This window comes from Molothrus aeneus, chromosome 5 (genome assembly GCF_037042795.1).
Source record: "Molothrus aeneus isolate 106 chromosome 5, BPBGC_Maene_1.0, whole genome shotgun sequence".
Lineage (NCBI taxonomy): Eukaryota > Metazoa > Chordata > Aves > Passeriformes > Icteridae > Molothrus > Molothrus aeneus.
In genome coordinates this window covers 30,031,400-30,103,488 of record NC_089650.1, presented here as the reverse complement: position 1 = coordinate 30,103,488, position 72,089 = coordinate 30,031,400, and the positions used below count along the sequence as shown (strand labels likewise).

Below are 72,089 nucleotides of genomic sequence, written 5' to 3'. Positions count from 1 at the left end.
ATCCAGAAGTTTTAACTAGACAACAGAAAAAAAAAAAAATCAAGAGCTTTACCACAGAGAAAATATCTCAAATATCTTAGAGTGGCACAGCAAAGTCTTTCAACAACAACCAAACTACCAGAACCAAACCAAACCAACAAAACGAACAAAAAAACTCCAAAAATTTAGTAAAGTGAAATGGTGCATGCAAATGGCAGAAGGGTCATAAGTAAAGCAGCAGCAAAGGAATGCATGAGGGAACTGACTCTTACCCTTCACCAAGAAAAAGTCCCAAAACGATAATGCTTATCTGCAAGCAATCCCTAACTTCCCAGCTGATTTTGTAATGTGGCAAAGGACTCCAGTTCTGCTTCTATGGAATCACTACATTAAGAAAATAAATTAATCTTAAGAAAAGATTAATTTAAATGGGATCCATCAGGAAGAAAGACTTCTGTTCAAAAGATGCAACTAAAGATTTGCTATACTGCTGTAACTTTATTTTCCCTTGTTTCTGAATGTGATCTGTAGGTGCTCTTTTCAATGCTCCACTGTTTCTGGTTTGACTTCAGCATCCAGACCTCAGTCATAAATAGGATTTTCCAACAGTTAGGAAAGCTTGTGATCCACACGGTCATAATGTTCCATGAACTACATGTAGCGAGCTAACAAAATATTTCTCAAGAAACCCAAAGGCCATATATTGTCCTGCAGCAATCTGTTTGCCTGTTTTGGGTTTGTTTTTTTTTTCCAAACCGTTCAATGCCATCATTGGAAAATTTCTTGCGGTCCACAACTGGACACAGTGACACACACCTCACACTCCAGCATAATGAAACTGCAGGCTGTAGCAGGATTGTGGGCAGTAAAAATGGATTACATTACAGTGTATAAATAACCTAGGCATATCATTATTTTTCACTGAACTTACACTTCATTTTACACTAGCATGAAATCCACTGATGAATTTAAATCCATGAAGTAAAATTGGTAAGTACAGAAGGACTGAGCTTCCTTTGTAGAAGTGTGCAACGTGTTTTTAGAACTGAGTTTTGTAAATGTTTTATTGACCTAGTGGTTGAATGGAGAAACACATGTTTATTCAGACTACACATTTGTTAACACTGCTTTGAAATGACAGTTTGGCTTTCTCTCAAGAAAATGTTGTTTGGGATACGCAAAAGAAATCTTGAATGATACGATTTCTGTTAAGATTGTTCCTTTTCTTTTGTAAAGGATACAGAAAGTTTCATTCATCTCCCTTTAAAGTGAACTGAGGGCATCAAAACTAGGAGTTTGTGAAATGCCCTGAAATGCCCTCTCTGTGCTTCATGAAAGCTGCAGGTTCTATAGAATGTTTTCCTGAGCCATTGTCAACTCACCAAACAGTTTTGCCTTTCAAAGACATGACCCTGGGTGCACATCTGAGGTGATGCATTTGTTTCTCGACACCATAGGGAAGGTGACTTATGCTTGTTACAGGATGAAATAATCACTGTGCATTGTTACATGGTGTTTTCAAGCAGAAGTCTCTAGCTGTAGCTATTTTAAAAGCAGGGGTGTAATGAGAAATCAGCAGTTCACCATTAATTAACTGCATTTTTCTTTGAGTTCATAAAAATCTGTGCGTTCCCTATTACAGAGACAGCCAGGTCTTGAGGCACTGTGTTTGTGTTACCATCTTCATATGCTAGCAAAAAGAAATAAAACATGTTCATCTGAAGGTCTAGCGAGCTTGCTTTTACAGCTTAAAAATTACTGACACAGCAAATAAAGGGCTGTGGTCCACAAGATCTATCAAGTGTTGCAATCAGATCTTTGAACTCCATCATTTCAAGAAATGAAAGACTAGAATGGGAACAAGAAAGGTTAGCAAAAGAAACAGAGGTTGAAAACACAAGGTGAAAATCTGATTGCCTTCAAAAGATCAAAATTTTATTTCAAGAAGCAATTAAATAAAATGAAGTTAATACAAGCTGCTTCACTTATGACTAATCATCATACTTAAATACATGCCTCCTTTTTAAATATTAAAGTATCTGGATAATTTTACTAGCACTGTTACAGCTATTACTTCTATGATTTTATGACAGAAATTTGATTCTCTTTCAATGAAACAAATTTTTTAAATATCTGATGTTTTCTTATTAGAATAGCTCTAGTGAGTTTAAAAACACTTGAATTATTTGTTGCTACTTTATTTTCATATAGTTGCTATGTTATGTTAAGATACAATGTGTCAGCATCTTGATATGTAAACATATGTTAAGATACAATGTTAACATATGTTAACATATCGAGATGCTGAGTCCACAGGGCATTGCTACCCAGTATGGCTTTTATTTTGAGATCTACCCCTTATGAGTCATGGCCTCATCCTACACTGAGATTTGCCTTACAAACTCTTCTTTTGATTCATGTAATTGCAAGGGAGAACTCTGGTAGAAGATCCAACAGTGGAGATTGGATCCAGAGAGTTGAGGGTTTTATGTGTTCTTTTTTTGTTGTTTGTTTGGTTTTGGTTTTGGTTTTTTGTTTGGTTTGGGGGTTTTTTTATTTGTTTTTGGTTGGTTTGCTGGTTTTGAGTTTTTTTAGAGCTCAGGCTGCACACCAGTAAATTGCAAAGCAAAAATTGTAATTGAGATCAGTTTCAAATGCGTCTGTTTCATTCATTTTTTCCACATTGAAAAAAGACAGAGGCTAAGAAAGCAAGATTTGCTGACTTGAAGAGGAACATAAAAGAAAGCTGTCCAATTCAGAAGAGATGCTTTGTTTTAAGGCTCTCTGGAGAAAATACTGCTGTGAAGCTCTATGGCAAAGGGCTATTAACAAGAAAAGTGGTGGAAAAAAATGTTCATGTTCATTCTTTTTTACTTTGGAAGACAGTGAAACCCCAAAACAAGAAGCATAATCAAGGTAGTGGCTTGGAATGCATACTCCATTCACTCCAGAGAGCTACCAGAAACGTCCCACAAAATTATTCATTTTCTGTTCCCCAGGGGCTGGACTTCATTTGACAGTTACTTTTGCTCTGAGACAGGCTAAGAAAAGCTCCTCATGTGATGGTGAGTGTAAAAAAGTAGCATCTTCAGACTTGAACATCAGTTTTCCTGACTTCCAGTAGAACAGTTGCAGGCTCTGACAAATCCAAATGAAGAAATCTTACTCCAATTTTCAGATACTGAAATAATATAACCAGTGTAGAGGAAAAGTACCTAGATATTACTAGCATCAAGTACTGCAAGAAAAATAACAACAGCCTTCAAAATAGATGGGCAAAGAAGGATCATGTGCTTCTGAAGTATGGCTCCAACTGTATCATGGCTTTCTTAGTATCTGTTTTAAAACTGTATTTTATGCCTTTGTGTAAAGAATGTGATTACTTCCCTGGAACTGATCATTCTTAAAACAAACTGGTTTATGGATCCAGGGTAAAAACCAGATAGTGGAAAGTATGCAGCAATGCTGAGTATGTAAAATCTTGACATTTTAAGCATGTACATGCATGTGTATATACGTACACACATATGAGTGTGCGCATGAGCACAGAAAACTAGTGTTTTTATTAGTCTCACACTGCAGGTCAAAACTGCAGAGATGTTGAAGACTGTGGAAGAGATAACGTTACAGATAATACTAAAATATTCATATTCTTTTTATGAAGGTACAGAATGAAGAATAAAAAAATCATTACTACCTACTACTTCTCAATCATCCTCCAATTTAAAAGGTTTTGATAGAAGAATCAGAATGTAAATACGTTGTATCTGATCTTATTGCACCATAAGTGGAAGTAAATGCGCATAATGTGCAGGCTGAATTGTGCTTCCATAAAGCACTGGATAAACAGTGATGAATAAATTATATAAAAGAGCAGAGTTGCTTTTGTGCCCCACTCGCTCCTGATGCCCACTCGTGCATTGGTTCTGCTGGACACTGCTCAAAGAGAAAAGGATTCTCTGCACCACACAGGAGAGAGCGGTGCCAAGCCAGCATCATTCCTGTTAGATTCACACCTTAATATTAGCAGATGTTTAGCAGGGAGTGATTTACAGAAAGGAGCTGAGATGTCAGCTACCTGTCCCTGTTCTGACTGACATGCCCCTTGAAGCTTCACGTGACAGACCACACTGGCTGGCTGGGTGTGCCCTTCTCACCCTGCCTCGCTCCAGCTCTGCATGAATTGCTGCTTTACTACCTCAGGTATGACTCTAGCCTACAGATTCCAACCACAATTATTACCCAGCACAATTCTCCTGAGAAGGCATCAAAGAAATCTCAATCTGTAGAATTCAAATTCAATGGTCTGTCAGGACTGTGTTTCCAAAAGCCATCTGGAACAAAACCTAACATTTAACAAGCACTTATCGTTACACAAAACATTCCCTGTTGTACATACACTGTTGTTGTTAGAATACTGCTAGAGCTCCAGCAAACAAAGTAATCCCTTCAGTTATGCTTTTCCTCAGGAATTTTTTCACAGCATGTGAGTAATTGTACTGAGGTGTTTGTCAATCATATTATGTAAACAAGCTCTTGGTGATTATTTCACTTGGAAAACATCCATTTACCCATAAAACTCACAAGAAAAATCAAATTTGTAAGTTGCCACAACTTGTATATATTGCACATTTAGTCTCAGGAGAATAACAGTCAAGATAAAATCTGCATAAATGCACAAGGGTATTTTCTCTTGTAAATTTTTGGATTGGCTTAGTTCCTCATAAATCTACAAGACAAAAGTATCCAAAGTCATAAAGAAGCTGTCTAGCTATTTTACAACCTTATATTGTAATAACATTGTATTATTTGCTGGAATAAAGAGATGCCTGAATTGAAGTGCACGCCAGGGTCAGTAGTTTTTTCAAGTATTATTCCCCAGTATGTAATTTGTAAATAACAACTATAATTGAAATATAATTGAGACATGGTCACTGGAACTGAGCTACAAAAATTTATAATTCTGTGAGATAACTCATCATCTGTCAGAGTGAAGGATAAGACCAAATATTCCTGATCTGAATGAAGTTATTTTGAAAATAATTATATAAGATTTTTAGAATAATCTTGGTACAGCTGATACCATTGAGTATAAAATCTTCAGTGAAAGGCTTCTTTTTTTCCCCTTAAAATCTATGCATACAAGATGATATAGATTATTTTAGAAAACAGGATAAAATACTTGTGAAAATATTCTTGTACTTCAGGACTGTTAGGCATTACAAATATAACAGCTATTGCTATTTTTATATGGAGTATCTCTGCCTCTTTATGATGCTCATTTTTTGAATAATACTAAATGAACTGAATTTATGCACATAAATTAGTACTTCTACATTTTCATTTTTATTACATATATACATCACAGGGTTGCACAGATTAATAAAAAAGTCCTTTTTATGTTCAACAGAGCAGAAACAAAGAAGGATAGCGAAATGAATATCAATAAAAATTGCAGAAAATCAATAGAGGAAATTAAAGGATAGCAAGGGAACTCTATAGCTGACAGTAAGGAAAATAAAACTAATTTAAGCTCTATTTAGGACAGACGGAATCCTAACAATTCTATTACAGCAAAAACTGGTTAAAAATCATAAATGGCCTAAATTTTCAATAAATATTTCTACTTGCTACTTGGGGAAAAAGGAAAGTTGGATACAAATTGTGTATTAACCATTTAAAAATATTATTTAACAGGTTACAAGATGGCTAAGAACTTACTGGATGACTGCACTCAGAGGGTCATGGGTTGCTGGTTGGAGATAGTGAAAAGTGGAATAACAGAAGGGTCTGTCCTGTCTTGTCTGACCTATTTATTAGCAACCTGGGCACAAAAGCGGGGCTACCAATTGCCATGCTCAAAGGCAAAGGCAGGACTTGGATTCAGACCTAGGCAGGCCAGAGGAACAGGCAAATAGGGGCAAGGACAAATGGGAGTCCTGGACTTGTGTTAGAAGGACCTGGCACCACGTCACATGATGCACTCCTGAACTTTAGGGCATCCTGGCCTGGATGTAAACACTGCTTCCATGACCAAGTGCTTTTGTACTTTACACTGTATTGTGAAAAGCAACAGAGCCAGTAATGCTGGAATCCAACTCTGCAGAGGATGGAACTCCTACCCATCTTTCCTTGGGTCAGTGCATAGGCTGAAACCTTCATTCTGAAACCCCACCTGAAGGCTGCCCTCATTCTCCCCAGTGGACTGGTCATCCAAGACTCAGGTCTCATGTGACACAGTAGAGTAACCTGGGCTCAGACTGCCACTAAAGTGCTGTGAGAAGGTCTGTAAAGTGACAAAAGAGACAAAAGTCTCATCGAGGGGTAGTAATATTGATACAGTATCAATAGTAACTCAAAGATACAAGAGAGAAAATACCAGGATGCAAATATGAAAAGGCCCAATGGGAAAACAGGGAGGTTAGTTGGGATGGTCTCTTTAGTTTGGAATGAGTTGTGAAGCATTGGGTCAAACTGGCAGTGTTGTCAGTGTTGATGCTGCTGGTGGCAGACAGCATACTGAAGGGGTGAGGATATATGGTGGTGTCCAACCCTTCCTCCTTCTGAATGATTCCAGACTGTCTGCCAAGGTTTTTCTCATCAGAGGTGGTGGGCACACTGTTGTTTAGGCTAACAGCTCATTCCTAGCTTCTCTTTTATGTTAAATAATAAATTTTTGCTGTTTTACTTTACAGGTGCATTTATCCTGACTTCAGGCTGTCTTCATGCCTGGCTGAAGATGCCCAAGTGAACCAGCCCAAAAGGGAGTATAACAGCATTGCAGCAGCACAGCATCACATGGGTTGACCTTGGGGCACTGACTTGTCTCACAGATGGGTCAGTATTTGCCAAGACTCCACTTAGTAATGGCAATTCCTCTGGAGACTCTCCGCAAGCATTTCCCAGGAACAAGGAGCACAGAATAGGCATGTATAGACAAAATTACAAAGCCTGACCTTCTGGTACTTGTGCCTCCCCTACCTAGAACTGACTATGTGGAGATTAGTCAAAACTCTAGCTAGATCTCATTTCACTTTGTTTTTCCTTCCCACACAGTTCTGCCGAAAAGACTTGATATAAAGTTGCTTTGAGAGACATCAACAGAGGAACAGTCAATGACAGATGTCATCACCATTACAGCTGACAGATAGAGGTCCTGGGCTGAAACTGTGTCCAAGACCCAGAAAAGCAGATTAGGCAGAGATTATCAAATCCCAGAACCTCGCAGTGCTCCATTAACAATCCATGTATGTACATGTAATGGATGTCAATAACCAGCTTTTGGCCCTTTGTGGCATTCACATTCTCTGAACATGAGTCCTTTGCCCGGGATTTTTTCTCCTGGAAAGCTGAAAGGCAGAGAGAGGCCACAGAAAAAAAGAAAAACAATTCTTATTGCATTTGCTTCTCCTGTGTTGTGCTCATGTGGAATGTGTTTAGAGATTGCTTACCCAAGGTGATTGCTTGATTGGACTCAGGTGTGAGTTGTTTTCACTCATTGGCCAATTAGGGCCAAGCTGTGTCAGGACTCTGGAAAGAGTCATGAGTTTTCATTATTATCTTTTTAGCATTCAGTAAGTATCTTTTCTATATTCTTTAGTATAGTATAGTATAGTATTCTTTAAGATAATATAGTATAATAAAGTAATAAATTAGCCTTCTGATAAGATGGAGTCCTCCTCATCATTCTCTCCCCTTGCCAGGGTTGCCTGAATTTACAATAGCCCTTTATTCCCAGTTCTGTCTACAAGGTCACAGACTCCCCTGAAGAAACTCCTCCAGCAGAATCACTGCAGGGGGATGCAGGCACATCCCCTGTGGCATTTTGGATTGGCCTCCTAAAGCAGGGGCTCACGTGGCTAAAAGTATTTGAGCTGCCTGTGACACTGCGGCCACCACAATGCTCAGCCACAGCTGTCAGCACCTGCAGGAGAAAGTTGAGCCCAGGGAAGCTGTGGAATTGTGATTAGTTTCTGCTGTAAGAAGGGTTTTTTGCTGATACTACTGCCAGGGCAGCAAGTGGGAAATGAGGGATTGTGGCAAAGACTCTTAGCTTTGGATAAGAGTATAATGTAGTAGAAAACAAGGTGCTGTGCAACGCACAATGGCTTGTAGAACAGTTAGCCTTGCTCAGCTTTCGTGCCCCTATCAAGAGAAAAATATTGATAAACTGGCAATTCGCTCTGAGAAGAGTCCAAAAATTACTGAAGCAGATTCTATATTGCAAGACTTCAGGGTTCCATCTAAGTATTTCAGGAAGGATAAATACATAATACATATGCAACTATTGCAATATCGTTTGTGTAACTGGCAGGATATGGCCAAAATTTTAGGAAACATCATAAAATTAAAACTAAGGGATACATCTGAGCAATTCAAGAAAGTTTGCCATTGATTCTGTAATGCAGACACAATTCTAAATTATAATCACAAAATTTTAAGGAAGATGCGCACAATTTCAAATAGCGAGCAAGTTTTAGAGACTTCTTTAAGCAGAGCTGCTGGGTTTTGTTCTTATGTCCCTTCCTTTTTTTACATTTTTTAATCTACAAATTCCTGTCTCCTGATGAAATTTAGCTCCATGCCTCCACCCAGTGGGCTTTTCTTAACCAAGAACAAAAAGAGACCCTAAAAAGTGCATGCACACACTGTACAGCACCAGCAGCAACATTGGTGGTGTGAATTATTTCTTTCCATCTTTTCTGTAGAGTGGATCAGCTGAAATGTAGACAGGTATTTGATATTACCTTCTGCAGCTAGATAACCACAATTTGTGAGATCTTTAAAAACATTTTAATATTGCTTCCATCATATGTTTGCCATTGCATAGAAACAGTAATTGGGAAGCATCCAAATCCAGTTGTCACCAGACAAGAACTTAAATTTCAGAGTGGGGTTTTTTAAATCTAAAGATCTGAAATTAGTTTTAATTTTTAAAATAAATGAGAAGCAGATTACAACACTGGCCTGTGATTATAAATAACCCTTTACTTTGCAGTATCTCTTTTCCATACGTAAACTAAGGAAAAGTATTTTCTATATTTTTTTCTTTCCAAATGAGATCATTTATTGACTTGCAATGGCACCTCTGCTTTAAACTGGAAGAACTATCCTGGATATATATCCTAAAGAGCTTATAACAAAATTAGTTCTGTAGATGTCAACTTCTTGGTTAAATTACATATGTTATTTCAGATATATGCACTGGTTTTGTAAAACTGTGGTTCATATAAACTGAATAGTGTTTACACTAAGAAACACATGGTTGTTACCAGTTCTCCAATTGTCTTTTCTTTCCATTCCTTTCTTTTCTGTCAGGCCTCCTACTAAACTATGGTGTGTTACTATACATTAACAAATATAAACTTAAGAGGAAGTGCACATTTAATATATCCAAGAAGAAAACACGGTTTAGGGAAATGCCTTTATGCCAAGCCATGAAGAAGAACAAGATCCCTTCCTTCATTCCAGACTGAGAAATAAAAAATACACTTTTATGATCCCCCACCACTTTAATGACAACATCTTCCTTACTTCTAATACCAAATCCACTCCAGAATAAACCTCTTTCCCATACAACAGCTCTACTACTCTCTGCAAAGATCTGTTTACAATTTACTAATACTACCATAGAACTGAAACTAAAAGACAATGAAATCAAAAGATAATGAAAAGCTTTTCAGCCTGCAGCTGTTAACAGATAAGAAAATCTGAAATCTACAGTACAAATTAGATTTTGGTGGAGTAGGAATAATAGCCCAAATATATTAGATAATGATTCAAACTGCAAAGAAGTCATACACTAATCTTCTGTTCTTACATTTCTTATACCATAGGTCAAAGAATCATTTCTATATCAAGTGCATAATTTTCTAGGAGACTGCACTGTTTTGAGAGATACCTAATACAAACTGACAGACAAAGATGCTTTGAGCTAGTCCTGCTTTTTGGAGAGAGGAGTGTATTGGTTTTTTGGTGCATAATGTTGTGGATTTTTTACAGCTGCTAAAGGTCTGAGATAGCTTAATTTCACATTTGCCAAATGACATTCTAGGGAAATGGAAAGAGTCTTACCTACACATTACAGTTTCAGGTAAAGTTCACTTCTGATCTGTTTTCTCCCCTTTCCTTGGTTTTCAGTTACAAGCTTTTCCTTCAATAGTCAATATCCAAACTTCACCATAACAATGTTTTTGGTGTGTGAATCCAAATCCAAGGAAGATAACTATCTTTTTTAAAAGACTTTACAATACAACCCAAGAATCTTCAGAAAGTTAAAAATATTTTAAAATTGTCCTTGTGTCAAAATTATGACTATATTTTACTTTTGTAGAATACCTGTACCTTTCCGAATCAAGGAATTTGGAAAACACTATTCATTTGGATTTTATACAGAGAATGAAATGCACGCCCATCTTCTAATCAAAATCCTTAGGCTTTCTTCAGTTGTGAGTGCTGAAGGTATAAACAATATTCAGAATTTACTTGTGTCGTGGTTTGAAAGGAAGTAAGTTTTCTGGGATATGCTGTGGTCACACCAATGTGTGCTCAGATTTGAATATTGGCACCTGGTGTGGCCACTGGGCACATGGGTCTGCCTCTGAGAACACAGGGGTTAAAAGCAGAGCACTCCCGGGGGAAGCTCTCTTGGGTTCCGGTGAGGAAAGAGTTCGGGTCTCTCCCCCGTCCAGCTGTGGGCTGGGGGGAGCCATGAGGCTGGGTGAGGTAGGCCGGGGCTTGGACAGAGATGGGAGGTGAAGAGGCCCCCGAGGATGGAAGGGTGGGAGAAGCACCAGAAGGCATCGGGCTGCCCCCCAGGAGAGAGAGAGAGAGAGATAGAGAGAGCACAGCCTGTGCTTGGGACTGTGCTACCTTGAAACTTGATAACACGGGCCGGCAGCACAGCCGAGAAGGACAAGGGGGGGGGGGGGGGGGGGCAGCGAGAAGGTGTCCGGCCGCTGTGGGAGTTCCTGAGAAGGCAGAGCCCGAGTTTTTAACCCTTTTTTGGACAATGAAAACTTTGGCAGAACATTAACCTTTCCTAGAAGAGAGATAGAGATGAAATGGAAGAAGGAAATGTGCAAGTGTGAAGCTCTGGGCAAGAGAAAGATTTCGGGAGAGTAGAGAAGAATCTTAGGTGGGAAGAGATGATGGAGTGGCCTTAGCTGGACTCTTCTTGTTATAGCCATGGACAGAACCATGTTCCTTGTGACACAGAGACTGCATCCAGGGGGAGGCAATGGCTCAGAGCCAAGAGAGTTCAGTGCTGAGACCCCTCGGCCCCAGGGGGTGAAATTTGGGGGGAACAGGTGTCCCAAAAGTGAGACTGTGCTCTTTTTGGAACGGGACAAAGCATCCTTAAAAGGAAGACCCTAGAAGCAGCTCTGGTCCATGTGCAGTGGTGAGAGCACTGGACATGGAAGCAAGAGGTCATGACGGCAGATGTACTCCGGGCGGTGCCATGAGTGACATGGAAACACAGGAGGCTTCAGCTGTGTTTCCAGGGGAAGCCTATGGCACAAGAAGGACTCCTCTCCTCTTGATGAACTGAGAATTGATTGTCTGAAGGGTGGTGATGGACCGAGAGGTGGTGATTTTGGGGATAGATGTATTGGAAATTTGGTGGGGGGAGGAGGAAATGTTTTTGGAAAGTTTTCATTTTCCCTGTGTGTTCCTTGTTAATTAAGAGTTGTAGTTTAGTTAATAAAGTTTTCTTTATTTCTAAGTGGGGGCCTGCTTTGCTTATTCCTGGTCACATCTCACAGCAGACACCAGGGAGCATATATTTTCATGGGGGCACTGGCATTGTGCCAGTGTCAAACCATGACAACTTGGAATTTAAAACTTGGGTGAAAAATTTCTTTCGGTGTAGAAATATTTCCTAATATTCAGTCTAAACCTGGTGCAACTTGAGACACGATTTCCTCTTGTCCTGTCACTTGGTACCTGGGAGAAGAGGCTGACCTCCCTCTGGCTACAGTCTCCTTTCAGGCAGTTTTAGAGAGGGATAAGGTCTCTCCTGAGTGTCAAAGGTCTTGCTAAAGTTCAAGTAGTTAACATCCACACTTTCCCTTATCCACTAAGCACATCACCTTAACACAGAGATGAGGCTGGTCAAGGAGCACCTGCTTCTCATACTCCCGTGCTGGCTGTGCCTTATCTCCTGGTTGTCCTGCACCTGATGTGTGATGGCAGTCAGGGTGATCTGCTCCATGACCTTCCCTGGCATTGAGGTCAAACTGTGAGACCTGTAGTTCCTCAGATCCTCTTCTGGTTCTTCTTGTAAAAAAAAAAAAAAGAAAAGGAAAAAAGAAAACTACTCTGCCAGAAATTAATAAGGCTTAGGTTGCAACTTCAAGGAAAAAACTAACAAGCTGTCAGAGAAACAATGAGGTAGCTTTTTATTTTTCATTTTTGTTTCTCTTTAGGTGATTAACATCAAGAATGTGCTTAAGCCCCACTGATTGACAGTGCAGCCCATTCCTAGGTGTGTTTCTTCTGAACAGATACAGCAAGTGAGGGTGGGGGCTGGAAGAGCTGCCCTGCCCCCACTCATGCAGTGAAAATTGGATAACTTGCTCTAATCCAAAGTATGATGCAGAAGTGGAAGGTGTCCCTGTGTATGTTGTTAACTGTGTTTAGTACTCTTTCTGCATTCCCAAAGAAAATATTTGTTAAACACAAAACATTTCTAAGTTTTGGCATGATTTATTGCTCCTAGTACAAAGGCAATTTATGAGCGTACCTCCACTGCCTTCGGAGCAGATTACTGTATGGATCAAGGAACAGCAGCTCATACACTTGAACATTCAGCAACTGAAATTACCACAAAATGATATCTATATATAGAAGATTGGTTTTAAAATAACATTGACAACAGTAATCACTACCACCTGGACAACAAGGCACCGTTTTAAAATAAGAAGTGATCATAACATACTGCCTGAAAATCAGACCAGTGTTTACAGGTACGTATGTGAAGATATGGGTGTGTAAATTATATCCACAAAGTGGGATCCTCAACTACAGTTTCTCAACTGACAAATGTTGTGTTTTCTCAACTGGGTGATGGCAAGATATTAAAAAAAGACACAAATTTAGAGATAACCTCTCTTTTCAGGAAAATACATAAATCCAGTCTTGATAATATTGATCCAAATTGCTATTAATTAAAAGCTACATAGAAGAAAACAAATTTCATGACAAAGCTGTACACAAAAGGTAGAACAATTCACATGTTACAAGTTACAAAGCAGCTTTACGAATGGGACAAAATTATTTTACCAAGATTTTTATATCCAAACCACTTCTGAACCTTTGGCAAGTTTTATTCTTTGTGGAGAATGAGAAATAAAATTTGCCATCCAAGTATAGTATATGTACTTTGTTTTCATATGCCCAACCTACCGAAGAGCACACAAAACATGCTCCTAAATCTGGCCGTTCTTGAGATATCAAACACGTCACATACATCATTTTAATCCTCCCAAGTGAGTGCAATTTTAGTAGTCACAATTGCAGGAAGTACTAGATTCATGGTCAGATGGTGCTACAGCCTATCATTTTGAATTCAAGATGTCACACAGCTAACAGAATTTAAGTTTAGAAATACAGACCATTTATTTCAAGGTACCAAATCCCTTTCACTCTCAGCATAGAATACATATTTTCAGGATGAATATGTCATTACTGGACTGATGAGATAAATAAAGGCAATAACAAAAGTAATATGGAAAGAAAAAGACATTATTTATTAAATGTAATATAATAAAATGTCCACAGCTAACTTAAATATATGCAGGGGTTATGTATTTTGCTGTATTTTCTGAAGAAGAAATTCTACTTGTAAATTTAGATTTGGCTGTCCTTTTTTTGTCTTCTTACTCAGTATTTTAAAAGCTTCCATTTTCTTTTTCTTGTACAAACGTTGCGCTTCTTCTCTTTGTTGTTTTCTTTTTTCTGCTTCCTGAAATTAAATAAATATGTAATATTATGAAACAATTACAAACCCTCTGGACTGTGAAGCTATTTATAAGCAATAAAGTTCATTTTTGTATAGGTACTGGCAATTAGGTATTGTACTGCCAATAGAAACGCCATTTCTCTAAAGCTGAATCAGGATGTTCTTGCAGCACATACTGCAATCAGAACAAATTATACAGCCTCAAGCTTCAAGAGAAGAACCAAGCTTTCTTTAGCAGAACATCCTACAATAAGGCTTGCTGCTGCAATGTATACTACTTCCTTTCTGTGAAATGTGCTCCTTGAATATTCTCTTTAAATGACAAACTGGCAAAAAATTGCCCACTTTCTCCTCTTGAGTGCAAGAAAGAAAAAAGTGATGCAGCAGCTGCCATGTGAATATCTTGCCAAACCAGACGTGCTAGGATACAGGACACCTCTGCACGGGACAGGCTGATAGGATATGGGACCTATCTGGACCATGTGTTGGGCAGGTTTGTGATACTAGGACAGCTTTATCTAGGGGAAATTAATCCAGACCAACTACTAGTGACCTGCTCTCTTTAAAGCAACACAGACTCTGTCTTTACTTTTCAAAGAGATGGAATGAAAACACAAACCTTAATCAAATTTTTACCTGTAAAACCTTTCACAAAGCACACATGCAACCAAACTACTAATGGAGCATTAAGTATATATGGGTGGACTATTAACACTATACGGATAATCACCACAATGTTACATTCAGATTTTATCCAACATCTCACACCCCCTTCTCCAGCATTGTAATTTTACTCAGTAATTTGGGCAAACATCCACAAGCCAGATAAACAGCTTACTTCACTCATATCATGTCGTACCAAAATATGCAAGACATCACAAATCAGACTGAAAGACTGCTTCAGTTCATTTGGATAATTTCTTCTCATAAAGTTTATTCTTTGAAATGCAATGCCATGCTGATCCCATAGACAAGCATTTCTGCATAATGCCTGAACAGATGATAATATATGGATCATATTTTTGTTTTCCACAGCATAGATGGCTTTAGTGATGTACAAAAACTAGTAAGAATTGCTCTCTTATATAAAATTTACAGGATATAATTCAAGGAAAAATTTCTAAACAGAAATCTAAGAAGCCTCAGGAAAGAACTCCAAAAATTCAAATAAATATGCATATGCAAAAATATGCACAGATAAACTCTCTTGCAGATAACCTCTTCAGAATCCTTGACTTATTTTACCATAATGACTAAGACAATTTATTCCCTCTTTTTAAAAAAAAACAGAGCAGCACCAGCTCTAACTTACCTGTAATTCACTTTGTATCTAATAATTTTTCTGTTGTTCAGCATATTCTTGAAAACAACATCCAAGTTAAGCTACCAGCCAAATGCTTACTTCAAAGCAAGAACATTCATCTTACTGTCTAGTTGCTATTTACTTTCATATTTTTTCTGATCTTTACTAAATACTAGCTTTTTTTCATCATGTTCCACCTAAGTACTCCACCTAAATGATTACTGTTATTGAGGCACTTAGCTCATGTTTTGCCTAACTTTCTTTAACAAAAATAAAAATGCCAACACCTGCACTCAGGCAACTCCTATGTGCTGCTCAAAAAGAACTCCCTGCAGTCTTGCTGGGGTTATGCTTGTTCCCATCTTCTCTAAATAAGCTGGTCATAAAATTAATTTGACACCATCTGTAGCTGATACACAAAAAAGCAGCCATCAGCTAAATAATCATGTAACTCACCCAAAATCACAGATCAACTTGCATAAAACTAAATATAGCTGAAAAAGCAGTATCTTTTATACAGCTATATATTCAATATTTATACAGTAGCTACTGAAATTTAGTATGTCATGAGGAAGTTACACAACTTCTACAATGCTACACTGTGTGCCATTTTACAGCACAACGAACAGTGTCCTGGGAGAGAAAAAAACTAAATAAGGACCACTCAAATTAATAATTCAAGTGAGCTGATTGAAAATGATGATATTACAATATGTCCTGTAATAATTCCAATAAAATAATTCCAATTAAATTCAAATGAAGGGAATGACTAAAAATTTTAACTGTGAATACTATTAAATTTAATTGTTTCACTGTTGGTCAAAGTCCATAAAAAAGTAAAATGAAGACTGCATTATGATAATGCCATAAGAAACAGGATGGGTATTTCATTTTTCATCATAAGATGATGGTATTGCTATTACTTCCCCTTCTACAAAATTTAAGAGGTCTAATATAATCCACTGGGGTATGCAGATCAAGCTCTAAGCTTTTTTTCATGTACCAACTGACATAATAAAATCCTGCTACGGGCAACTGCAAGATGAAAATAGTAAGAACAAAGAGAATGATCCTTTGAACACTCACGTGCCTGAATACCACTGTCAAGTTGAAAAAGATTGAAAGAGTGAGTTCTAATACCTCCTATGGTCTTCCCTGGGTTCAGATGGAAGACAGGGAGGTGGGAATGGTATTAATCTGGATTTTGTTTAACATCAAGTAAGAACTCTGTTTAAGATTTACCTCTTTCTTTCTAGCATGCTCAGCCTTTATTTTCTCATAGTCTTCTTTTGCCTTCTGATTGGATGTTTTATTTTTAAACTTCTCTTGAGTCCCAACTGACCTGGGGGAAAAAGTACACCTTCTTGAGACACTGAGTACCATCAAGCAGACATAACCACAGTAGAATCACGGCACAGTCTTCCACTGCTTTTTGCACATTCAGGGAAGTTAACTACAAATACACGTTTCAGAACACTCATCCTTCTACATTGAATGGATTCTTTGCACTACTCTTACATGATAGCAACACCATGCCAGGCCATACACGAGCAGTCAGCAAGAACACATAACAAACTGAACTTTTTCAATGCCAAATGTACCAAAGACCAGAGTGCACACAACTGTTAGTAATGCAGACACCTTATCTGCTGTATCTTCACACGTATGATGTTTCCTTAAGCTTAAAGACTGCCTAAAACAGTTTCCCCATCATTCAAGCTCCTCAGAGCTAGAAAACTTGAACATACTAGCTTAGAGCTGCATTCTCTCTTTCTAGTTCCAACACATGGAAGCAAGTGCAGAGAGATGAGAACATTCATTTAGAAATATCATTCTCTTACGGAAAAACAATGAAAAATTTTTCCTTTATTCTCACCTCCATCTGCTGGCAATACTGTGCAATGACACCTCACTGTCTCAAGTACAAAACTGTTATACTGCCATTTATTTTTCTAACAAGCAGGAAATCATATTTAAGACATAACAGCATTTTTAGTAAAGTAAATCACCCCACTGAAGTCCATGTGAACTTTTAAGATCTAAAATATTTCTTTAGTGATGGAAAAAACTACTTTCTTTAAAGACATGCTTTGAAAACTTACTCGGCTGCTTTATTAAGCTTTTCTTCTGATGACACTGAATCATCTGGAGTCCTGCGCCGCTTCTTAAGCTTTGCTTCCTCTGCAAGGTAAAGATGTTTCAAGTGCTCTGGATAGGTATCTGTAAACTGATCATCCTGCTGGGAATGCACTTGTCTTCTCTTTTTCAGCAATTTCCTGTACTGCCGTTCAATCTTTTGTTTCCTCCGAAACGCAAATCCTCGTCCTGAAAGCACAAGGAAAAGGCAGTTAAACACACCTGCACTAAAACAGCACCAAACCTTTCAGCTGTTTGAATGGCAGGACCCTTGCCATCTGTCTTCTTCCCAAACTGAAAAAAGTCACAATTTCAATAAGGACCAGTCATAAGTTCAAGGAAAGAAGCACTATGATTAGGTCGTTCCCTACTGCAGCATTGCAGCTTGCACAGATTTACTGAAAATGACTGCCCAAACACTGGGAGAGCACTGCAAACACTGCTGCTTAATGCCCACTCACCACTGCACCTTTGCCAATGCTTTCTGAATCCAGTGAAAAGATGTATTACCATTTCACTTCACTCCTACTTTTGACAGCTTCTAAAGCAATATGAAAATAGATTCTACTATAAGCTTCTAAGGGCAGTCTCAAGAAAACACTAGTAATAACTCTAGCAGCAGCAGCAGAAGCGTGCGGCAACTGTGACACAGGAAAAAAAGTCACTAAATCGTCCTATCACTCTACATTAATAATCCACTACATCTTTCCACTTAAATAGTATTTATTGCTACTACTTTCTCTCTACACGTCTAGGAAGAGCTTTTCTACAACGACATCATAGAATCATTTCTGCTTAAAGGAAAGCTCAGACATTGGCTGTTTCAGGCTCGACTATTAAAGAAAACTTATCAAAGTTGAAGATGCCTTTTTTCCTAATGCCTTATTTTTTATTGCACTACTCTTAAGATCTACTGACTTTCAAAATATTCACCAACAAAATAGTTTCAAAAAGGAAGTCAAATTAGTCCCAACTTTTCCTTTTATTCTTTCTCCAAAGCTGCCACTTCAGCAAAGTGCTGCTTAAGGCCATGCTCTTTTTCCTATTCCTTTTTACATCTGCAAAACTACCTATCAACAATCTGAACCTTTCCTCAAACATGCTTCTTTTTAAATGTACACTTGTCTATGGAAAAAACTCAAAGCGAGTCCTAAACTCGCCACGCTTCCCAGGGGCTGCAATCCGAGCCCCGGGAGCTCCAGCTCACACAGGCCGCCACAGGCTGCCTCAGCAAGCCCTGCAGCCCCCAGCCCCAAGACCACGGCCACGAACACCGGGGGCGAGGTGGGGCTGCGGGCTCCGCCAGCCCAAACCCCCCGCCAGCCGGGACGCTCAGGTCGAGCCAGCTCGCAGCTGGGCCAGGGACTCGGGCCTCCTTCGGCGCTCCCTCCGGCACATCGGCGGCCCAGACTCACCCTCCTGGACGCTGCCGACAACGCTGCGCAGCAGGACGGGCCTCCACCGCCGCTTTCGGCCGGGCCCGCGGGGCGCCGCGCCCGCCTTGGCCGCCGCCGCTGGCGACCCAGGCCCATCGCGCTTCGCCGCCGCCATCGCGCTTCTGGCGCCGCGCACTGTGATGACGTCACCGAGCCGCGCCGCGGGGCTGACGGGCCGCGCGGGGGGCCATGTCGCGGCCGTCGCGCGCGCTCCCGGCCCAGCTGCCCCCGGCGGCGGCGGCGCGGGCGCTCCGGCGCGTGGCGCGGTTCGTGGGGCGCGCGCTGCCGCTGTGCCGCGCGCACACCGTGGAGTTCTTCACGCGCGGGCTCTGGGAGCGCCTCGTGGCGCCGCGCCCCGACGCCGTGCTCGAGGCGCTGCGCGCGGCCGGGCCGCTGGCGCGCCCCCTGGCGGCGGGCTCGGGCACCGCGGCGGCTCCGTGCGGTGAGTGGGGCCGGCGGGCGTGGGGAGCGGGGGCGCTCGGCCGTGCCGGGGAACGGGACGCGGTCGGACCCGCCCCGCTTCAGAAAGGCCGCAGCCGGCCCGGGAATTCCACTGCCGGGGCTCGCGGTAGTGCCGCTCGTGACGGTCCCTTCAATTTCATCCTGTTCGTTTGGAAAGGGAACTCCAAACTGTCGGATTCCTTCACTCTGACTGAGCCCTGAGGAGCACAATTAAAATGAAAAAAAAACCCCAAATCAAACAAATCGTACAAGAAACCTCCACGAGTGGAAAGATGTAACATTGAAAGTTAAAAGAGTGTTGGGACTGGAGATGCAGAGGACAGCTGGAAAAGGCTTAAACACCGCTTTCCTGTGTGTCTGTAATAGTGTCTGGCACGGGAAGGCAGCTGCTTTATTTCTGACGAGATCTGTTTAAGAAGCACTTCATATTTTTAATGATTTTCACGAAAGTGAAGAGGAAGCCAGCTAGGCTGCTGTGTTGCTGAATGTGCTGCAGTCCAAGTAGGAGGGGAACGTAGCAGTAATGTTGCTTCAGGCAGGGCACAGAAATGAAGATAAAGCATCTGAAAGCTGTGGTGTTTGGGGGACTGAGCCCAAGCAGAGAGATCACTTTCAAATCCAAGGTGAAATCTCTGACAAAGCACTTAGCTGAGAAAAGCCAGCGTCGTGCCAAAGCATATGGAGTGTAGATAGCTGTCACATTGCATTAGCTCTGAAATGCTACGGTAAATAAATGGCACTCGAGGCAGGAAAGTGTGTGCAGTGTGAGAGGAGGCTCCACAGAAAGTAGCATGTGCTTTTTGGCATAGAAAACAAGCTAAGATAATGATTTGGACTCAGAAAGAGATTGAAGAACTGTGAATTGCTACGTCACTAGCAACATTTCTCTGTTGGATCTGAAGACCTCTCAAAATATTAACTGTAAAGCTCATTTTTAAAGGGTTGAGTTATTTGGGAAAAATCTCACAGAGTTTATTTGTATATGGAAAAGACACTGGATTATGAATTACCTTGAAGAGCCAGATGGAAACAAGACAGTGGTCTGGTCAGCCAGCAGAAGTGTTGGGAAGCAGCAAGGACAGGCTTAATGTTCTTGATAGGTAATGTCAGAGTCAGAATGGATTCAGAGCAATAGGACATAAAATTGAATGTAAATAGAGGCTGGAACAAAACTAATCAGATGCAATCATCTTAAAGAAAACAGTAAAGGAAAATTACTCTGCTCTAACTTGTTTCTATGGAAAAGTCCATGGAATGATTGAAACACCTAGGTGGTGGCCTGTAGAGTAGCATGAGAATCAGGAGGGCAGAGTACTGTTTTGTAGAATTCAAAATTGGATAATAATTTAATAATCTGCATTCAACATGAACGTTAGAGAATCTGATGCAGAGATTACTGTAACAGAAAGAAAATTTATGTCTAAAATATGGCACATCTTTTGAAGAGTATGAAGCTTTCATGCTGTGACTAAAGTACAACATTTCTTCTTTGGTTTCTGCAGGAATTGTTTCTGCTAATTAAAATAAAAAAGAAAGAATTGCCCCTTTTATCTGACTTTAACATTCTAGTATGCTAGTTAACACAATGCACTGTAGCAGAGTGGGCATATACTTGCTGATTTGTTGGTTCATGCTTTACTCATTTGACTGCATGGTATCCGTCCATCCAGTCATATGATGAAAATACTTCATAATAGAATATGAGTTTTTCAGTGAAGATACCTGCAAGCATCGACTTACATTTGCAAATTGATGCACTGCTAGCCTGTATTAAAATTAGGAGGGAGAGAGAGACATGTAGTATCATAGCTTATTCGAGTGCATTAGTGCAACTCAATAACATTAGGGATCAGAAACTGACCATCTTGAAACCCAACATGAACAGAAATTACTCTTCTTGTTCAAAGTCATTTCCTTCTAATGACCATGTGAAGGATAGAACTCTTGTTTTCACTTGTACCCTGCAGAAAAATGCAAGATCACTTTTTAGGTTCAGAAACTGGTTTGAATACATCAAAAAGCTGACACTTGCCATATAGCATTTTGCTTATCACGTCATTGCTGTAAATCGGACCCAGGCACAGACAAATCTGTGTTTAAGTATTTTCATAATTTACTGTAAATTACTGTTTGTACTGTGATTCCAACTTTGGGGCATGTATTTCTTTCCTCTCAAGATTTGTTTGCAAATGTATACACTAACTGGTTTAAACACAAGCTAGATTTTCTCTTGTGAGCATCCAGAGTACAAATGTGTCCAAAAACCTAACATTTTTTATATTCATAAATAATGCCAAGTTCACCAACTGCCATTCTGTAGCTTGAAGTTAGGCTTCAGATGCCTTAATGCAGTTGGTTCCTGTTTTTTAGTTATCAAGCTGTGACAAAAATTTAAGTTAGGTGAGTGTTGTTATGGGTGATCTTATATGAGCGTCTGCTAGTTCTGTCATGTTCTTCCACCAGATAACCAAGTTAAGGAGTGTTATAGAGCATAGGCATTGCTGCATTGGATTTCAGTTAAGTGAGATTTGTAAGAACAGTAATTATATTTTATGTCAGCTGCCGAAAAAGTGAAAGCACATCTATTTTCTTATCTTTCTGTAATAAATCTTACAGAAGAGACATTGTAAAGCAAAGTTGCCCCTTATTCCTGAAAGCTGCGGTCTTTATTTCTCATCTCTAATATCCTGTTACAATCTTACCCTTCACGAAGACTACACTAACTAAAATTTGTTCAGACAAGGAAGCTGTTTATGGAGAAACGTGGCTTTCTTTTTAGATTTTGTAACAGAGAGGAGTAAGAAGTGCTGTGCAGACAATGAAACCATGTTAATATTTATGCTTTCTTAGATACAAAATTTGTTTGCTGTGCTTGTGCCTTTGTAGTGTCATATAATGAAAATTAACATGGTTTGGGACTGATTTCAGTGGACTGTAATATATGCATGACCTTTCATTGTGGTCATGCAAGGAAATTAAGAGCATTCGAGCTGAGGTCAATCAAAACAGCTGTATCCATTGTCATGCCAGATTCAGGAAAGCCACTGTGCTAGGTATGTACTTCCTCATAATCTACCTATGACACAAAAGACAAACCAGGAGACTTTTTGCTAATTTTTGTAATTGTCTGATTGCTGGACTGGGTGCCGTTTATATATTGAAAAGAATTTCAAATATGTAAAAATTATTAGCAAAATATGTAGAATTCACAAATAGTTTTAGGTAAAATAGAGAGGAATTAGACAATTCAAAACAATCTCAAAATTAATAAATTATTCATACTAATATGTTTCCCTTAAAAATAGATGTACATTTTTGAAACTCAATAGTAAGAAATACCAAAATGAGGTATTTCATCATCTAACAAATCCAACAAAATGTGTAGAAATCCAGTTCTACATATTGGAATCTAACTTTTATTCCGACCAACACCTGGTTGGAATAAAAATGAATTTAATTCTACCAGTATTCATCAGTTACAAAGCAACTTGGGAAGTATGTGAATTGAGTGATTGTAAATCCAAACATTTCATATACTAAGCAGCTGCATTCCTTTAAAAAAATCTAGCAGCATATATTGGCAGGTTGGGCTGACTAGGACGTGTATAATGAGCAAGTCTGTAAATAGAAGTGATAATGTTGACTGAATTAGCTTGTCATTTATACTGAAGTAGGTCTGCTGAAACAACAGATTTCGTCACATTTACACTGATTCAACTAAAAGCAAAATTTGACCTCAGTTCTGGAGGGGGAATGCAGCTGAAGAAAAATAATGAGTTTTCCCACTTAGGGAAGCAAGATAAATGGCCAGTTGTGTGTGATACTAAGTATTTATTACCTGTAGTTCTCTGTCAGCAGTATTAGAGAGCTGTTAAGCACTGCTTACAAAAATCTTTTCCTTTTGTTTTATGTGCAGATGATGACATCTTTTCCAGTGCATTTTGTGAAAACTCTGAGAAGCTTATCAATGTACATTTGTTTGCCCTGGCTGCTAAGTATTATTCTTTGTCCAACCTTGGAGTGTGCACCCCATTAGAAGATGTGTTTGAAGCACTGAAAGGAGACAGTAAAGGAGCAACAGGTATATTTTCATTTGTCTTTTAATGTTTACTTATTCACTATAGGAGTATACAAGAGTTTTGGTTTTGGAGGGTAGTTTGTTGTTTGAGGATCTTTTCCTACATGATCCTCACTTCCATTTTCATTTGTTCTTGGATAGTTTCTTTATTGTCTCTGTTTACGAAATGGATTCTCTTGCTAAAATTTGAGCATTTGGTGTCTATAGACTCATCATGGGATTCAGTTTTAAAGGGGATGGGACAGAGAAGAGGGCACATCACTATATGAGATACCTTGTTAATTCTCTTTTTTTGTCTTGTCCCCAAGTGGCAAGAATCATAGTTTCTACTCATGCTTGTCTCAGAAGTATCACCCTAAAATATGGCAAATATATGATGTCTTAGAAAAAAAGATTTTATTAATTCTGTATTTTTGGGACTAATACCAATTATATGTGATAAAAGAAGAGTAATTTCATTTTCTGTAATTAAAGAAATTGAATTAAAAGACTCTTAAATTGGCATCAAGTTGGACACTGGGAATCTTACCCTGCTTATAATTTTTGAATCAGATGATAAACTGACATTTGTCCTTATTTGGACTGCTGTCATTTCACTGCAAATGTGCTATTCATGGAGTCCTCAGCCTCTCTACATTTTGAAATTTCTCATTAGTTTTTAAGAGACAGACTGGGCAGCTCTCTGCCTTTGCCTTCTAGTGCCTTTTATCTCTGGGATGCATTAAAACTCCTGACATTTCTTATCCTTAGTGATAGCACCACTGTACAAATGTTATGCATCTCTCCCATTTTCTACAGTGACCTCTTTCCAATTTAGCCATTTTTCATGGTTGGCTCCTCAGGTTGTTTTAGAAGTACTAGAATGCCATTGCTGAGGTACTCCTAATGATTTGTAGTGCTCTCCTCTTCCTTTCTGGCTTCTTTCCTTATGCCCTTAGTTCATCAGAAACTCTTTTTTCTTCCTTGACAACTGTATGCTTCTTTTCTTTCCCACTAGCTTTTTCATTATTTTCATTTTTACTATATCTCATTCTCCATGTTCCTCTTAATTTTCTGTAATTCTCTAGTTCTACGTTCTTGTACTTGAGTTCATACCTGGATTAACTTTTTTAGCCAAAACTTTGAGGATTCTTTCATTTTCTTGTCATGCAGAATGGACCATGCAAGTATTCCTTTGTGAATAAGGGAGTTGCTGAATATTTTGATTTCTGTGTTGCAGAAGTGATGCTTGGTTGGGTTACCGGGGCCTGGGCTTGTATTTTTGCAGTACTTCTGAGTTGTACTTCTTGGGAAAAATAAAATGTGTTCCAAATGTGTACAATAGAATTATAATTCAGAACCTTTGTGCTGAATTGGCAGTAAACATCAGTTAAATTAACTTAATTGAAGTTCCTGGTAATCATTTGGCAGAGGCAAAATACCAACTAAGGGATTCATAGTGTGGAAGTTGCCAAATGAAAGTTGAGATCATTGAGGTATTTTAGATATTTTGAACTAATTTCTATATTTCAGAAGATATGTTTGTTCCCTGACATGCCAAAGCTTGCAAGTTGAAAGAAATGGAAGTCTGAGAAAACTGGCAACTTTATGATAGTGTTGCTTATATTCTGAAAAATATGCATCAAGATAATTCTGTTTATGTTTCAGATGTTTTTAGTTTGTTTTCTTCCTCTAAGACAAACAGACTTTTGAGCCTATTCCCACAGTTTGCATACTTACATAGTTCTCTAGCTCCTTTGCAATCTTAATGTAGATATATTGCTATCCTTCCTGGTAATAACTGGGAAGCACAAATATCTTAAGCATGTTGTGGACACAGCTACTCAGAATGGAGTTCTGAGTCTGAAGGGTATTCCCTTTGCTTCATAACCACCCACAAGAGAGGGCTGGATTGAGAGTACTCCACCTTTGCAGTGTGTTCAGGGCCAAGGTAATAATCATGCCATGCAGTGAATACTAATGAATCCATCTTTAAATTCCATGTGCTGGAATATCACTCTCCTCAGAATGGGTTTTTTTGAGTATATGGTTAGTCCAGTTCCTCACTCTGGATCATGGATTTAGATCACCATAGTAAACTTCTGTATAGATGGTGTTTTGTGGTGTGGACTATGGATTTATACGTCTGTATCTGGTGTATCTGAATTTCCACACGTCTCTGCGGTATAAAACCCCTGCACGCTGCCATAGGAGATCTTAAAAACATCTGTGTTAGCTGTATATAAAAACAGTCTCTCCTCAATTTGCTCAGCTTCACAACTAAAGATGCAGCTGTAAACAGCACTACAGAGTTAAAGCAGTTCTTCAAATGGAATACAGGTACTTATGCTAGAGATTCCCAGTGGAAATAAGCAGCATTTCATTACCAACTAAAACTGGTAACACGAAGCTTTCTGTTACTCTATCATATCCAAGCTGCTTCTGTAAAGCATTTGAAACCACACTGTCTTTTTTTCATCACAAAGGGAGATGGTTCTCTAAATTTCTGGTTTTTGAAATTAGTATTTGTTCTGCCTGCATCAGTTGTATACATAATAAGGAAATGTACATGTATAATGTACATGTGTAATTCTGTGAGAGCAGAAAGAATTTACACAGTTTGAGTCAAACTAATATTTTTTTTTAATACAAATTTTCAGTTGTCTGGGCAATAAAGAACAGTCCCTAGATACATTTGTTTGCATTAGTTTGTAATATGTGCTTGTTTTTCAGAATAATGAAAAACCTATCAGAATTTTGCATAAAAAGCAGGGAAAAAATTATTTTAAAAACCATAATTTTCTCCAAAAGATATAGTTTTCCCTGAGCTGAAATATAAACAGTGTGTTATCCTGCAGAAAGTAGGGAAAGAAGTCAAAAAGTGCTTAAGAAGCTTTCGTAGCTAAGGTGATAAATAAACTATATATGTAGATATAAACAAATTATGCCTTTTCTATCTGAAACCTCAGCTTTTGTAGGTTAGGTAATTGTTCTGGATTTCTACCATGTTTGAAATGCTTAATTTGGATTAAGTACTCTCTGACAGTACTTCACCTAGCATTACCCCATTCAGTCTTTTGAGTTCATAATAGAGAAAAAAGTAAAGGTGCAGTGTGTGGTCATTGTCCAAAGTGACAGTGCTGCTTTGGAGAAAAAACAACTTTTATTTCTGTCAAGAAGTTAAATGTCTGTTTCTTCTCATTCCAATTCTGCTTCTTTTTCTGATGAACCTCTCCAGACACAAAAATATTCAAACATAAACAAAAAGAGAGACTTCTTTTCTTTTTAAATTTTTTTTCCTGTCTATTTTTCTTTAACCTGATATGTTACAAATTAAGAGCTCTTGAGGATGCTGTATAGACCTTAACAATTTTAAAGTTAAGGAAATTCTTCAATGAGATGACAAACACTTGTTTCTGCTATTTGTATTGTTTAAGTCTTTTAGTCTATTTTTCCTTTTGTCAGTTCATAGAGTCTATATTAGATTTTAAGTATTGTCATAACAGTTCATTATAAAAACCCCAGATGTTTAAGAAATAGGCAGATCCCTTGGGGTTTGGGAAAAATAGAGAAAACACTGGGTTTCTTATGAGCTCAGTTCAATTCCCCACTCTCTTTTAAAGAAGTAACACACTTGGTTCTGCTCCCAGCATGATCTGATCAAGACATGAGCATGGTTTTTGCCTAATGATCAGTTTCTGGACAGATGAATACATACTGTGCATAAAGCAGAAAATGGGAAAGTATATTAATCTACCCAGTCATGTAGAAAAGTCCTGTTTTCTAGGAGCATGCTCATCACTAATGATCCAGTTTCTTCTACCATCACTCAGACTTACCATCAATTTAACTAGATCCAAGTGTACTGCAGCATTGGACCTCTAAGAGAAACATGTGGGTTTTTCCCAGGGAAGTGACTTCTGAGCTCCTGCTTTGGCTGGGTGGCACAGAGGTTCTCAAAGGACTGCTTGGTGTTCTCCACAAGCAGTTAACCCATGATGGAGGTTGACTCCATCTCATTAACACATTCTCCATCAACACTGAAATGAGTGATTTTCTGCCATAAAGGTGTAACAGTTCTGTAACCAATCCAGAGCGTAAATAAAGAAAAGGAAAGTTCATCTTCCTCTGAATTTTCCTAGGATCGCTCATAGCTTTTAGTAGAGATATCTCCCTCTTGATACTGTCAGCAAATCTGCAGCATTAACAGGCTGTGTACAATGTGATTATTTATTGTCCCTGCCCTTACATTTCATTTATGGAAAGGTAAATGTGATAAATGAGACAAAAATAAATATTTTTCAATGAAAAGGAAGAAATAGTACCGTTTTATAGTTGTAGCCACTGTCTAATACCTGGTCAGGTATTAAATATGCTACATCTTAAAAACACCTGAGTTTTACATGGTGTTGAATGTTTCTAATTCATCCATAGTTCAGAAGTTTACTCTTGTAATAATTTAGTGAGTTTTTAATTAAAAATTACTACCCTGAAAATATATAAACAGTGAAGTCTATAGTAGCTTTTTTTTTTCCTGATTGATGAAGAATCCTTATTATTACAGGTTGTGTTAATGGATATTTATTTTCCTAATCTGATGCAGGTATCAAACCAGATGAGTTTATGAATAATAAGAAATCACATGAAGTGCAGGTGATGTCAGAGCTGGTAGACAGCATAGCAAATTATTGTGGGATAAAGCAGGTAAGAAAGCATTTCTTACTTTGTGTTACCAGGCACCTTCTGAGTTATTCTCCTTTTTTTGTGCAAATACACCACTTTGATTTTCTGTCGCTGCTGTTCTTATTTTTCCTGTACCAAATTGGAGCTAAAGAAGAGCTGTTAGAGCCAAACTGAAGGACAATTTTGTTTACAAATGTATTGTTCCAAAGGAACTGCCTTTCAGTGACTCATAATCACTCATGAGTAATTTTAAAAAGATCATCCTCTATGTGTTGAGCAGCTAAAAACTGTTCTGCTTTTTGGACCAGTGCTGCCTTGCTTGTCAGTATTATATTGCTGGCAGTGTTGCACATGTGTCAGTAGGAGAGCTGCCTTGTGTCATGCACACAAGAGTGTCACACAGAGACCAAGGCTGAATACCTTGAGAAATTTTGAAAGCTCCTCTTATTCTGACACAAGATTTAAATAATTTCCTATTGTTTAATGCTGTTCACCTCTGTTTAACATGGATTGAGATCTATAAATTGAAAATCTAGTTATGATGTTTTTAGTTTGAAGAGAGACCAAATTAAGCAGAGATTTATGTGAGTGTGTATGAAATACATTTGGTAGAACATGTATGAGGCCTGGACACCCAACACCATTATCACCAAGCAATTACTGCCTGAGTTGGCTGTTACGTACATCACATGCTAGGTTTGTCTTTGGGTGGTGAAGAATTGCATGATTCCTTTCTCAAATTTGATTGTAGCTTAAACCTTTTTTTAATATACATGTAATTATGACTGCACATTACACTAAGATCATTGTTTCAGTAAAACCTTGTAGAGGTTTATTTATGGATCTGTTGACAAAACACGAGCCCCTCAGCAATACTTGACATTTTTGAGTAGTATGTTTCATATTTTGTTAGACAAAGTGTACCAAAACCATTTCCTCAGTTTACATACATATGCTTTTTTGTAAGCTTTTTTAGTGGTAAACCTTATGTTAAATTCCATACTTTAGGCCTGCGTTGTGGTAAGGCTAAATTTTTCAGGTGAGCTGAGTTCGTTTATTCATTTTAATCTCTGTAATGCTGGTAACTGGCCAATGTAGCTTCATCCTTGCTTTAAACTGGAGGTGACATGGGACTCTCAACAGACATTTGATTTCTTTCTACATCTGAGCTGCACTTGCTTTCCATGCAAGGAGTTGTAACTGTAAATGGAGACTTATTTCCTCCAGGCTAATATTCATTCCCACAAAAATTTGTGGAGAACAAACTATATTTGTTTAAAACCAAAGGTTAATAAGGTACCTGCCCAGATTTTATAATGAGGGTATTTTCTCTGAGTATTCTTTTCTTGTAAGTAAATATGTATGAGTATAGTTTTAAATGGATGTACCTGCAGCATCCCAAGTTGCTGTTGCTCCCATCACAGGGAAAACCCCAAAACTTGGATTCAGCTCTGAATTGCTGAAGCTGAACTTTGGTTAGGAGGTTATTTGGCTCAGACTGAATTTAATTTAGATAAGTAAATGATGCTGTACTCTTGCTAGATTTGGGTCAGGCCTTTGTGGCATCCTTGGAAACAGAGATCAAAATTCTCAGTTCCTGACCATCTGTTTTGTGAGGAACAGCTGATGAAGACAAAGTTTTAGGCAGTATTCTTACACCTGGGATTGTCAAGTAAATAGAGAGCTTTAATTAAGGCCAAACATTTCAGGGTGAGACGCAATCAGTTTGTGAGCATCTGCAATCACTTACAGCCATGGGAGGCAGGCTCTCCTGCAGCCCTTGAAGAGCCACCACAGTGACAAGTGTGGGTGCCCTCCACAGCCCCAAAGTGGGGGTGCTCTGTAGAGAACAGAAATACATCAGCAGCACACTTGTGGATGTCTTGTATTCTCTCATGAGAATTTTTTTTGCCTTGTTTACCTTTTGTTTCAGGCAAATATTAGTTTTTTCAGTCCTTTCACGTATTGAAAAAGCTGTAGGAGGGTATACTTTGCTTACAGCGCAATAGTAAGTGGTCTCTGCATTTGCTGGAAAGTGGTGTTTCATATAGCGTTTTCATTTAGATTTAAATAGTTCCTGTGAGATTCAGGAATGAAAGGAAAGCAAAAACCCTGTTCAGAAAGTAAAAAAGTAAAGCCATCTTAATAACTTAACCAAAGTTTCGATGTAGCTGGTTACTAATAAAATCACAAACCAGTCCTTACTAAGTATTTGTCAATATGCTGCAGTTTCATCCAGGGATTAATACTTTTATCAGGTGGCTTGGAGTATCTCTATACATGGGGTTATTTTCTGTTTACTTTTTAAAAAAATTATAACATTAAATGAAAAATATTATTGCAGTGTATCACTAAATATGAAATGCTGACTGCTCTATAATAACTTTTTTCCATTTTAGTCATGCACTATAAGAATATTTATTTGTGCGAAGTTACAAATCTCTAATATATGAGAAGAGCTTTCCTGTTACTTTGGAAAATAAAGAAAAGCCTCCTTCTTAGTCTTTAAAAAGCAACTCCTTTTGTTTTTGTTTTCTTTCAACTTAAAAAAAAAGTTGCAATTATAAATTTTTAGGAGTTTTTCCTTATTGAATTTTTTCTCTCCTTCTTGCAAAACAAAATAATGTAGCATTTAATTAAAAAATCTAGAACCATGAAAACACACCACATGTTTTACAACAGCACATGTCCTCAGGGTGTTTCTTTCAGATATTACAGATCACTCACAGCTTGGAAAATGCCCTCCGTTTCACCTCCATACCCACGTTGTATAATGGGTGGTAGAGGACATTGCTCTCTGGTGGTATTTTATAATGTACAATAGTGAATAGCAAAATAGGAATAAAAGCAAAAATTTTATTACCACTTTAATCACTTCTAGGTTTATGATTTTAATTTAAACATTAAAGCAAAATAACTAAAGGGCATTTTTTTTTCCAGTAGTTTGCTGACCCTTTTAAGCACTGTTCCTATCATATAAGTGGAACTTTATTTTTTATGAAATTCTTGATTAAACTCTGAAAAGAAGCCAGTGTTGACTCCTCTTTGCTTAAGCACACATTTGTTTTATTTAATGTATTGGTCAAAGTTTTCCTTGGAAATTGCAGCATGTGCAGCAAGACTTGGAGTGTATAATGTAAGGATGATTTAATTCTGCATTCAGCATCCATTACATTTGTGATTTGGTGCTGGGAAATGTTGGAATGCTTGATTGTGCCAGAAACTGTGTTTAAACATAGGACCCAACTCACTGTGGACAAGACCTTTGGAGTTTATTATATCATGGAAATTTCATTTTAAAGGTTCATGCTTGACAGATATGCTATGGATTGCTTATTACCTTTCCCTGTGTAATCAATGGAAGGTAAAGCAGGGACTAATTTAATTCAATTTATTTGTTTAGCCCAAGATCATTGCTTGCTATTTTTAGTCAACTTTTCCTTTTGTTTCTAAATCCCAGTGCTAATTTAACAATGTGTTACTATTTTCTATTTACTTGAGAAACTTTCCCTGAGCTGCAGCAGGTCTCTACAGCCAATAGGGGTCACACTTAGGAATTATTCACTACCCCTCTCTTGGGTCCCAAAACTGCTTTTTACGGAAAAAATTCAAAACTTGAAGTGGAGGTGTGCATATTCTACACAATTGTAATAGCTGTTAAACAAAAGGGTGGGTAAAATTATTCCTTCAACACTTCTCTTTCATTTCAAATGACAGAAACACAGAATGGGTCTGGTTGCAAGGGAGCACAGTGGGTCACATGGTCCAACCTCCCTGCTCAAGCAGGGTCATCCTAGAGCACGTGGCACAGGATGGTGCCCAGATTATTCCTTAATATCTTAATATTCCAGTGCTCAGTCACCTGCACAGTAAAGAAGTTCTTCCTCATATTCAGGTAGAATTTCCTGTGCATCTGTTCCCACCCGTTGCCTCTTGTCCTATTGCTTGGCACCACCAAGAAGAGCCTGGAAACATCCTCTGACACACTCCCTTCACAAACTTATACTCTCAGTTATCTCCCTTCAAAACTGAACAGGCCCAGCTCCCTCATCCTTTCCTCATAAGAGAGGTGCTCCAGTCCCCTCATGATCTTTGCTGCCCTCTGCTTGATGTGCTCCAGGAGCTCCAGGTCTCTCCTGTGCTGAGGTGCCCAGAACCGGGCACGGTGCTCCAGGTGTGGCCTCACTGGGGCTCAGTAGAGCAGAATATTGGTGATGAATGTGACAAATGAATGACATTTTAAAAAGTATGCCTAGGTTATATAGATTCCATTTCATTTAATTCATTCCTGTACAGATTTATTTAAAAAAAATTATGGTTGAAGCTTGTCTAGATTGCAAATATTAATCAATATCGCATGATGACTACCCATGAGAATGCCATGTGCTACATGAATAAACAATTTTTACCTAATAGTATTCTCCACTATTTTGCATAGTCCTTAGTGATATTGTCTCAATTTTTTCTTTCTAATTCTTAATAATTCTTTCTAATTTGGATGTCCAAATCTTTTTTATTACGATAACGAAGAAATCTTTCTTTCTCATTGAGTAAGAATATTGAATATTTTTACAATGTTTACCTAATAGTATTCTCCACTATTTTGCATAGTCTTTAGTGACTCAAATTTTTCTTTCTAATTCCATGGATGTCCAAATCTTTTTTATTACAATAATGAATAAATCTTTCTTTCTCATTGAGTAAGAATAGTGCTGTATTGAATATTTTTACCTGGTAAAAAAAACTATACAGTTGAGTTTAAGATGTATCAATGTAGTGTATGCTGCAATTTAGGTTTAACAGTAGCAGTGTAAGATTTCTTATGAGCATGTGACGGACCAAGGACAAAACATAGGTGTTCTTGAATCAAACACTTCCATGAACTTCTACAAAGAAGTCATTATATCTAGTCAATATTATTTTTTAGTAGATAACTGGACGGAAGTGAATGTTATAGTTTTCTTTCCTTAGAGAAGTGTGACTCTGCCAATTCTTATAAAATATTGTGTTATGTATTTATTACATATTAAAACATACATTATATAAAGCTGTGATTATGTACTGAAAGGTCTCAGGTTACTCTTGCTTTTGCTAACACTTTGTAAGGGTATTTCCCTCCTGAGTTACATCAGTCACTGAACTAGCACCATATCAGCTGTAATACAAATTAAACTGGTACCAACACTCCTTCCTCCAGAATGGGCAGTGGAAAGTACATGTGGATTATGAGACCCTTTGTTTATTAGAAAAGCATTCTCATGTTAAACAAAACTGTATGGGTTGTTTTCACAGAATTGGAAAGCAGAATAAACAAGCATTCTGACATAAAAGAGTATCAATATCACCCATCTTTAGGTCAGATCTGAAGGGATTAAATTAAGCACTGAAACTAAAGATGCTTTTTGCTGTACACCCACTGGTTGTAGGCTCCTCAGTGTGGAAATTAGGTGCCTAAAGCTGAATACTGTGAACTGTCTATTTGCTAACTCTGACTCAGTTCAGCAAGGGCAGGTGGAATTGATGGTGGTTTATGGTTATTCTTTTGGCAGAAGAAAGGTCTCTGTCAAAAAATGTACTGAAAGTCCTTACAAGAAGCAGGGCATGTGAATTGCATAAACATTGCAATGTCTGTTTTCGGGAGCACGTCAGTTAAGACTTAATTCTGTGTTTTAAAGTCAGAATGTGGACCAACAAAGCAAAAGAACTAAGTGCATTGAGAGGTATGATGCTAATAAGGTAACTATTCAATCCATGCTTAAATTTTTAGGGAATAATTTTGCACTTAAAGTGTGCCTTGTTGCTCATTAATATAGCAATTTTCTTTTCCTTTATTTTTTCTCCATTATCTAGGTGATTGATATAGGTTCTGGGAAAGGCTACCTGAGTTCATTTTTGTCCATGCAATATAACTTAAAGGTTTATGGCATTGACTCCTCAAGCTCCAACACAAATGGTGCTCATGAAAGAAATAGAAAATTGAAGAAACACTGGAGAGCATATCAGAGTCGAGGAAAAGAAAACCTCAAAAGCCAGAGTTTGGAAATGGCAAATGACAGGCCAGTGGAACATGAACTTAATTGTAAAACAATCAATGAAGAGCTCTTAAATAATGCCAGTAGTCTTCAAAATCAGGGCCAAGTGATTATCCAAGATTTAGTTCCTTCTTGTGGTTTCACAGAAATGGCTACACTTGAAACCAACACAGAAACTGAAGCTGATTTAGGGATTGGGACACAGTCTCATGAGACCAAACTTTCTGAAGAGGTTCTTGCTGTTCTAAATGTTCTTCCTGTTGATGCTGTAGAAGATTTTTCTTCATCTCATTGTAACTGTGGGGAACTCTGTGAAGAGGAAAAAGTACAAAGAAAAATGACATCTCTCAAGACTAAAGCAAGAAAGTCAAGTGAATCGAACCTGTATCTTCCATTGACCTCTTGCATCACTGCAGAAACAGAACTCAGTGACATCATAACAGATCTGGAGGTTATTTTACTCTAAATATTTACTGTATTTAGATTGTCTGTTGTCTTTATATTGCCATTTTAATGTGTACATGTTTTCTGAGTGTACATAGAGTACTATCTCTGGTGTAAATGAATATTCTGGCCCAATAATGGTTTTTAACCAGATAGCAGAAGTATGTCTATCATATAAAGATTGTATTTATATTTTGATATATGTGTTGGGATGTTTTTGAATCAGTCTTTAGAATTTATGAGGTAGATAATAATCAGCTAGCAAAGTTAACAGCATATTCAATTATTTTACAACTGTCATTACAGAGAAAATCTAATTATTATGAATTTATTATTTTTTACCACATAGATGCATATATTAAGCATTCGAGTTTCAATTTTCCTGAAAGTTACTTTTTCAAGTTACATATTTTTATACCTTCATTCACACTGGGAAGGCATAGGAGAATTTATTGTGTATAGTATTTAAGATGAAGATTTTGTAAAGAATTATTTTATTTTGACTTTTCAGAATTACTTTTCTTTCATTTAGTAATTTACTAGCTAGCAGGGTTTGTGTCTACACAAATAAGCCCAAGTTCAGCTGCCAGTGGCACAAGTCTAGAAACTCTGAGGTTGTATGTTTAGTTTTTATGCCTGAACTAACATGCATTGATTGAGTAGATGCATTCAGTCTTTTATTGAATGATAAAAACTTCTCTGTGTTCAGTAGTGACCAAGCTATTTTATTCCAGGGTGTAATAATCTCTGATTCAAGACCATTAGTTTGTGCTGATAGCCCTATAACTTGAGCTATAAATGCAGCTGAGTATCTGAGAACATGTGGAGCAAACTCATGTCTGTCTGCGAAAGACGCCCTTGAGCAGCAGGGTTTGTTGATGAAGCATATGCCTATACATTTGCACAGCTGGATTGTGCATCCTCTTAGTGTGTAATTTGTACAATACTGAAGGTGGAAGAAATCCTAAATCACTGCCTTTTTGATATAAAAAAATACTGTCATGGAACTTGAAAGAGGAAAGCAGAAGTTTTCCTGTTTCAGACATGAATGCACTGTGTAATACAGCTGGGTGAGATAATCAGATAAAATCAGAATGATTATAGAATGGTATCTCAATTGAGTGACCCTGGCCTAATTTCTTGTTGATAACCTGGAAAAGTGACAGCTCTGGGTAGACTTTATAGCACATTCCATTATAGTACCTAAATGGGACCTTACAAGAAGGCTGGAGAGATAATTTTAAGAGGGCATGTAACGATATAACAAGCCTTAAGATGAAGGAGGATAGATTTAGATTAGGTAGATACTAAAAGGAAATTCTTTACTGTAGGGGTGATGAGACACTGGAAATATTGCCCAAAGAAGTTATGTATGCTACTAGAAGTGTTGAAGGCCGAGTTGGATGAGGCTTTGAGCAACCTGGTCTTGTGGGGCACGGGGGGTTGGCCTAGGTGATCTCTAAGGTCCTTTCCAACCCTAATGACTTTTTGATTCTGTGAGTAATAAATATGTCTGTAATTCAAAGCAACACCATGTTTGCCACGTGGATCCCAACCGATAATGTCAGAAGGGAAATATCTTGTTATGAATGGTTATATGAGAGAGGATTTTCATGGAGAAATGGAGGCAAAAGCAAAGGAAAAAAGGAAAGTAGGAAATAGAATGGACAGAAGAGCAGAGCATCTGAAGCTGAAGTTCTTACTTTGTGCTGTGAAGGAGAATGCCCATTTGTTGTTCAATAGTAGCAGACATACAGAGAAACTGTCAGTGATGGTGTTTGGAAAATGACAAAGCTGCTCTTCACCTTAAACCTGTATTTAGGAAGTTGCTTTGATTTCAACAACTTAAACTAGCAGAAATGCCTTAGATAGGTCCAGCCAGATTTACAGCAAGAAATCTTTACTAAGAAAAGTAGCAGTGGTACTAATAACATGAACAGGAAACCTAAGAAAGACTAGAGAAAATGGTCTGTGATCAGTAAACATGTAGATATTCCCTTCCCTGCAGCTATGTTACTCATAGTCTTGAACTTCTGCATCATGGCCAGTTTTCACCATATTTTCTTAGCATTGAAGAGCTTTGATTAGCGTTGAAAAATTCTAGAATAGAACAGCAGGAGTCCTCGTGGAGTTGGGTATTTCTAACTTGCAGCTCACTATTTGCACCACATTTGGGTTTTGGAGTTTGTTTTTATTTGTGCTCTATCAGTTGATGAAGGAGATGATTTATTGTTGCCTTTTTTTTTCTTTTTCTTCTTAGGACTGTATGATGGTGGGTCTACATACATGTGGAGATCTTGCTGCAAATACTCTACGAATTTTTACTGCCAAGCCTGAAATCAAAGCCGTTTGCAGTGTGGGCTGCTGCTACCATCTGCTGTCAGAACAGTTTGAAAACCAAGAAGGTAATTCTGAGCTTAACATGTGGCTGTCAGTTTGCATGTTAAGAGTTTTATACCTTTTAATTAATAACCTCCTTGTGTTTGTTTCTTTCCAGTGGCTTATTTAGTACTGGTTTTATTTGTTTTATGAGGGTAATTCACTCCCAGATGCATTGTTGCTTTTCCATTATGCCAACATTCCTAATATTTTTACTGAGATTAGGGACATAAGTGCATAGTGTTTTTATATGGTTATAACTACAGCTGGTTTTATTTCATTAACTCAATTATAAATGTACAGACTCTTTTAGTCCAGTATGTTTCCATCCTTTTGAAATATTTTGTACCACATTTTGTCCTTGGCTATCTGCGTGCAACATCCAATTATGTTAATTTGTACATATGAAACAATGACCAGAGTTAAGATTTTGTAATGTAAGGTAATACTCAACAAAACAGTCATCTGGGTACTGTGCCAGTCTTTGCCCATCATAAAACAGTACATATATAAGAGTTTTTCTTGGGAAGATAACATGAAAATTGTTTATGGATTCAGAATATAGGCACATTTTCCTACAAATGGGAAGGAGGGGGTTTCATTTTTGAGAGAAAGTTGGTATTTTTACTTGAAATTGTGTATAATGAAAAATATTTAAGGAACTGGCTTTCTTGAGACAAGTGGTACGTAGCTGATATGTCTAAATGACCATATGCTGACATGCTACAACCTGATCATCATATCAATAAATCTGAAAAAGGCATGGCTTGGGAAAATTTACTTCAGCTCTTTCAGGGAACTTCACAGACACAAAGGCATGTGAGACTCAGCTATTGCTCTTAAGGAGTTAGCTGCTTAAGTAGTCACAAGCGCAGCTCCACACTGACCATGACACATGCTAGCTCTTTCTTGCTTTAATAACCTTTTCATGTTGTTTTTAATTAACTCTGCAACTCTTTTAAGAGTTTTTTTCAGTGTATTAGTCCTAGTAATTTCAAAATACTTCAGCTCACTCCAAAAGCAAAGAAAATACAATTGAAATTTCTATGCTACAAAAAAGCAGTTAGAGAAAAAATACACAGTTACTTTTACATCAGAGTTTTAAGACATTAAAAACTTTTCAGGTGCTTCTCATTAAGTCTGAGTGTCTGAAACATTTGGTTCTTTCTTATTGCAAAGAGGACACGGCTTCCTGTGCTGGCTATATAGGATTACTTTTTTGCAGACCAGTGCATAAACTCAGACACCCCCAAAGGATCAGGCATGATAACCTTTTCAAAGTTCAAACAAACAGATATATGTACGTGGTTAGAAGAGATACTGCAGTTTCATAGCAGTATGAAAATGAAGTCAAATTGCATGTTGAATTGATTTTACTCTGCTTGAAGGACAAAATTATTCTCAAAGGAGAACATTTGGACAGAACAAAAGGAAATGACAGTATACTTTTTTTGGGAAAGAATATATATATTGTCTTAATAATGCTCAAAATATTTTTTTTTACTATTACTATGAGAGTGCATATTCTAAAGTGTATAATGCTGTTGTATTCCCCTACTAAGTCATCCACCATATGGCCTGTTCTTAAATGTGCAGTGGAGGGCTAAGAGAACAAGGACTGACAATATCTAAGATTTAAGATTTCTTCAAATGGAAAATGGGAAAGAATTCAGACTGTATTTTGTGTCTGCATTTCCTGTGCATGGACTTCAAACTGACAAAGCGTTCTGGAGGATGCTAGGGGACTCTGTCTCTTATCAGATGGTATTGGTCCAACAATTCAAGCAGTAAAAGAGCTCCTCTTGTAGGTGTCAGAAGCAAGTGGATTTTAATACTGCTTCCAGAATGGGCCAAATATAGCATTTAAATAGCAAGTAACTTCTGAAGGTCATCTGGACCAGATCATGGCACAAAGCAGGGCCAACTTAGATCATTTCAGTCAGGGTCGTGTTTTGAATATCTACAAGGACAGTGATACAGTAGCCCATTTCAATGTTTGCCCTCACTATGAATTTCTTTCCTTCATATCCATTCAGACTTTGTAGTTATTGTGCATTATCTATTGTCTTTTTCATTTTGCATGCCAAGAATAGTTCAGCTTAATCCTTTTTGTTGTCTTTCCTTTAGGAAAACAGCAGTTAGACCCCTTCTTGGCTGCAGCCCTTTAGTGCTTTTGCCACCAATAAATTCATTTCAGTCATTATACTGGGCTGACGAGCCCAGAGGAGCACTCCAGATACTCTCACAAGTGCTAAAAAGGGAGAATAATCACATCCCTTAATCTGCAGGCTTCACTGTCAAGCTTCAGATTACTATTGATTTTCTACCTATTTTTGAATGCACCTGTCTGAGTCATATCTTTCAATTTTGTCTATAAAGATACTAAGGAAACTTTGCCGAAAGACTTCATAAAATCAAGATAAACTATATCTCTGCTGTCCCCTAATTCATGGAGCCAGTCACTGCCTCACAGAAGGCAGTAGTTTGTCAGTGCCTGATGAATTCCTGCCAGCTAGTGTCAACCTTCTTCATGGGCCTGGACATGGTTTCCAGGAAAAAGTGCTCCATAAACTTATTGAGACTATCTGAGCTTATTTAGGTGAAGATGAGTGTGGTTTTCACCTGTTTCCTGTAATCAGGATGGACATGACCTGGCAAAGATGATAGAGTATGGTTTTCATGGGGCACCGGTGAGTTATGTGGGCCTGCAATGCATCCCATGTGGCCACATGGAGATTTTGTGTATTTCTGGTTGGCCTGTGTGGTACCTCAGCCAGTATGATCTCTGCTGTAGATACTCCTTTGCTTGCCCAGGCTCTGACACTGAACTCAGGAAAGCGACTGGCTACTCTAGGCCATCAATCAGGGATGGCAGACACATGTAGATGCTTTGTGTGGAGAGACTAATTTGAATATTAGCAAGCAGGTTTAGAGCTACATCTCTGCAGTGACAGATCTTCCTAGAAGCAAAGAGAATTGGGCAGAACTTGCTGCAACACAGGAAATTACTTACTCATTGGAAATCAGTCCAGTAAGCAAGGGCTTGGCTACGAGCACACAGCGGGAAGTTCTGTTACAAAGCATTCTACAGTTATTTTATCTTGACTGAGTAGCCTCAAAGTTTTTCAAAATCCGTTTTTAAAATGTCATTTGTTCTCTTTAAAAACTTTTTTATTTTCTTGAGGTGTGCACCATTAAAGTCAAGGTTGTGGCAAGTCCACCTCAAAGCTCTTGCCCCCAAAGTAGCACATTTTCCATCTTTGCTGTTTCTTTAATGTAAACTCAGAGGGCTGTGCTTGTAAGCACAGTTGAAGCAGAGGAGCCAGCTCACAGAGGAGCTGCAATGGACTTCTGGTTGCCATAAATTGGTATGGCTGGACAGTATGTTCTTTGGCACTTAAGATTTAATACCAAGACCAGTCTTGATGAGGCCAATGAAAAATTACTTTTTCAGTTCATATTACAGTTTATATTGACTGGAATTAACTGGTATTCATGGGAATAAAATTTACCTGTTATGATGCCTAACATAGTGTTTATAAGTCTGAGGTGTTGACAAAATATCAACAAAATGGTTTTGTGGTGTTTTTGTTGGGCTGCTGAATTACCTTGCTTATCACAAGTTTGGGATTTTTTTGTTTGTTTGTTTCTGAGATGACTTCAGGGAATAATGCGTTACATTTCTCACATACTCTAAAATTAGTACAGATATTGCAAGACTGGCTGATTCAGTTTGGTGTTGGACCTGCTGTGAATACTTTGTGAGCATTTCTGATGAAAGTAGGTGCCAGCAGTCACAATCATGAATAATAATGCAATCAGTATATGGTGCCCTTCTATGTGTCTCTAAATAAGCTGAATTCATCTGGAAATTTTTGTAATGGGACCACGTTTCCAATTATGCTGGGAATAATTTTGAACTGTTAAGATCATGAAAGTCTTTGCTTTGATTCATTAGCGGCTAAAACAACCAAGAGGTGCTGTGTAACATCAAATTTCAACTCAATTTTAAAAAATTGAAGCCAGTGTCTTTTAGCACCTGTCTTTAAATTTCACTGCTGTTATAAGCAGTGTGAAATTCTAAGTTTCAGTTAATAAGGAATAATATGACAGGTCTTGGAAAATTCTAAGTAGTTTTACTTTGGCTCTCTCTAAGGAGAATTGTCTGTTTATATAGAGATTCTTGTATGGATAAAATATACATAGCCATTAGTATAATTGATTCCTTTGGGGGTTTTCTTCTCTGTTACTGCATTGGGTAGTCAATTACATCAGAGTAGAAAGGATTTTACTATTTATCAGAGACATTTTACATAAACCTATTTACATAGTGAGCCATTATGTCAGTTTTTCTGGGAAAAAAATCTGTTTGCTAATGATTTTTAGGCTAAAACAAACTCTGTGTCTCTGTTCAGGAGATATTCTTAGGATTTTTGGGAGCTGTTTTATCTTACATTCAGCTAACATGTTTTTGGAGCAATGTATCAGCTGGTCTATGATTATCCCTAAACAGAGAAGAACTGAAAATTTAACATATTTTAAAAAAGATTTTACTTTCCTTGAAAAGGAATTTGGGTTTCTGTGTTCTGGTTCTCTTCTTTCCATCCTCCATATCACCAAATACATCAATACCAGTCTAGAAACCAGTGAAATTCTTCAGTATTATATCCTTTCTTTTGAGGAAAATACACATCAATGTTGCTTTTGCTCTGGAGCTACTGTTAAGACCCACCACAGAGATGGGGTAACTGAGATTCCCTTTCATATATCCCTTGGGGTGGAATAGAGTGAAACAAATGACAGGTTTCTATATAAGTGTGTGTGTGTGTGTGTGTGTGTGTGTGTGTGTGTGTGTAGGTATATATATTTTAGAACAATTGGGTTGCAATAGAAATGTAGCCATTTTGTTTGTTATCTATAGTAATATGACATTATAAAAGCATGAAAATATCACTGAAGAAAAAATATGAGGAAGAGAAAGAAATTATTAGAGTAGCTGGCAGAGAGGAAAGATATCATCACCCATCATTTTTGTACTTCAGGAGCACTTTGCACTTCAGATGTCCATTGGTTGAAGTGACGGTCACAGTCTTGATCTGTCAGGGGTGGGGCAAGAAACAAACACTTCAAGGCTCAGGTTCAGGTGGAAATGCCCAGCTACCTCCCCTGTGGGGGGAAGTTTTAATACTTTGGATCGTGTGCAGTCCTCAGCACATGTGGTCACAGCACCAAGCCTGACAGAGTTCCAGAAGTGTTTGGGCAGTGCTCTCAGGCACATAGTGTGATCCTTGGGGATGGTGCTAAGAGGTGATCTTGATGATCCTTTGGGTCTCTTCCAACTCAGCATATTCTTTGATTCTGCAATTTGAAATAAGAATTAGGTGTAGTTGTATAGATGCTTTCAGTGATAGCTGTCTGATAGAAGCTCTTTTGAGGTTGGCTTAAGTACGACAAAACATAAACTCCATATTGTGTAAGGATTTCCAAAGTCAGGTCACTGCTGGGTAGAGAAGTTCTAAAGGCCTCCAGGAAGCTGTGGAAAGTAGCTTCTTAATAAGGCACTCTGAAAGAAGTCAGCAAAGCTTTTGCAGAATAAACTTTGACTATTAAAAGCTATTGAACATAATTAAGGGAACCAAAAGGGTTGCAAAGGGTAGTCAAAATTCACATACAGAATTTTATTCGACTTGTGAAACATGGGAAAGCCTTGAGTAAGGTGGATTCAGAGGACAAATACTACGAAACTGAATTTTCTAAAGGATTACTTACTTAAAGATAATGGCTTGGTATCACTCTGTTCCACTCAAATTTAAAAGATTACTCACTGTTTCAGGGTATTAGAGTACAGATGATTTATGTGTAGCCTAGGTATATTTTCAAAGATATTCCACAGCCAATGTCTTAAAATAGCTACCACTGATACCATGGCAACACAGGAAAACACTTCCAAGCAACAGATCAAAAAGCTTAATTTCCTTCTCAAGGCATTATTAGATATTGCTGCATAGGGAACCTTTCCATGTATTTGTGACACAGCTAACTAGTCACTAAACCCAAGATGTTTTCTATAAAAATCGATTCTGAAAAAAATATGAAACTTGAAAAAATACTAACAAGGTAAGCTTTACAAATGTTAAATGAAAGTATTACCTATTGAAGTTATTATGGTATTTTTCATTAATTAATGTAGCAAGAATATATTAAAACCTGAAACCATCTTACATTTGTACTTTTCTCAGTGTGTACAAAGTATGAGGTTAGAATTGAGAATGCCAAAGTTTTAATGCACATAATTAAAACATACTGTAGGTTTAGGTGTTGGAAATTATTTTGGTGACAGCTGATTCTGTTTCCTGGAATTAGAGAGCATTTTTCTTCCCCACTGTCCTCTGCTTTCCCCAGCAAAATCCTGCTTAGTCAGGGCACTTTTTTTGAAAAATACAAACTCAAGGAACAGTGAATTACATGGCCAAGGAAGATTTAATCTTTTCCATGAAGGAAAAAGGCAGTTTAGTAGTTATCTATTTTTTTGGGGAATAACAGAAGTAGACTGAAAATCTACAATGTTGTGGAAGATAGAGGCTATGGAGGATCTGAAAAAGGTTATTTGTGTTTTAGTACAACTTTGATGAAGTTCACAATATATACAAAGACACAAAGTAGGGTGTATGTGAAAAAAACTGAGGATAATAAAGTAATAAAGATTAATTTCCACTGAAAAATCTCAGACAAAAAAATGCCATTTTAATCCATTGAATTACATAATCAGCCAAAAGCAGCAATTAGGTTTAGGGCTGGGATTCAGAGATTCTGACAAAGCTTACAGCTCCAGGGTCACCAGGGCTGCCAAGGGGAGCAGGATGCTGCACCAACATTGCTGTCTCCACAGCTTTCTGATCTGGCTCATCCCATGGAACTGAAGTCAGGCTTATTTTTTCCAGTAACATTAAAGCTTGTTGGTCCTGTTGTTTTATAATGACTATATTTTACTGTAAAGCTTTGTGAAGTAAAATTTGAATATTAGCACACTAAAAATTGCAGTATTATTCTTAGAAATGAAAATCTATGGATGGACTAATATTAAAGGTATTGGAGAAGCTTGTCCCATTCTCTTGAACTTCCTTGTCATCATTTGTGCACATACAGAGTTGGCAAATGTGAAAAGGATTTTATGAAAAAAGGATTTTCATAGAAGTAATTCTGTCTGATTGGCTACTCTGTACTGAATTATAACATGGTTGCTTCATGCATTGTTGGACACTTGAGCTGTTTCCTGTGAAATGTTCCATGGAATACTTAAAATATACTTAAAACGTTTCTTGAATATTTTTTGAGATTTATACAGTTTAGAACTGCTGTTGTGTTAGATAGAAGCACAATATAGTGAGCTATATAGTATTAAGTATATCTGAAATAATTGCAGGCATTAAAAAAAATCCAGTTTTTTAAAATATAGCTTGTAAATACATGAACTTTATAGCAATATGTTAATCCTAAAAATTTTTGAAGTGTGCTTGAGAGCAGACTGGATGTGAAAAAATAAGTAGAACTTAAAGCAATATTGTAGATGCGTGGTCAACTTTTGATATATGTGAAAAATTTCTTTCTAACTTGAAGCATTAGTTTCCCTCTCTTTTTCTCCTACTTTACAGTTTCAGTAATTTAAATGAAGATGATGTTTTGACTGATAATCTTTTCCAAAGATTATCTGAATTATGCATTAATACAGTGCACTGATACTGAGATTGTAGCTGACAGGGTAGTAACTTTAACTTGAATGAATGATTAGTTTGCCTGGAGGACACGGTATAATTTGGAAGAGATTTGCTTGAAAAGATCAAGGATTTAATCTTTCTAACTCAGTTTGCAAATTATTATTTTGAAATATTTTAACAATGATATTAGAAAGACATACAATAGGAACCATGTCAGTCATTGTTTTCTTGCACTCAGTAAGTTCTTACTGACATCCCTGCAGTAGAAATATCCATGTGTTCCATGTACTCCATAATTAGACTTGAAGTTCATTAATATTTTAGAGCTTGTCATGAGGCACTTACAAATTCTTACTACATTTCTAGTGCTGAAACCACTTGCAATCTGTTTGGTCAAATTTCATCATTATTTCTAAAAAGTCTTCTTTCTCCTTCTGTTAATCATGCTGATAATTAAAATCCTATTCTAAATCATGATTCTCAAACCAATATTCAGCCCCTAAGAGCCTCTGGCATCCCTCAGGGTTAAAAGGAGAGCAAAGTGTGAGGTTGCCTGCAGAGGTTTCTTGCCTGCTTGCTGTTACTCTCTAATGGTCAGCTGAGACTGGGCACTTCTGCCAGAAAGCCAAAGGCTTTCCCTCCCTCCCATGAGTTGTGGGGAGGGTTCTTTATGGTTGTTTTTTTTTCTTTGCTTAACTTTTATGGAGTGAATTTTACTTATATATCTCGACTGTTGGTAAATTTTCTGCTGTCCCCTCTTTTCAACCCCATTATATGATTTATTCTGAAATATGCCCCAGTCCCCTTCCTGTGCTAAAAAGCCAGGATCTCAGCCAATTTGTGGGGTTTTTTTTTAAGAAAGCAGTAAATCTTATTCACTGTTCTAAAAATCAGCTGACAATGTGTTAATGAAAACTCTAAACATTTAGAGTTTGTGTACATTTAGACGTGACTATTAAGAACATCTATAAAGTAATCTCTGTACCAGTTTTCCCACATTTGCATTAGGGTTAAACATGAATAATTGTCTTGTTATTCAAAATACAAATGATACTGAAACTGAGCACAGATTGTGATGCAAATGCTTCTTGGCGTTTTGAAGAAACAGCAAGAGCCTTTGCAGCTGCTCTTTTCTGGAAAACAAACATTCTGCCTTACAGCAGAATGTTGTTTCAGAACTAGAATAAACAAATACATATTGTTCTGTGTGATGTTTGAAAGATGTTTGGGATAGAATAAGAAGACAATGAGAAGTGGTACTGAGGCCCTGCTGCATGGAATGACTGCTTGGCCTACATCTTGTGATTCATGGCATGGTGTAGGTTACCATGAGTATCTGCAGACTTTTCTCTTGTCCCTGTGACTGTTTTTTCAGTGGATTTTTGTAAAGGGCACTCACTTAAAATTGTTTTGGAAAATGTGAAATTATCAGCAATTCAGCATAAACCAAAAACATCTGTTACAGGGAAAACATGTTTTTTGTAGCACCACCACAAGTTTTGGTATTGGATGAGAGCAGTTAAGTGTTTCTACTACATTACCTACTGTTCATCTTGCTCAATACATTGTGTAGTCTGTAAGAGGAAAAGCTGTGCCTTTGTTTTTTTCCTCCATATTGCAGAATGCCATGACCAAGTCTGGGGATTTCCCATGTGTCAGTACTTGAAGGATGAAGGCTGGTGCTGTGGTCGCAATGCTAGGATGTCAGCATGCTTGGTATGATTCCCCTTCCTCTCTTTTTCAACTGAGAGCTTTGTCCAGATGTTACAGGATTCATTGTTTTTGGCTTCTGATCCTGAAGCCATGACTTTAATCCAAGAATCTACAGGATAACATCATTAATGTTGTAAGCATGATGAATTATATCTAAAAAAATATAGTATTGACCTTCCAGCTTTATAAATTTTATACTTGCTGGAGGCATGAAAAAATGAGTATTGATAGAAATGTATTTTAAGAGTGGACAGAAAGGCCAAAACTTTGCTGAAACCTAAACAAGGTAACCCCTCAGGATTATAGTTCTTGGCCAAGGATTTAGGGAGAAACAAGGTAATTTTAGAAGGATTGCAATCAGTAACTCCCTCAATGCCTTCATGATTCATAATATTGAATGTTCTAGCTGTTTAAAACCTGAACAACCCTGCCTATTCCAAAAACTAGAGGAGCTCTAAAAATCCATGTAGTTTAAGAGTCTGGAAACTTCTTTTTAACATTGCACCAAGATAAGAAGTACTTTTAAAGACATAGCCTCATCAAGATAGGATGATGAGCTGTTGTCTAATATGAAAAAACAGGTAGGTACTGAAAATTTTGACCACTGTCAGTTAGAATACCACTATTCCTTCCCTCTATTAATTTTTAATTTATGGTATTCAGATAAATCACATCAGGTTCTAGCTAAGCTCTGCTGCTAGACCTCAGTACCTGGTAAAATAATGGAACAGTTTATATTAAGTGCCATCACGCAAAATTTACAGGATGGCCAGGGTATCAGACCCAGCCAGCATGGGTTTAGGAGGGGTAGGTCATGTTTAACCAACCTGGTCACCTTTTATGACCTGGTAACCCGCCTAGTCGATGCAGGTAAGGCTGTAGATGTTGTTTACTTGGATTTCAGCAAGGCCTTTGACACTGTCTCCCACAGCATACTCCTAGACAAGCTGGCAGCCCGTGGCTTGGACAGGAGCGCTCTGTGCTGGGTCAGGAACTGGCTGCATGGCCGGGCCCAGAGAGTGTTGGTGAATGGTGCTGCATCCAGCTGGCAGCCAGTCACCAGTGGTGTTCCTCAGGGTTCTGTGCTGGGGCCAGTTCTGTTTAATGTTTTTATTGATGACATGGATGAGGGTTTAGAGTCCTTTATTAGCAAATTTGCAGACGACACTAAGCTGGGAGCGTGTGTGGATCTGTTAGAAGGACGTAGGGCTTTGCAGAGGGACTTGGAACGGTTGGAGGGATGGGCAGAATCCAATGGGATGAAGTTCAATAAGTCCAAGTGCCGAGTCCTGCACTTTGGCCACAATAACCCCCTGCAACGATATAAGCTGGGGACAGTGTGGCTGGACAGTGCTCAGGAGGAAAGGGACCTGGGGGTGCTGGTTGACAGTCGGCTGAACATGAGCCAGCAGTGTGCCCAGGTGGCCAAGAAGGCCAATGGCATCCTGGCCAGTATCATGAACGGTGTGGCCAGCAGGAGCAGGGAGGTCATTCTTCCCCTGTACTCAGCACTGGTGAGGCCACACCTTGAATATTGCGTCCAATTCTGGGCCCCTCACTTTAGGAGGGACGTTGAGATGCTTGAGCGTGTCCAAAGGAGAGCAACGAGGCTGGTGAGGGGCTTAGAACACAAGCCATATGAAGAGCGACTGAGGGAGCTGGGGTTGTTCAGCCTGGAGAAAAGGAGACTCAGGGGTGACCTTATCACCCTCTTCAACTTCCTGAAGGGTAGCTGTGGTGAGCTGGGGGTCGGTCTCTTTCTCCGGGCAACAACCGACAGAACAAGAGGACACAGTCTCAAGCTGCGCCAAGGGAGATGCAAGCTAGAAATAAGGAGGAAGTATTTTACAGAAAGAGTAGTCAAATACTGGAATCATCTACCCAGGGAGGTCGTGGAGTCACCATCCCTCGAAGAGTTTAAAAAAAGACTGGATGTGGCACTTGGTGCCATGATCTAGTTGAGGTATTAGAACATGGGTTGGACTCGATGATCTTAAAGGTCTCTTCCAACCTAGAATTTCTGTGATTCTGTGATTCTGTGCTAGGTCTGTACCTCCATTACAGAGAAGAGTATTGACTAAAGACTCAGTGTGGACTAATGTATTGAGGTTATGTAAACTTGAACTACCATGATAATTAAATGCTGTCAGGAGAAAATACAGGAGGACAGTTGTTTAGGATCCATAAGGCTTAAATGTGTTACCCTTGGCAAAGTAAAGGAAAAGAATTGTTCATTTTAGAGATGTAGCTGTAAAACTCGGCAGAAGTGCTTTCTAAAGGGATTTGCCTTTTCTCTTTTTCTTGTCAGTGTCATACAATACCGGTCCTTCCTCAGCTGACACATTAGTTGTTTCCTATTCCATTTCTTTTGGAAAGAAAAAGGTTGGGCTGTTTTTCACCAGTGGTAGGAAGATAAATTTTAAAAGCAAATGGCCCCCAAGAGAGTACTGATCTTCCTATATATATCTATTTTAGATTTCTCACAAATCACAGAAATTTGGCAAATAAAAACTTTTTGTTTGAATATTCACAAAAGGCAGAGTTCTCCTGTGTAACTAGATACTTCTCCTGTTATGTTTGTAGTTGTCCATATGCATTTTTCATGACTAGGATTTTCCTTGCCATTTAGGATGTACAAGGGAGCCAGCACAGAGCCACTAAGCACCCACATTTCTTGGGCTAATGGCTGGTTAGCAGAAAGTCTGCTGAGCAATGACACTCAGAGTTCAAATAGGTTGAATTACCAAGGGCCAGAGGTGTTGGGCAAGAGTTCCAGCTTCAGAGCCTTACAATAATATATCTTGGAAGCCATATCCATCTCCTCAGCAGCAGCAGATGGATGCTGTAGTAAGAGCTTATGCAGCAGAAGGCAAACCTGATAGTTGGCCAAAGCCATGAATGGAGGAGCTGCAGCTCTGTGGACTTTGTTTGAAGAGCAGTGTGAAATACCAGATCAGTTCTACCACAAGGAGAAGGAAGTGTGGGTGATTGTGTAACAGGCAGTCTTATTTACTGTAGTGAAGTTTGGGAATAAAGGTGGTAATAATCTGTAAATGATGAGGCATTTTTGGTTTGCTACCTAATTTGATGTAGCATCAGATAATCAGATACTGAGGCTTTGTCTTCATTTCTGCTATGATCTTTAAAACTCTGTTGAAAATTTTGTGGGCATACTATCTTTTCAACTGTGAAGGAGTATTACATGCTTCTAAATATTTGTTGTTCTTTATCACTATACATGATAAAAACCAAGTAGTCTCACATCTACATCAGCATTTATAGTACGAAGACTCTAGTGAAAAATAATGCACAGTATTTTAAACTGCAGTCTCTCTGAAGTTACTTTATTTGCCTGTATATCAGCAGTCTGAGTAATAGTGATTAAAACTAATATTATCCATTGAACTAGTATTTACTTTTAAATAATTAAATATGCAAAATGTATTACTTGTACTTCAGTAGATATATATTCCAGAAAAATGCATTTGCTTTTAGCACTTTCACAGAAAGTAATCCTCTGAAACTCTTGTACAATAGAAAGAAAAACAAGCAAATTTTCCATGTATATATTTCCACACAGTTGGATGTCATTGCTTCTCTATAAATAAACCAAAATAACAGGAGTAGCTGCTTATGAGTGCCTAAAGGTATTAACACTTTAAAGTGTACAAGCTCATGTTATGTCACACCATTAATCTTTTTAAATGTCATCTCCTCTGACTTTTATACAATGTGTTTATAAAATGTTATGATAAAGAATAAACATATCAGCAATTTAATTCCTTGACTCTTAAAGGCTTTGGAGAGAGTTGCAGTTGGCCAAATGGTAAGTAATACTGTTTATTTTAGCCATTCTAAGATAAAATGTGGTTTTTTCCCCTTGAATGTTCTTAATCCATGGCCTTTTCTTGAACTTCTGCATATCTGGAATCTGAAATACTGGCCTACACTATGTCAAATCCTGATAGATAGCATGTGTCATCACAAAATCACATTTTTATTGCTGTGCTTGTACTTAGTGAATCTGTTTTCTTTTTACAATTAAGAGTCTGAGAAAAAAAGCACAGCTTAAAATTTAAGGCATCAAACTACCCTTCCTAACTTCCTTTGCTATCTTTCAGCTGATGCATAAATTCAGTGCAAATGTCCTTCTTATATTCCTGGTTTGGATCACTCTATCCCAATGTTTTATCAACTAATGTAAAAATAGACATTGTTATGACAAAAGCTTGAACCTGTTAGAAACATCATCATTCTCATTTTTAATCCCTGTATATTTTTTGTCTGTGAATATTTTGATTAATTGTTGTGCAAGTTATCCTTAAGGGATGGTGGGCACCAACTGTCCAAGTATTTAAAAGGCCAGGCTGAAAGACTTCTTTTCATATTCAATAAGCCCACTGGCCCTAGCAGTCTTTTTCTGTGTATTTTTAATTGGCAATCATTAACTGGTGTTATGCAAACATATTTTCCATAGACAAATGTATGAAATTCTTAGTATTATTTTTTTTAGCATAGTACTTTCTACATGGTTCAGGCTACAGTCTGATTGCAGATCATTCAGCTAGGTAATTACTCCTTTTGTCTTCAAAACAACTTAGATAATTGTTGTTTATTTTGCATATTAGAATTCAGATCATGAACAGTGCATTTTCCTCTGTTGTCTTTCTTTCCATCAAGAGAGTCTGGGTTTGTTTGGTTTTTTTTTTCTTTCTTGCATTTATGGTTTTGTTAGAATCTGACTTAAAAACATCATTTTAACTGGATGCAAGAACATTAGTAAATTATCCTCTTAAATCTGGTATGACCGATCATAAAGTATATAACTCAATAAATAGTTAGGGAAGCCAATACTGGTTTTGTTACTCTGATCCTAATTTCAGTGCCAATTTTAAATCCTTGCTGTTGTAAAACTTTTTGCAGCTGCCTACAGAATCATTGTTTTATCGAGCTGTTCTTCAGGTTATTATAGAAGAAATTTATGGTGTCACCAAAAGGTAGGAAGCTCGGAATTCACAGAATACCAACCAAAGATTGATCTGATTCTCTTCCACCTCTGTGTTGTAGAGAAAGTGTGTTTTGGAAAGCAGAAGGACGTAGTAATCAGTCTCATCAAGTTGTATATACACATTGGTATTAAAATGCAAGGTAGATTTGCTCGTCCTCAATCCACATCACAAATGTATTGCCCTTCCTTTATCTGTAGCTGAAATAGGCCCCCTTTGGTATTGGGTACACAGGTAAAGCACATCTTCACCTGAGAATACTCAGCAAATGCACTGAAAGTCAGCGCAGTCCTGGGCTACCCTGTCATGCAGAAGTCCTGGCAGCTTTGATACTGCAGATGGGAAAAGGCATTTCTGTTTGTCCTGAGTAAAACTGCTGACAGCTTGATGGCCATCATGGCTCTAAAGAGCTACTCACTGCCTGTGCCTACACTGGCAAATGCTGCTTCCTTGTAGGAATGGGATTTGGAGAGCTGCTGCTGAGGATCTGACATCTACATTATACTCTTCTGTGGTTGCAGTTGGATGAGATTTTATCTTGTTCTGTGGGATGTATGCCTGTTAGCACTTGGACCACATCCAGAAGCACACCTTCCAGTTTAATTTAGTTTGAAAATAACCCATTTTTTGAGCTCTGATACTATTTCACGGTGTGAGCCAAGGCATAAGAGGTGGGAAAAACCAGAAAATTCACTTCAGAAGTATACTCCTGATCTAAAATAAGTGCTAATGCAAATACTCTTAAAACTTTTGCTGGATGTAGAGTCAGTCAGACAGCTTACCCTTCAGAAGGTCAAATTCCTGAAAGAAGAAATGCTTCTTTATTTTAAAATTGCATACAGTATCAGACAAAAAGACATGGCTGCTGAATTGCAGAGAAAAGAAAAACTGTGAGGTAGATTTTTCAATTTTTGAAGGAAGTATAATTTGGAGGAAATAATTAAGATCATATGTCTGTAATGGCTACCTTGGAAAGACCTGTCTCACCCCCATGTTTTGGGTTTTTCTCTGAGCAAGATGTTAAATGCCCATCTTCCTAGGAATGATGCAACAACATAATTATTAACTGATTCTCAGTCTGCATCAGCCTAAATGTTTAGGTGCATTTGAATATTAAATATGACAGCAAAAATTCTTTTCAATGAATGAGGGTCCTTGACAGCTAAACAGCATTAGAACTGCCACTGAGTGAAATCTTTTGAAATCTTTCTGTTGACTTCAGATGTTTGTTCTGGGTTTTAGGTAAGGAGATAGGTTTTAGTAAGAATAAAAAGGGAGAAAAGTAAGATACTAAGATACTTCTGTTCAGTTTTTCACTGGGAGGGTGCAGGAAGAGGGTATTTCTTGTTAAGTTATTCAGTAGCTGAAAATTCTGTACCTGAATATTAAACTCCTACTCTAGAAGAGAAATGTTAGACTCAGTCAAGAAAGTGAATTCAGACTTAAAAAAAAACCTTTGTATGTTTTTTCTCCAAGATATTTTAAGCACAGAGAAGAGAGCAAATATGAGTGGTCTGCTAGGATTCATTCTTCCTATATGTTTTTTTAAGTTTTTGTGAATTATTTTAGCATATTTTTTGAAACAACACACATTTTCATCTATCTTGAAATGCAAGCTATTGAGTTGTGAAGAGAACAGAATTCTGGCATCATTTAGTGCAATAAAAATTGAAAGGATAAGAACACCAGGTAACAAGCAAAAGTGACATTTTTTCAGTTCAGTGGTTGCTGTTAAATAAATTACAGCAGGATCATGGTAGATTATGGAAGTAATTTAGAAGTATAGAAGGAAATGTGTCATTGGAAATAATAATTTTGTCATTCATATAAGGAAATTAAAAAATGTTAGTGAAGAAATTAAAAAGGAGCTTCAACTCTCTCAGAGTTTTTGGTAAAATAATAACTGTATTATAACCATAACACAATTACACTGTTGCTGTGTCTAGAACTTACTTCAAGTATTAGCTAGATTGTTTTAAGTGGAAGGGGGAAAAAGGAAAATTGTTACTAACTTGGCAGTAGTAGCCATCCAACTGATTTATTTCTCCTGTTAAAAATATCTGAATTTTGTTGTTGGATGTATAAAAGCCTACACCTCAGTACTGTATTTGCAGTGATCGACATGTTGGAAAAACCTTCTCCAAATCATCCTCCTTCACAGATTATGTCAGACGGTCTCTGAAAAAGCTGGAACTGGATGATTCAAAGGTGAGTCACTAGTGACTATATGAAATTGTTATATCTATATAATTTCTTAAGTCAGCACCACAATGCAGTGTTTGAGCCATTGAGTTGATTTATGTCATATATTGTTGTGTGAACATTATATTTGAAGACTTAATACCTTTAAATTAGTAAATGTTAAGGAAACAGATGAAGATTTTAAATCACTTTGTTAAAGAAAAAGAAGTAAATATAAAGTAGAGATTTAAAATAATTTTGAAGTTTTATTTATGTTCTTGAGTATCCTGTCTTATTCTTAGTCCTACAACTGCTCAATTGGTCAACAGATGGCAACATAGCATTAGGCATGGAATATGACTGTGTGAAGATCACAACCATGTTGTGAGAACAAGTTGTGCAAAGGAGACACTAGAGAGTACTAGACAGATTGTTAACAAATTAAATACAATCAAAGGAAAAGTGGGAGTGGCAAGAATGTAAAATATTTAAGGTAAGTGTTGTTGCAGTCTCTGGTAATGTTTAAAACCTGTAGTCAAAATGTCAAATCACTTAAAATCTGCCAGGCACATCAAAGCATGAGCTAGGAGAAACAGGCAAAACCAAATAAGCGATTAAATTCAAATGACATTGGAATCATCCTGACAGCATTAAGAAAAGGACTTATGCCTGAAGTGTGCTGTATTTTAAAAGGATTATATTTAATTCTGTATTTAGCAAATCACAACTAGAGAATGTAGTTACCTGTTTGCTTTTCTGTATGAATAGGTACTAACAAGATACGTTCACCCCAGCTAGAAATAAAATTATGTCTTTCTTCATGTGTGTACAGTCACCCAAAAGCAATAGTGGGCTGTTTGTGTAATAATCAGTTCACAAGATCATTGATTGAACTCTGCTAATGCAGATTTGTTCACTGTTTTCTTTAAAACCAGTAAGCAGAGAAAGTTTGTGTCTGGAGGTCTGATTTTAGATATGCTGCCTTTTGCTAAGAAGGGTCTGGACAAATGCAGGTTGCCCTGAGACAAAGATGTCTGTCAACACTACTGCAAGCTGCACATTTATGTGGTTGCTAAAGACCTGATTCAAATAAATGCTTGCTTTTGCTCATGTTTCTCCTCATTTTATGTGCAGCTGGCTGCATACTGAAGACTGGATTTTATGCTGATGTAAACAATATTATTTTTTATTTCTCAGCTATATTGAAATCTGCAGCAGCACAAAACCAGTGCTATTTTGATACTACTGAGAGGAAAGTTGTTACTGCTCCCTTAACACTGGTTCTGACCCTGCAGTTTTCATGGTGGAGTCAGCACTGTATCTACACAATATTGGAGAATATGTTAAATGCCTCTCTTCAGAAAAAAAAATACTTACATAGCTAGAAATGTGATGAAGCCTAAACATTTGCTCTGAAAGATAACAAAATCAAAGAGAAATTTATGTGGAATTTGGGTTTTTAGCTCTATTTAGAAATGAACAAAAGAGCAGCTGTACTGCACAGACCAAATGTGTACTTTGTCTCTGGCAGTGGACAAAAACCAATGCATTGGGAAGAATATAGGGTGGGAGCAAGCATATATGAAGCACACTTCCAGAATAATCAAAAATGTCCTTGTCAATCACCAAAAAAAAAAAAAGGGACGTAATAATTTTCTTAATGCATAAATATATTTAGGTTGTATTTAAAAAGCAGCTAAAACTTAGTGACATTGTGTAATACAACCAGAGAACTATGAGAAAAAATTGTTTCCATATGGGTCTCTGTTTCACATGTGCAAAGATATTTTCTAAAATACAGAAGTCAAGAAACTGTGAGTCTCCAGTCTTTTACTAGGCTTATCAGAATATTAAACAGAATTTCATCTCTGTATGATAATAAAAGTACTGGAAAGGAAAATAGAGGAGTAGAGGCACTGTTTTTAGGAGTCCCTGCCAGGGTTTGGTAGCTTGTCATGTATGGTAAAATCTTGCATGGTTTTTATCACTGAAGCTGAATCTGTACTGTGGGATGTAAACACTCTTCTAAACTTAATGGTTCATGATAAGCCTCACAGCTGCTTCCTTTATACACACCAATACCTCTGTTTCTGATCAAAAGGTAGCCCTGGGGCAATCCAGTCATTTTCCAGTGTGGACAGTTGTGGAGGCAGGATAAAGAGTGCAAGTATATAGAACACCTAACCTGCCTTGATACACATTTTTGTAAGTGTGTGCCTTTTGCTAAATATTACACTGGTGAAGACTCACCAGGTATAATTATCCAAATACTAAGGTTTTTTTGGCTGTTGATTTTAAGTAAAGATAAGTTCTTGAATCCTGACAATAATTCATGTGAAGAAACCCCTCTGTGTCTTTCCTTTGTGAAATAGATATGAAGTTTTTGCTTATGTGAAGCAAGAATTAGACTTTTATGAAAAAAGTCTCAGTCAGAAATGAGTTAGAGTGAGACAACATAGTAAAACAGTTTCTCCACCAAAAAAAAAAAAAGGCATTTATCAATAACCTAGCACCATTCATTGTTAAGAATTACTGTTCAAGGGCTGAAATTTCCTATTAAGTGAGCCAAAATAATTTCCTACCTTCCATGGTGTTTCTTTTTTAGTGTGGGAGAGCCTGTCAATTAAACATGTAGATGCAAATGAAATCCTTTTTTCTGACTTGGTACAGGACCATTCCCTTCACACATCACTTCAGTAGTAAAAATGAGCTTTAAACCATGACTACTGAATTTCTGACAAAACATTCTCATTCTGTGAGGGCAGGGAAAGGTCTTGTAGTGTGAGCATGATGCTTCACAGGTATGGTTATATTGCTTATAGCTTCAGAATTAATGGAATTGCTCTCTGGACCATGGATCATAAAATGATGTTAATGATCATCTAGTTCCAATCGCCCTGCTGTGTGCAGGGACACCTTTCACTAGGCCAGGTTGCTGAAAGCCCCATCCAGCCTGGCTTTGAACATTGCCAGAGATGGGGCATCCACCGCTTGTCTGCACAACTTGTGCCATGTCTCACTGCCCCCATAGTGAGAATTTCTTCCTTATGTGATCTAAACCTATCCTCATTCATTTTAAAGGCATTTCTCCTTGTCCTGTCACTACATGCCTTTGTGAAAAGTCCCTCTCCACCTCTCTTGTAGGTCCCCTTTAGGTGCTTTAAGGTCTCCTTGGAGCCTTCATTTCTCCAGGCTGCACAGCCCCAACACTCTTAGCCTGCTGGCCACAACTCTTTTAGTGCAGCCATTCTGTGAATTCATTATCCACCCAGCGGTCTCCAGTTTAGAGACGAGAATGTCATGTGGGATAATGGGAAATGTTTTGCACAAGTCCAGGTAATGATGTCAGTTGCTCTTTCCTTATCTAGAAATGCTGTAACCACTTCATAGAAGGCCACCAGATTTGAAGGCACAATTTGCTATCAATGACCATGTTGGTGTCACCAATCACCTCTTTATTTTCTATGTGTCGTAGCACAGTTTTCAGGAGGATCTGATGCATGATCTTAGGCATCAAGGTGAGACTGACTGACCTGTAGTTACCCAGGCCTTCAGTTTTTTTCCTTTTTGAAAATGAGTTATGGATTATGTTCCCCTTTTTCCATGGGAACTTTACTAGGCTGACATGACTTCTCAAATATGCTGGATAGTTTCTTAGCAACTTCTGCCAGTTCCTTCAAGGCCTACGGATGTATCTCATCAGGTCCTATGGACTTGTGCATCTTCAGGCTCCTAAGATGTTCTTGAGCCTGATCTTCTCCTACAGTGAGCAGTTCTTCATCCGTCCCTGCCTTTGTATTCTGAAGCTCAGCTGGGGTGGCTGAAACACTTGCTGGTGAAGACTCAGTCAAAAAAAATTTGTTATCTTAGCATTCTCCATAAGCTGTGCAACCAGTCTCCTGTTCTGGAGAGTGTGCACATGTACCTATAAAAGCTTTACTTGTTGCTCTTGATGTCAGTCAAGTTTAATTCTATGAGAGCTTTATCTTTCCTAACCTGATCCCTTGGTGCTTGGACAATATCTCTGTGTTCTTCCCCAGCTACTTGCTCTTGCTTCCACTCTTGATAGCCTTCCCTTTTGTTGTTTAGTTTGGCTAGAAGATCATTGTTCCTCCCTGCTGCCCTCATGGTATTTTTGCCTTACTTCCTCTTTAAGCTTGGAGTATTAACCAGCTTTAATGGGCCTCTTTTCCCTCCAGGGCTTTATGCCATGGTACTCTGTCAAGCTGATCCCAGAAGTTTGGCCTCCTGAAGTCCAGGATGTTTAGTTTACTGTGTGCTCTTCTTGCTGCGCCAAGGACCTTGAATTCCACCATTTCATGGTCACTGCAATTAGGGCTTCCCCTTAAGCTTCACATTCCCCACCAGGCATTCCTTATTGGTGAGAATTGAGAGCATTGGCTCCCCATTTCTTCTATGGGAAGGAAATACTCATCAATGCATTCCAGGAACCTCCTGTGTAGTTGTTGTCCCTCCAGCAGGTACTGGTGTGGTTGAAGTGCCCCCTGAGGACAAGGGCTTGTGAAAGTGAGGCCGCTCCTTTGTGCTTGTAGAGGGCATATCTAGGGATACCTGCACAGGGCTGCAGTAATTGGATACATACCAAAGCAGTATTTTGTTCCTGATTGTTTCCTTTGTCATAGTTCACTCTGTTCCTACAGACTCTGTGTTGTACAGACAGAGCATTAAGGGTCACATAGATTTTGGAGACATTCTTTCTATCCCAAGATTTCTTTTTCCTTTTGTTCACTGTTTTACCTAATTAATGTAAATGGGGAACTCTCTTTTGGGAGAATGGAGCATTCATCCCTGTCCTCTCTCCTAGAGTAGCTGGCCCCTCTGATACTACTTAGCCTTTTTGCTTTGAAGCAGCAAGAGCAATTCCTTCCTCTTCAGCTCAGAACATGTTTCAGCTGTTTGTAGCTGCTTTGCAAATGCATTTAAAATGAAGCCTCTTTATTAACAGATCTGATTGATGCTTAAGGCAATAAGTGCTATGAATAGCATTGCCAAGGCAAAAAGTCCTCATATAAGTATTTATGTATTTCTAGAGTTTTTAAGAAAGAAAACTCAAACTCTTTAGGTTTCCTGGTGTCCTGTTCTTACTGGGGTAGATTAGCAAAAGATCTTTCAAGGGGACTAGCTTAAGTTGATTAAATGGAGAAAGTGCTTACAAAGCTAAGGCCTGGATATGTGTCTGACAGCCTTTGGAATCTATTGACTTGGTGCTTTTGCAAACTTCAGACTATTCAATTTTGAGTGTTAAAGCTGGTAGACAATACTGAAAGAAGAATTTGTGCAAAAATACTTTTTTTTCCCCACTAATTGCTTACTTTTTATCAGACAAGTGTGGGGTTTTTTTACATTTGATGAGTGGATATGAGTTACTCTTAGCTTATTACAGACTGTCCTTGACTTGTAAATTCTCCTCAGCAGTGACTCGTGGAATATCATGAAATGCAGTTTGCAAATGAAGGGAGATAACATGAAGCTTACTGTGTGGCTTAATCTTCTCTTGCTTTAAAAAATATTGGAAAGCCACTTACTTAAGACTGGGAAACTGTCAGTAGTGGAATTGTGTAATACATTAAGACATGAACTAACCTGAATATATGCATCTGTAATGGTAACTAACAAGAATTTTTGCAAGAAATGGGGAAGAGAGGGACTTTTAGCCTAAGATTTCTTATTATCTTAAGGTCTACGCCACAGCCAGTATCAGTGTGGATATCTTGAAATGACAGTGAATATCTGAAACTTTCTGGTCTTTGCTAAGAATATTTGTAATTTGGTATGTTTTATTGTGTTCAGCCATTGGGCAAACATGGAGCCAAAGCCAAAACAATGCTCTCCACTTTCCCCTGAATCCTGAAAGAGCAATTAACTGAGACAGTCAAAGCAGTCAAAAAATGAAAGTACTACATGGATTTACACACTTAATGCATTTTGCAATTGTTGAAGAGTTGACTTTCTTCACTGTTTTCTTGGACAGAAGGAATTCCATCTCACAGACTTCCTGTGTCCTTTGTTAGTTGGGGAAGTACTAAATGACGGCTCAGGTAACACTTGCATAGCACTCTATAAAGTGTAATGCTGTTTTTAAACATAACTGTTTTTCACATAGACAAAATATTATCCCAGTTACGGCACTATAGCATTTTACTCTGACAAGGAGTCCTAATAGATGTGACTTGTATCTCAATTAGGTATATTATAAATAATATAGATTCCATTCATTTGAAGTGCATTTTAAACAAAGTTCTAAATAAACTTAAGTCTTTCAGTAATTTCATTATCCATTTTACATTGTTTTACAATATATAACATTAAATTATTTTTAACTACCTTAGTCATGGAAAAGTTATACAATTTCCTGTTAGGTATGTTCTCCCAAATGTTTTGAACTGATCTTAGTCACTGCTCTGCTAGAAGGATTGCCTTACAGTTTTCTTGTACTCTCATTAGCGTTCCTGATAGTGCTGGTACAAGTAGAGAGAGGAAACATGGAATTGTGCAGTCAGTGCAGGAAGAAGCAGTCCCTTTGAGGTAGCAAAGAGGAATTGCATCTAACAGACTGTGGAATAGCATCCTTAGGCTGTTTCTTCTCTGGAGAACATGTGCAGCATTGGGCAGTAAAAGAGACTTTGATTCAGTGAAAATACTCTTAGTCTAGGAAAGGATACAGAGCTGAAAAAAATCCTCTCTGAACAAACATGAAGCGTGGTATCAGTAATTGCCCCACGCCTTGTGCCTGAATATCTTCTTTTCAGCCTGTGCTCTATCAGCATGCCTGTGGGACTGCAGTCCAAGGTGGGTGTGCTCACGTTTGTGGTATCTCACATGCTCTCAGGGCTCTGCTGCTTTCACAACAGGTCACCGCATTCACAACAGATCAGTCAGCCCTATGGCTCATGTTTAGTGCCATCTCCACCACATGGTATTTAAGGTATATATGGTATACCTATATGGTATTGTTACAACTAGGTCACTGGAAACCTTGCCAGGTTGTCCTGCTTGTTCTGGCTGTTGAAGTGACAACATCAATCCACAAAGAAATCAGTTCAAAATAAAGCGTGCACCACCATCACAATGCAAAGAGACAAGGTCCTTTTTTGACAACCTGATAAAGACCAGGAGACATTGTAGCTGTATCGTGGGGGGAAATACTGGCCAAAATGAAATGAAGGTCACTTCAGTGTCAGTAACAAAAGCTAGATCTTTGAGTGCAGAGTCATTATTAAGATAAATGTATATATTTGAGTTTTTTCATGTTTATAGTATCAACATCAAAATGTAAGAAAAAAGTTCAACATATATACGAAGAAATTTTTTTGACACACAAATGAGCGACAACACAGAGAACAGTTGCTTGGACAACTTCAGTGGCTGAATGGGGCTTGCTTTGCATGTGGAAGTACAATTCTTCAAAAATGCCAAGAATAAACTACTCCCACTTCACCTTAGAAGGAGAGCTGAAGTTTGTGTTAGGTACAGAAGGCAGGTGGAAAGCTATTGCAGTTTCAGATAAAGCCAATGTTATCTGGATTTTAGTTGTTTCCCAATAAATTCACCACATGGCTAACTACCAGTTACCTGTTTCATGCCCTTCTCTACCAATGGTTTTCAATGGACACTTTCTCTCTTTTCCAGCTGAGCTGTTGCATTGAATTGGTTTGCTCACCAAACTGTTATCTGAGACACAGTTTGGAATAGTACCTAGTCTATCCATGACAGCAGGATGTGTTCAGGCAGAATGTGTGATAGGCAGGGAAGGAGTGGAAAAGCACATACCTGAGTACGACAGTGTGCAAGAGACATTTTTGACCCACTTTTTATTTGCCAAACATTTCACAGCTTATTTTCTTTTAATTTAAATGCTTCATCTTGAAAAAATAGAGAACTTTAAGGAAGCAAAAGCAGAAAGGTTCCAAGATCACATTTTTCCAAATATAGATCTTTGTATTTTAATTCCAAATAGCCTGTAATTTCAAAAATCCATTATACTAAAACCCTATTAATGCTCAGTTGAAATGAAAAGCTTATAGGGCAGAGGTTAAATAAACTATTTTGTTTATTTAATGACCAGTATATTTTAGTTGGTTTGGCTGTTTAGAGGGGAAGAGAAAAACAAAAAGAAGTCTAAAATATTTGCACAGCTTCACAGGAAATAAAATAGCAATAAGACCAAAAAAATTCTTGTTAGTCCACACTAGTACTGCTGGATAAGCTACTCAACCTTGCCTTTGCAGTTGGGAGAATTTATTTTCTAAATTTAAAAAATATGACTGAAATACTACAAAAGTTTTTTCTGATCTCTTGTTTTAAAGCAAAGTTAGAATTATGCATCATTCCTGAAAATAGTATTTGTCAGATCTTCTAAAAGCTTCTTGTGATTGAGACTGACAACCTTGCCAGTCCTTAATTAACCTCTAAGAGAAAATGTTTCTTCCTGTTTTTGGCTGACTGGTTTGTTTGGGTTTTTTTTTTTTTTTTTTTTTTGCTGCAATCCAAGCCCATTAGTTCTTGCCCTATGCACTACAGACATAGTGAACAAACTGTTCCCTACTTCTTGGTGATAGCCTTGTAAAAACTGTTATTATCCCCACTCTCAATTTTGTCTCATTTAGCCTGATCAGTTCCAGTTCTCTGAGTCTTTCTTCATAGGTCATGTTTTCTAGATCTCTGATCTATTTTCCCTCTCAGGGCTTTTTCAGACAGTTCATTTCTTTCTTTGAAATCTGATACCCAAAAATGGATGCAGTATTCCAGCTAGAGCTTTTCCACTGCCAGAGTTGAAGGATTACTTCCTGCACTTTGCAGGCTGCTCTCCCATACATGTAACAGAATGGTGATTGTTTTTGGGGTTTTTTTTGCAGTAGCACAACTGTGACTCTCCCTCAGCTTATGATCTGCTCTATCTTCCAGACTGTCATTTGGTGCTCCCCATCCTGAACAGCTGTTTTTTTCTGCCTGAGCCTAGTCCCTTCTGCTTTTTTGCGCAGCATTTCAAATTTCTTCTCTAAGCAATGCTCCAGTTTCTGAAAGTTATTTTAAGTTCTGGCAGTGCCTTCCTGTTGCACATTTGCAGACTTTGCTAATGTGGTTTCTGTTCTATTGTCTGAATTCTTAATGAAAATACTGCATTCCTTAATGGACCTCCAGTCAGCAGGTCATTCCAGTTGCTCACAGACCCATTAGGAACCACTCCCTGGTTATGGCTGTTCAAACAGTCTTGCTGACATTTTGTACTTTATACTGAAGCTTGTTTCCCAAATTTGCTTATAAGATTATTAAGGGAAATGTTATCAAAAATCTTTCTGAAATCAAAATATATGAGAACCAGTTGTTTTTGTCTGTAATGAATCCTTTTACCCTCCTTACAAGTGGACTGACTTGTGACTTATTCTTGATGAATTTGTGTTGATTATTACTCATTTGCTCATCTTTGAGTGGTTTTAAATTCTTTATTTGTTCCATTTTTTCAGTGCATTGCATCTGAACTGTCTGTTCTATAATAAAAGACATATATCTGCTATCTGTCTGACATATTCTCTTTGAGAACTTCTCAGTGACAATGAGTAATAGTTCTGGGTCACTTCAGTCCTTTCTTGGCTGTCCCAGGATAAAGTTTATAATACTTGCCTGATTTGAAAACTTACATATTTTTTAAATATGGTTTCCTGGTTTGTTTCTCTATTTTAGACAAAGATTTTACTTCTTTGCAACTGTATTAGCCACATGCTCTCAGATGATTCTTCTAACAAAATGTGCAAAAATTTATTAAGCACTTCAGTTTTCCTAGTCTTTTGTCATAGAGTCATAGAATCATTTGGGCTGAAAAAGACTTTTAAGAGCAGCAATTCCAGCTGTTAACTCAGCACTGTAAGTCCACCACTAAGCCATGTCCCTCAGTGCCATATCTCCATGTCTGTCAGAGCTGTTACTTTTCTGCTAAGTTTGGATTCCCTCATTCCACAGCCATGACAGAACAGCCATCCTGCAAAAATCCCAGTACTGCATCAGGCTCTTCCAGCTCTGCTCTTCCCAGCAGCCTCCATCAGCAATAATGCTGCAATCTTACCTCCCACTTCTTTGGCCAGCTCAAGTGTGTTGTTCAGCGTCCAGGACTGTGGCCTGGCCAGCAGAGCAGACACATTGTGACCTTCAAAAGCCAGGAGATGTGGTGGTCTGGCTGCCCTTTAGAGAACATGCTTTGTGAAGAGCACTCATGGTCACAGCTGCAGCAGCTGCTCTGCTGCACTGGCCAGCAAGGGCTGAAAAGGCTTGGTCAAGTTCATGGACTGTCTGTGTATGAAATTCAGCTCCAAATTGTGGCAATTACAGTCATAGCAGCAGTGCTGGCTACTCTCCACTTCACTGTGTAATTCTCATTTAAGAATGACTGGAGTTTTCTGAATAATGGATATATATCAGTATTTCATGTCAGTGGAAAATGCTGTGTGAAGAACAGTTACTCTAAATAAGAACTGAGAAACTGCTATTGGAAAATTATTATAAATATTAGCTAAGTGCTAATTTCAAAAATGAAACACAGATTTCATTTTGTAGTGTGACAATATTTAATTCTAAATTTCCCTTGAAAAAGTAACTACAATAACTCTGATATCTCTTTTTTAATCCCTTGCAGCTCCCAGACAGCTGTATAATGGATTACTATGAAAAGTACAAGCACAGAATGAATGAGCTTGAAGCATTTAATATGGTAAAAGTTATAGGATTAATACTAAAACCTTGTATATGTGCTAGTCTAGAACAAAGCCCTGTTAAGTTTTATGTGGAGGTGGTGTCTCACACTGTGGTATGCAATCTCAATAAACAAAGCAGTTCCCCCTTCCATACTTTGGAGCGTATCCTATTCCAGAACTATATTAGGTGTAAGTAAAGTAATAAAGTGAACACATGGTAGATTCTTTTTCAAGAGGGACTATTGCACTGGAAAATGGAATGTCAGTCTCCTTTTAAATCTAGACTGGTCTCCATGCAGTTATTTCATAAAAAAACTCTTTTTATTGAAATTCATTATTTCCCTCTTTAAAATTGTTCTGCTACTTTTAATATTATTTTCTTGTTGGACAATGTCTGAAAAACAACTAAATAACATAGTTCCCTGACTTTATGGCATTCCATGTACTTTTGATCTTTAATATAATCCGTTTTGAAGATGTCCATCCCATAGGGAGAACTAGCAAGGTGACATTTATACAACAGAACCCCTAAAAATGATAGACCTTCCTGGAATTGTTGTGAGGAAATATAGCCATTTGGAAGTGTATTGCCTGTCTTTCCCAAAAGGATTATAGCATCTAATCTTTCTTTCAGTTGAAGGTTGTTCTGGCTCCTTGCATAGAAGTTTTGATACTTCTGGATCGTCTTTGCTACCTCAAGGAGCAGGTATTTTTGCATTCTCTTTTATGATACCTAAAGGCTACATCACAGAAATGAGGCTATTTCAGTCAGTTTATTACTGTGCAGATGAAAAGTCTCTGTTGCAGAATTATTATTCTCATCATATTTGCAAAAGTATAAGCATTCATGCCATTTAGTATAAACATATGCCCAGCAGATGTTTTTATTTTCAACAAAGCAGCAACAGTAAAGTTTATGCTCTTTTAATTGTATAGTAATTACTAGTCAATAGATAGTAAAAAATAAATTAATCAAAGATGCATCAAATCTCATTTTATACACCATAATGAGATATTTAATAATTTAAAATTTTTGGAAATGCTAAACAAATATTGTGCTGTTAATACTCAAACTTTCAATTAATGTGCTATGGAACATATAATTCAAAAAATTTTGAATTAGATCCAAAATGTTTATGACTTTCTTTTACTGTTTCTTAATTAAGATCAGTAATGAGAGAGAGTGCACTTTTTCTAACTGTATGGGTCAGCTGAGGTACATTTGACTAACATACAGCCTGGATATATTTTACAAGTATAGATCTGGGATATACTAAGCAAATGCTATTACATTTACTCCACAATGACTTCCATTATTACACTGTTTCTTCTAACACTGATTTGGAGCTTGGCCTGGTTAACTTGAAAGCACTGGTAATACTTTTTCTGCACCAATAAACATTTTTCACACAACTAATAATTTCCTAGGAGGAAATAGTAGCATCTTCCAGCTTCTGTTCTGGGCCATGGTCAAAATAAAATTTTTAAATAAAGTTTAAACTCATTCATATGAATAGCTGTGGTTTTCCTCTATAAACCTTTCATTTTAACAACTCCATTTTATCATAAGTGAAAACTCACTTTATTCTCTGTCATGGTGCACTTGGAAGAACTGAATTGTAGTAAATGTATGCCTTTGTTCTAACTGGTATTTTTACAGAGAGGCAATTCGAAATAGTTAAATAATGATGTATTTTCCCAAATGCCAACTGGTTAAAAATTGCAGAGAAATGTATATGATTTCCAAGGTGGGAGATCAAACTTGCTGTATATAGCACTAATTCACCTTTTCTAAATGTAATTTATGCATGGATTTAATCTTGTACTGAATGATTCACAGAATGTCTTTAGGAAGAAAAACAAAAGTTATAAAAGCCAAATGCAGGATGATGACCAGATCCAGCCAGCCTGATTCATTTGAAAAGTCAGTTAATTAGCTTCAGTAGTAGAATGTGCAACATAAAATGAGTATGACATGATCCTTAATTTCTTTGCTCTAGTCCAACCAAAAAGCAAAGCTTTATTGATGATGCAGGTGGGAAGCTATCACTTGATAGCACCAGAAATAATTAAATTACTTTAAAATTGATCCTGTTATGGGCGTCCTTTTTTCACCACAAACTTTCCCCCATTTTCTTATTATATAAGTGGTTTTCCTGCTTTGCATTAGGATAATTCTATTTATTTTCAATTTTGTATTTCAAAATGTGGACTTATTACAATATTTTAGCTTACAAGTCAAACAAATTTTTATGCACTTCAATCATATGTCATTTTCAGAAAAACATTGCCTGGTCTGGACTTGTGAAGTTATTTGATCCTGTGAAGTCCCCGAGATGCTATGCAGTTATTGCTCTGAAGAACCAGCCTTGTTCTTAAGTGGAAGCAAATTGCAAATAGATTGGAAATTCTGAACTGATAGTGCTGTTTCCTCCTTTTTATTCTGTTATTTTTTATTGCTTCCTCAAGTAAAATGTTTGCTTTTCAGATGCAAAAGAAAAAAGTGCAATGCTTCTTTGAATCTTCAGAAATAAATACCTCCTTTATAAATATGATTGTTTCCTTATGTCATTTATTAATGTTGAACATCTGACTTAGTTATAAATGTTACATTATAAATGTGATTATTATTTTAAATAGCATTTATATTTCTTCTTTTTAAGGTATTATGCTTGTATATCCTTTCTCTTGATACTTCTAATCTCAAGATAATCTCAATTTTTACCTGTAGCTGGTATCAGCAGTCTCAGACTAGGTAAATTTTTCTTTTCTGGATTCAGATGGTGCAGAGTATAAACAGAAAAAAACCCCTGCACTGTAAACAAGAGGCTTGTAGGCACACAGTTTGTGGTAATTGGGAGTGGGGCTGGGGCAGCTGTGGAAAGCAGGTGAGCAGCACTGACAGCAATGAGCCATGGAGTGCCCAGGGCCACTGACAACCACGAAAGGGAACAGAGGGCACACAGGTGCAGTGCATCAACATCAGGGGTATAAAAGGTTGGGCTAAAGGACAAGAAGAGCAGATGCTTGCAGCCTTCTGAAGTGATGTCAGTCTGTATGGGCAGATGCCTGAAGCCTTCTGATGGGGTATGGTGCTGCTCTGTATGGGTGAGTGCTTAAAGCCCTCTGAAATTGTATGAGGGTACTCTGTGTATTGTGGCCATCTCAACTGTGGTGGGTGCTGTGCCATGTGCTGTGGTAGAAGCTCATAGGCTAAGCAGGATCTTTGTACTGCATCTTCTTCTGGTCATCAGGACCAGCTTATTTATAGAGCAGCCTAGAAGAGCCTAAGTAGTGGCTACCTGCAGAGGACAGTTTTATATCAACCCCTTCTTCATTCAGGCATTTTCCTGGCAGGCGCTTGCTTGCCTGTCGCTCTGAAAGTAAAATATGTGCTCTAATCCTGTGGGAGATTTCCCAGTGCTTAAGACTCAGCTGCCCTGCTGGGGTTCAGTCTGTAATCTTGGGGTTGTATTGGAAAGCTATTATCTGGCCCAAATCTGTTGGGTATAAATACTTTGTTACCCAAATGAATTAAAACTTCCCAGGCAGTTTCTTTTTAGCTGTGCTGTGTTCATGAGTGGGAAATTTATTTGTTGATGCATTTATCTCAATGGGGTTGCCTAATTAAACTTGCAGATTTTCCATCAATTAAAAAAGAAAAAAGTTTGTTTTCTAAGTCCTAGTGCTTTTATTAGATTTTTCTAGCATGTGTAAAATATAATTAACTACTAGTGCACAGAAAAAAAAGGACAACAAATAAATAATAAAATACAGCATTAAAGAAGAAAAAGGGGAGAAAGAAGAAAAGAGGAGGATACACACGGAAGATAAGAATGGCAAAAAATATTTTTATATTAATTGTATAGTGACAGTAATGAGACTGAGATGCGGAATGGCTTTTGCACTGATGCGCTTTGTGAAATATTATGAGAGCCTGGGGACGTGACCACTCAAGAAAAGAGAAGTAAGGTAATTTTCTAACAAGTCACATCTTTCTTGGTGTATTCATTCACTTGGAAGAAATATTTTGGTTTTATGTCTGTCTAAAATCACTGCTATCTGTTTTAGAACTCCAGTCCTGAAGTCCATGGTTCCAGTATGATATTCTGATATTTGTTTGGTCTGAGTATATTCAATCCCTAGAGCTGCTGAACATCTTCAGTGCCTAAGGAAATTAATAGAAGCTGCTGGTCTGGAGCAGTAGAGCTAAGAGGAAAATGAGGGCTTCCATATATGCTACCTTTTTTTATACAGAGAGTACTAAGGAACCTAACAAGCTGCTGAATTTTTTTCCCAGGAGAGGAATCAAAAAGAAAGAAAATTTTTTCCTAACCTCTAAGCATCTGGAAGGAAGAAACCAATAATATCTGATATAAAAAGGCACTGCAAAAGTACATGGTGTTAAAAAGAAAAAAGTTGAACAAGAATTCCAGAAAAATAGATTTTGTTATATTATGTTCTGCTAAGGCACAATGACTAATTGTTACTGAAGTGTCCCTATCTTACGTGCTGTTGAAAAAGTATACTTGGGGAAGAAATTGCCTTTTTTCTGTTATGAGTCTGTTCTTCTTTTTCAGACCAAATTCTAAAAACTGGGCGTATATGATGTTTAAACAAAGCAAGCATAGTTTTCCACTGAAAACAAGGGCTTGAAAGTACCTTTTTATGGTCCAAAAATATTAATTTGAGCAAGCCCTGTCTGGTTTAATCTGAACACAGTTGAAGTTGCAAAGGGTATACAGACTAGTGTTAATTTTATGTGATGTGTGTAATGCTAGGTAAATTCAAAGTTGAATTTTTATGACTATCTTAAGAGAACATTTGCAACAGTTTAGAGAAAACAAGCACATCTCTAGGATTAGCACTAGTGCTTGTCTACTGTTTTAAAAGAGTCTGAATAAATTTGCATTCCCTCCCCCAGCAGCTTCTCAGGCTCTTTCAGTAATTTTCATGCACTTTGTAGTCTATGCAGGCAAAACCAGGCAATGTGCTTCTTAGAATAATAACTATCAAGAGGTTTATGTGATGAGTTTGGATTCAAGCAAAGTCAGTTGCTGTCTGCTCTCAAAGCTGATTCAAAGCTCTGGGTGCCTGAATACCTATGAGTTATTGTTTACACAGTGGAAAAATTCCTGACAGTAATCAAGATGAATAAAACCACTTTTCTTCATGGTTATTGCCAGAAGTTCTCCCATAAAGAAAACTGTATCCTAAATATGATGAAGTCTTTTCATCATAGATAGGAAAGAATCTCCATTTTCTTTCAGTGTGACAGACCGTTATCTTGCTGTGCTCCCTAAGGAACAGAGGATATACCTGCTTTCCATCAGGTGTTTGTCTGATTCTGTTTGTGGCACAGCAATGCATTCCCTAACAGGTTCAGAGTGTTTTATTCATCTTTCTTAGGGCTGAAACCTGTTCTTTGATGGAGGAATAAGAGTATATGCAGGGTGTGTGTGCAACATTAATATTCTGGAGATCAGTGCAGCCCTGAAATCTCCAAGCCTGTTTTTGTGACAAGCTGTAATTGGGCAGGTGGAGTGGGGTTCCTCAGGGGCTGGTACTGGGGCTGGTGCTGTTTAACATCCTTGTTGGAGACATGGACAGTGGGATTGAGTGCATCTCAGCAAGTTTGCAGGTGACACCAAGTTGTGTGGTGTGGTCAGTGTGCTGGAGGGAAGGGATGCCATCCAGAGGGATATATATGAACAGGCGTGAGAGATGGGCCTGCAAGAACCTCATGAAGGTCAACAAGGCTGAATGGAAGATCCTGTACCTGGTTTGGGGCAATCCCAAGCACAAACACAGGCTGGGCAGAGAATGGATTTAGATGAGCCCTGAGGAGAAGGACACGGGGGAATGGTCTCAAACTGAAGGGAGGGTAGGTTTAGATTAGATGTTAGGAAAAAATGATGAGGCACTGGAACAGGTTGCCAGAGAAGTTATGGACTCCTCATCCCAGGGAGAGTTCAAGCTCAAGTTGGTTAGGACTCTAAGACCTGGTCTAGTAGAGGGTGTCCCTGCCTGTGTCAGGGGGGTTGGAACTAGATGGTCTTCATGGTCCCTTCCAACTCACCCCATTCTGTGACTCTAGGTCTGATTTCTCACTTGTAACATCACACCACAAAAAATTTTGTGCTGTTTTAGTTCCTGGGATTTTAGTTTCAAGGGGTTGTTTCCGATTAAATATTAGGTATATTTTTATGGTAACTTATCTTCTTCATTGACATTATTCATTACTGTTAAAGTGCTTAATATCTGTTCAGAGTTAACATACTTTTGGTATGTCTTGATGGACTTAAAATCTTGAGACTATGCCCTGTGATGGCGTGAAATCTGCACAGGGGAAGCATGCTGAATATATTTGGCTTTGTGGCAGCAATATGTCTTTTAAATGACTGGGGTACTTATTGGCTTATGTTTACTTCTTTCCTAAAAGCTATCCTAAGTGTGTCTTTATATTGCCAAATATCACTGGTACTAAGGGCAAGGGGTAAAACAGGACCAGCACCAAGCAAGTCCTCCCTGCTTATGTGTGAACTAGCCAACTTAGTGTGGTGCTTCAGGCTTTCCTTTCCCAGGAAAGTAACTGAATACTCATCATTGTAAGCATCTTTAAATCTCTTTATCCCATGCATTTTAGCATTCTCACTGAAATCTCTTCTACTCCTTCCTGATGCGTAGCCTAGTGCACTGAAAGGAGGAGAATTCGTGCTAGGCTGTGGGCCATGAAGAATTGTCAGTATTTGTAAGCAAATCAGAACTGAGGTACAGTTGTCCAGACACTTAAACCAGCCACCTAACCTTTAGAACTGTACTTTAGCTCCCTAAGTTTCTGAAATCCATTCAAAATTTGAATTCCAAAATCCTGCCAGATGGGACCATGGCCTAATTCTCTGGGAATCCAGCTGCAGTTCTCTCCCTGTCTGAAATAACCAACTCAGATTGGCGGGTCTATATCCTGTATCTCCAGGCAACTGCTGAATAAGATGGTTTCTTTGAATTTGCTTATCCCTGCTTGTTATCTCTGTCAATGTTGTATTTCAGTGCACTTTGAGATAGACTAAAATCCTTCAGAGATTTAGCATGCCTCAGAGAAGCTACACCACAGTTAGGCTTCTTGTTGCTTTCTGCCTTAAATTAATTCCTGATGATCAGAAAGATTAGTAAGCACCAGACATCCTGAGAGGCATAGGCTATTAAAAATTACTGTGCACAATATCTTCTCTTCACAAGTCTTTCTCAATTCGAGAGCTCAAAAGCATTTTCCTCACATGAATTCCAGAGCACATTATCATGAAACTCAGACATCTAAGGAAACCCACCAACATAATGAAGATTGACCTCAAACTGCAAAAACATGCTGTTGTTCACCAATCTTCCCAGTATAAACCTACGTTCTCTTCAAGGCTGTTTGCAATGTCTGTATCAAACTGGAAACAAATAGACACTTGTCTCACATTCACAGTGATGCTGTTAACGAAATCATGAGAGAATGACATTCTAGTCTCTGCTTTATTCTAAAAGGCCACAGAACCCTTAGAATAGGTATGCCAAACATTCAAAGATTTCTTCTGATACCATTATTGAAATCCTTTGAACAGCTGTTTTCAGTCAGTTCAGTCTGTTACTTCAGTCACTTCTGACTGTCATCAACAGGTCTACAATGTCCTGTGGTTTATGTTCCACAGGTGGACCTTGGACCAAGAATACACTTGTCCAAACGGTGAAGTATTTCAACTAATTGCTAGGAGTGGTAGCTATTCCTAGGTTTATTTATGGATTTTAGAGTAAATTTAAGTTGTTTTATCCAAGTGGAATCCTGCTATATACTATAATTTTCTCAGAAGTGTGCATTTGAAGTACTCCAGAAAATAGTTTCTAGTTAACG

At 37.9% G+C, this 72,089-nt stretch overlaps 2 protein-coding genes across 3 annotated transcripts; one reads left to right on the top strand and one right to left on the bottom strand.

Annotated features, from left to right (window-relative positions):
- Positions 1-12,667: 12,667 nt before the first annotated feature.
- CCDC59 (coiled-coil domain containing 59) lies at positions 12,668-18,937 on the bottom strand. The gene is made up of 4 exons (XM_066549890.1): positions 18,797-18,937; positions 17,348-17,570; positions 16,488-16,587; positions 12,668-13,945 (listed from the first exon to the last, which is right to left on the bottom strand). The coding sequence occupies exons 1-4, from the start codon at positions 18,930-18,932 to the stop codon at positions 13,784-13,786; spliced, it is 621 nt and encodes a 206-aa protein (XP_066405987.1). The 5' UTR covers positions 18,933-18,937; the 3' UTR covers positions 12,668-13,783.
- A 66-nt stretch (positions 18,938-19,003) lies between these two features.
- Positions 19,004-66,747, top strand: METTL25 (methyltransferase like 25). Of its 2 annotated transcripts, XM_066550660.1 has the most exons (12): positions 19,004-19,259; positions 23,196-23,360; positions 27,940-28,040; positions 33,870-34,502; positions 36,756-36,900; positions 46,211-46,305; positions 50,099-50,128; positions 51,226-51,299; positions 53,423-53,516; positions 64,138-64,212; positions 64,830-64,901; positions 66,476-66,747. In XM_066550660.1, exons 1-12 carry the CDS (start codon positions 19,007-19,009, stop codon positions 66,572-66,574), a joined length of 1,836 nt encoding a protein of 611 aa, XP_066406757.1. In that variant the 5' UTR covers positions 19,004-19,006; the 3' UTR covers positions 66,575-66,747. The 2 variants fall into 2 exon arrangements, with proteins under 2 accessions (XP_066406757.1, XP_066406756.1); XM_066550659.1 differs by lacking the exons at positions 64,138-64,212; positions 64,830-64,901; positions 66,476-66,747 and adding an exon at positions 53,819-53,906 and having other exon boundaries at positions 19,007-19,259.
- Positions 66,748-72,089: the final 5,342 nt, after the last annotated feature.

Coding starts and splice junctions, on each gene's coding strand:
- METTL25 (XM_066550660.1), top strand. CDS start 19,007: ATGTCGCGGCCGTCGCGCGCGCTCCCGGCCCAGCTGCCCCCGGCGGCG. Junction 28,041..33,869: donor ATTATTGTGGGATAAAGCAG/GTAAGAAAGCAT, acceptor TCCATTATCTAG/GTGATTGATATAGGTTCTGG. Junction 64,902..66,475: donor TTTGCTACCTCAAGGAGCAG/GTATTTTTGCAT, acceptor TGTCATTTTCAG/AAAAACATTGCCTGGTCTGG.
- CCDC59 (XM_066549890.1), bottom strand. CDS start 18,932: ATGGCGGCGGCGAAGCGCGATGGGCCTGGGTCGCCAGCGGCGGCGGCC. Junction 16,588..17,347: donor AAGCTTAATAAAGCAGCCGA/GTAAGTTTTCAA, acceptor TTTTTCCCCCAG/GTCAGTTGGGACTCAAGAGA. Junction 13,946..16,487: donor AGCATGCTAGAAAGAAAGAG/GTAAATCTTAAA, acceptor ATTTAATTTCAG/GAAGCAGAAAAAAGAAAACA.